We start from the raw sequence: 72,089 nt of genomic DNA on the forward strand, positions 1-72,089 counted from the left end.
CGACTACTCTGTGAGCTAAAATCCTATCCATTACATTGTATTAAATCAACGATATCTAGTTGTTATATTACTCAGCAGATTAGTTGTTTCATAGAATATCATGAATAGATTGCCTTTGAAGTTATTTTTAGCACACCTAGATGTTGATGTCAAAAAACATATTATGACTTCGTTAGATCAGAATTTTAGGAATTTTTTCACTTGGTCTATGATAATTGATAATTTTCAAAGTAAACCAAATGTACAAACTCTAAAATTAAAAACGCATAGCAAAAAGAAATACAGCAACATATTACAACCACATGATTGTAACGGCTTAGTTGGCAGTTTTTGCTTAGTTGATTTTATACAAATTGTAAGTTGAAATGAAAAATTGCAATTCTCTGTAAGTGATAAATCAATTTAACTTGACATTTATTCATTTCCAATTTTTTTTTTAAATTATGATGTCCCAAAAAAATTATGACACCGCTTTACCAAAGACTTCTGGGATCAAATGAGATGATTTGCTTATCCATATAAAAAAATCAGCGCCTGCTGAGATATTCCACAGAATTATATTTCTACGAAATATAATTTTTTAATATGACTAAAGCTGTTTTAGTTGGAGACTTCTTTTTAACTAATAATATCTAGTAGATAGCTAAAGTCAGAAAATTATCTTCAGATTATCCTTATGCCAATAGGTATTAAGTAGCAATGACATTTAAAATGTGACATATGACATGTTTTGATTATATTCCACCTACACTCAGAGACTTCTTCCCAATAACGTATATTAACGCTTTCTACACTATTTTGTTTTTTTCAGGGGTCCCTACCCCTTTAACTACCCCATAAAATGTTTTGTGTTCTTTCATGACTATACAATTTACATTTGTAAAATGGAGTTTTAAAAATGTTTTCCTCTTTTGGAATTTTGATATCTACCGTGGATTTCGAGTAGATCTTCTCTTTAATGTACTTAAATATAAGATGTTCAAGGATTATCTTCTTATATGTAGTGTGGAGTTATTATCCATATGAAAACAAGAAACAAAACATGCCATAACTTTAAAAGTACTTAATTAAAAATTACTTTATTTTAAAATTTGCTTTAACGCCTTGTATCTTGAAAACAAAAAAACAATAAATCCATAGTTAATAGCAAGATTCGTCTTCTTCTTTAACGTTATATTGTAGTATAACAACCCCGGGTTCGATCGAAAAAAATAAATAAACGTAGTTGTGGCCAAAAATATGTGATCGTTATGAGGAATATCTACGTTATATACATATATTTTTAAGTGACCGGAAGGCGCTGGCTACTAACTTTAAAGAGGGGAAGTATGGTTTAATTTTATAAAACAAAAGCAGAGTAAATACACCTAACTTTATTATTTACGTACAACAGTCTTCAAATTAAACATGTGACAAATAGAAAGAACAACAAAAACATTAACAACCATTTAACATAAAATGAGAGTGCCAGGCTCACTTAGAGCTCCTATGGGGAAAGAGCATGGCAGAGAAACCCACGATCGTTGCTCTAACTACCCAAATATAAATACAAAACAACCGCTAACCAAAAGGCCTATTTTGCCTCACTGCCCGCCGATCGTCGTACTCCCATCTCCACGCTGTTCTCACTTCAACTATTTAGGCTTCCTTCCAGAATTCCCCACCTAAGCGCTTGTTTTTGCGCTTCCTTCTACCAACTCTCAATATTACGTTTTCAATATTATACAACACCCACGTAACAGGTGACGTCGAGGTTGATACGATAAGTATGGTTTTGCACAATATAAACCCTCCGTAGTTTATAGTACGTTATTCTTAAAAATTACGTAAGTATTTTTAAACTGATGATAGTGCATGTAACAACTACTCTGCCGACTAATGCTCCGAGCATCATTGACTATACCGCAATAGCAGCTCAGTTTCGTAAAACTTTGTTCTCGACAGACACAGGAAACATACATAAGAAAGCAGGAAATCTAAAAATTTCATAGAAAATTCAATAACTTCCCTCTAAATGACTTTGTAACGTAGATACCTATGTTTCTGCTATGAATATTATATCTACATATTTCCTTACTCGACCTAAGGTAAACAGCTCGTCTATTTTTCTGATAAAATTTACATTTCCTTAGCATGTTACAAAATGATGATTTTCAAAGCACCCTTAATGTTTAACATTTAATTGTATTGCCAACGTATTTAATTAATTACCTAATTAGTTGATTAATTTATATTTCATGCTATACGCTCTCCATCCAGTATAAACTTTAGCGAGGATTTTTGCCATGGTCACTTCACATCAAAGTTAACATTTACTTACCAAATATACTCCTACTATATATAAAGTGTTACCATCACTGCTGTCCACTTTATGACCTCAATTCTTTGGTTTACAATCATTTTAGGAACTAGTGAGAGTTAAGTGTAATTGTTATGTGACGATTACTTTGAGAAAGTAATTGAGAAATAAATTTCAAAAGTGTAATTTTTCTGCACCGCCGCAAAAATAATTATCAAGTCTTGCGCCAAAAGCGCTTTATTAAATTATTTTTGTCAGATCAAATATCTCATTAAAACAATCATTAAGTTAGTTCATGGCTCGAAAATAATAATAATCAGTGTTCAAAACTAATGTTGTTTCCTTTTCGAAGAAACAGTTAAAATTTTAAACAAATCTTCTGAAAATAATTATAAAAACACAGACAAAATAGATGCGCAAATAGCTGTTCTGAAAGAAACATTAGTTTATGTTAAACTATTACCGTTTCATCTAAACCAATGCTAGGTTTGAATACGGTCTAGCATGTAGTTTTAATGATAACTTGTAATAAGCTTATTTCGAGAATATCTTACTATTTGACATGGTAATTTAATAGTTAATTAATTATGTTTACTATGATACCTTAAATGTCTGGCAGCCAAAGTAAAGTGTGATGCCAATTATTAATAATTGTGACGTATATTTACAATAAAAAAATTAAAATTATTAAAATTATTTAATTTACTGCAAAATTGTCACTAACCTGTCCCCATTTTACACGGCTTTGATAAATGATTTCTAGCCACGTGACCAGTAATTCCCGTTGTCAATTAAATTCTGGTGAAACTAAAAATTCCTAAAACAACAAGATCAAGACTACGTTGAAAATTTCGTTTTACTGGCTCATGATTGGTGTAATTTTTCACTTGTTACTGTTTATTGTAAACGAATTATTGAGAGCGATGACTCTAAATTGACATTGTGCATTTTTCCGTAGTATATGTCGTCCGGGTCTGTTAATGGTATAATTTACTTTCTGCCATCATTTTATTGAAGTCGTACATACTTCACAGTAAAACTTTTTTGACACTTTTTCGGATTACTGGTGACAACAGAAACAAAATTTTGAGGTTAAGTTTATTTCGGAACGCATTATGCCTTTTACTACAGAACAAGATACCCTATTATCGAACTGGAATTCGAAGTGATAAACACTAACCATGACACTTCCTTAAACCGGACTATTGTAAAAAGGGCTATTGTAAAAAGATTTGAAACCAAACACTGCATTTGCAAAGGACATACCAAATGCACTTACAGAAAATGTCGTCGATAATATACAGCCACGAATAAATCAAAGTCCTACAAAGTTCATATCAAAGTTGTCTCTTCAAACAGGTAATTTTTTTGTTAAGTTCGTGCAAATATTCTCAAATTTAGTTTGTCTTTGAAAATTTTATTTGAATTTGAGATTAGAGTATTAGTATACTTAGTTAATATCAAAAAATTTTCATATTGGGACTTTCACTTGGGACATGTTATAAAACTTAAAAAAAAAAACAACTGCATTTACACCCATACAAGGTAAGTGGTATATAGAAAACATGAATAATACACAGGTCAACATTTGATCTAGGGACAATCGTCAGAAGTAACTATGGAAAATAGGGTTTTTTTAGGTCGCTGATCACGCATCCGAGGTGGGTTAAGCACAATCGCATCAGGTTCAAGGTGATGTGAAGGTCAAATCAAGAAATGACCTCCAAAAAATGTGAAAAAATTCATGCTTATGTTTTAGAGGTCACTGAACCCGAATCCGATGTTTATTTACCCCTACGATACACCCTGGAGGTCATTCAAGGTCATTTCAAGGTCATTCACGAAGTATTTTGAATAGCAAATTTAAAATCAGTCTAAAAAATCTGAAAAAAAATCGTTTGAATGTTTTTGAGGTCACTGAACGCGATTTCAAGGTTATTTAAGCTCCATCACGTCAGGTTCAAGGTGATTTGAAGGTTAAATTTAGAAAAAGTTGTGTAAAAAAAAATTAAAAAGTGTATTGAAATGTTTTCGGGGTCACTGACTGAGTTGATCTGGAGGTTATTAAAGGTCTTCAAAGAGTTTCGATCTATCTACGTATAACCATCTACACGTTTGTATGGAGATAAAGTCTCTCTTTCTAATAATTTACTTTCGTTCTACTATTCTGATTAAGAAAGTTGGCATATGACTATCCCATACGTTGACACGGTCAAAATGAATAGCAAGGGATTTACTTGCCTCAAAATTTAATTAGAAACCTCAAGTTGTTGCATTAGCAAAAGAAGTCAAGCACGCATTATATCATTAAGTTATAAATTCTTTCAGCATTTTATGTCTTTTCGGTTACGCAAGTGGCTTGTGTTAGCCCTAGCCCTTCCTCATCTTGATTACTGCTCAGTCTTTTACCATAACGTGATGGAGCTTAAATAACCTTGGATTCGCGTTCAATTCACCTCAAAAACATTCAGACGAACTTTTTCAGATTTTTCAGACTGATTTTAAATTTTCTATCCAAAATACTTCATGAATGACCTTGAAATAACCTTGAATGACCTCTAGGGTGTATCGTAGGGGTAAACAAACCTCGGATTCGGGTTCAGTAACCTCTAAAACATAAGCATGAATTTTTTCAAATTTTTGGAGGTCATTTCTTGATTTGATCTTCAAATCACCTTGAGCCTGATGTGATGGAGCTTAACCGACCTCGGATTCTTGATCAGCGACCCAAAAAACCCCTATTTGCCATAGTCACTTCTGACGATTGTCCCTAGATCAAATGTTGACCTGTTTAATTTGTTGGTTTTGTCGTTTTCCACTGATGACGTTATGTAAATAACCAAAATTATGGACCGTGGACTGCTGAAAATCCTCATACATTTGCAGAAACCCGGTTACATCCCTTAAAAAAGACGTTTGGGTAGCGATGTCAAGAAGACGTATAAAAGGGCCCATATTTTATACAATTTTATTTAATTACATGTAACCCTTTCAACCACCCCACTGAGATTTAGGGATTTTCAGTTGATATTACCAACCATGAATTGTTGATTGCCTATGCTCGACTGTCACGTGGCTTGTGAACATTTATGAAGGCTATGTATTTTAATTTTATATGCTTCGAGAAGCGTTGTGAAGAAATGCATTAACCAGAGCTGCGACTTGATTAATTTTCTAATTTTTCTGCCCCGTCCACCATCATTGCCACCAAACAAAATAAGTCCATGCAATTGTATAATATAATAAATAGCGTTATAAGTATCTGCTTATTATATTGTACATTTTAGGAATAAAAACGATCACTGAAACTCTTCACCTCACAAAATATAATAAATATGCAGCGATTCAGAACTTATCAAAAAAAATTAAATTTGGATGTATAGGGTCTCTTACAAATACAATTTTGTAAATAAAAAATTAAAAAGGACAGTACAGTTCGAAAATGATTTAAAAATACCCTTCTGCACGGCACTGGAAATTAGTCCACAGTAAAACAAGGCGAAGTGTAATAAAAATTAGACAAAAACTTCAACTGCTTTTATCGCTATTATTATTATTCATCAATGAAATTAATTTGTGATTTTAATAAAATAATTTGACATACCTGATGTTACAATAACTGTTCAAAATTTTGCCCACCAACATGTAAACGCATTTGGGCCCGTCTCAGTTTCTACGAACTAACACAAATGTTGTCCTACTTCACCATAAAACAAATGTTTCGCCAAAATACAAATATCGTCATGCTTCACCATAAATTAAAACGATATCCATCAACTCCGTGTTACTATACAAGCAAGCCAACTTTGACACTAACTACTAATATACTATTGTAAACACTACCGCAACGACGATTGTAAAATCGGATTTCAGTATTCGGGGTCGGTGACGCTGGAAGCTACAGTTGTCCAGCTATGTAATGGTTGAAAGTACTACAACTTCAATAATTTTTTTCTCGGAAACCACATACATATAAGAATATAAAAAAAATTTACGATATTGACTCCATTTCTCATGCCTCATCTATTCTCAAATTTTTTGGATAAGTTGTGAATCATCTTGTATAACTTTAATTTATTGTCCATTTAGATATAGACAAACTTGTATAAGTTCGCTTCAGTAGTTTGTGGGCACTGGACCTGCGCCGTCTCTTGCAAACGATGTTTTAAACTTTGCACAGTAAAACAACACACACGGTAAATAAGACACCTTCAAACCAAACTAACTAGTTATTAAAGTTAAATAGCAAACTTATTGGTTAGAAGGTAAAGACCTTCTAACCAATAAGTTTGCTCGTAACTGATGAAGGCGGATTAATATTAAAATAAATATGTTTGTAGCAATTAATAGTTTATTTAATATTTACCATTCATAAAGCTTAATATCGTTTATTAATGACTGACTAATTTTAAACTTAACAATAATTTAAATGTAAAATTATAAAAAGTTATATAGAGTGATTCACAACTTATTCAAAAAATTTGAGAATAGATGCGTCATGAAAAATGGAGTCAATATCGTAAAAAAAAATTTGTAACATCCTTACAGTTTCCCAGAAAAAAATTATTGAAGTTGTAGTATCTACAACCCTTACATCGATGGGCTACTGTAACCACTACTGTCATTCGCATCGTGTGCTGTACGCAGTGCGCTCTCTCTCGACGTTCCAGGCGATTCCGAACATTGAAATCCAATTTTAGTATTAACGTTTATGCGATAGTGTTTACATTAGTTTTTCAAGTGCCAAAAATGGCTTACGTGTATAGTAACTCGGGTTCGTTCGTTTAATTGGCACTCTGACTCGGTACCACAACGATATCTGGTACAACTAAAGAATTAAAAGAATTTTGGGTTTATAAGCCGGTTATAAGAGGTAGAAGAAGTGTACTAGATTTACTCACCAAGCCTGGAGTAGAGTACTACAGATGTGAATTACATAGATACAGGACAACAATTAATTATTGTTCCCGGTTTGCGTTCGACAAGCCCTACACCGTACTCGTTAAGAGACAGGAGAAGACCGCCCGCGAAGATGCAATCAACGTCTTCACAGACGGATCAAAAAGGAAAGAAGGTGCAGGATGTGGAATATATTCCAGATCCTTGCATATCAGTGGGCAATGGATAGGCATGCTACCGTGGTATAAACGGAATAGGCCCATTCAGTGATATATAATTTTAAACTTTTTCTTTCATTTTCTGATAGTATTTAACCACCTTTAAAAAATTAGGTCAATAGGATTAATAATAAGTGATATATTTAATTCTGAATTTGTAAGGTCAACACTGCGGGAGAACAGGTAATGACTTCACGATACCGGCCACTCGGCGATCAAGTCTCGAGCAGTCGGAGAGATGTGTAAATATTTGCTATACTTTTACCTGTATTATATACCTATATTTTTTAGTGTACAAATAGAGAGTGTATAAGAGATATACTGTAGTATAACAACCCTAGGTTCGACAAAAAAATAAGTAAACGTAGTTGTGGCCAAAAATATGTGATCGTCTTAAGGACTACCTACGTTGTGTGTATCCATTTTTAATTGACCGGAAGGCGCTGGCTACTAACTTTGTGTAGGGGATGTATGGTTTAATTATATGAAACAAAAGCAGAGTACATACACTTAACCTTTATTTACATACAATTCAAATTAAACATGTGACAAATAGAAAGAACAACAAAAACATTAACAACCATTTAACATCGAATATCAAATGAGAGTGCCAGACTCACCTAGAGCTCCTGTGGGGAAAGAGCATGGCAGAGAAACCCACGATCGTTGCTCTTACCACCCAAATATAAATACAAAACAACCGCTAATCAAAGGCATAAATTAAGAACCTTTGCTAATGATAAATAAGTCCTGTTTAATTTAATGTGTCACTAAATGTCATCTGTTAACCCCATATTAGTCATACACACTTCCAAGTAAAACTGGAGAGATTTGGTGTCAGTTAGCCGGCAGAGCCGGAAGGTACTGAGGTCCCATAATACGGGAGGCTACTCAGCTACAGTTGAGATTTCGGAAGATCCTTCTTAACACTGGAGTCCCATACGGGAGGCTATCCAGCGTAATCCAGATTCGTTCCACACGGGCGAAAATGTTAGTAACTGCAACAAGGCTCGTATAAACGTGTGACATAAAGTGGACACAAGAAATCAAAGAACAACATGATCTTGTATAAAACCAGTTAAATGTGAAATAAGAAGTCGTTATTGTACTATCTGGGCGGTCTCGACAAAATACATATTTGAACATGTCATAAATAATGAACAGCCTTAAATAATAATTGTAACAATTTTATATTAGAAAAATATACGCCCCTAAGCGTAAGACAATGAAGGCTAAACATATCCAGAATTATTACCAAGAGACATGTAACAGGTGACGTCGAAGTTGATAAGATAAGTACGGTTTTGCACAATACATCAAGTCTTGTTGAAATGCATTTTTCACAAAACATATTTATTATAAACATAGAATGACTTGGAATACCTAAATACATTTTCAGATTTTTCTCAATGACGTAAATGGTTCGCTTTTCTACATTTTCTTTTGCGTTCCATTTTTGTACAAACGTACCCAACGTACTAGACTCGGTACTTGTGGATGTATGCGACGACGTGTATGTGCCAGTAGTACTTTGACTAGTATTTGAAGCAACTCAGAACCGCCCTCGTTTTTCTTTGGTTGCCCGTCTAGGGGGTTGTAAAATATTATTATTTAAATAAATTGCTTATAGGTCCCCCTCGCCACGTATTTCAAAATTTTTGTGGACGGGAACGTTTAGATGGGGTAGAATTTTTTTTTTTCGACATAAATTTGAAAATTCTGCTTTAAATGTTTAAATAATAATATTTATAACCCCTAGACGGGCAACCAAAGAAAAACGAGGATGGTTCTGAGTTGCTTATAGGTCCCTCTCGCCGACGTATTTCAAAATTTTTGTGAACGGGTACGTTTAGACGAGGTAGAATTTTTTTTCGGCATAAACTTTAAAATTCTGCTCTAAATGTTCAAATAATAATATATACAACTCCCTAGACGGGCAACCAAAGAAAAACGAGAGTGGTTCTTAACTGCTTATAGGTCCCTCTCGCCGACGTATTTCGATTTTTTGTGAACACGAACATTTAGATGGTAGAATTTTTTCCGGCATCAAGTTGAAAATTGTGCTCTAAATGTTCAAATAATAATATTTTACAACCCTCTAGATGTGCAACCAAATTTTGAGTTGGAAACCGTGGATAATATCACACAAACTTTTCATTTTTCGGGTTTCACACGAGTGCATCGGGCCTCAACATTTTTGGACCCGGTCCCTCTAGTGCGCTTCCACTGTCAGCACTAGCTGAAATTATTAAGGAAAACACCCACAAAGAATTTATGAAACGGTGGGATGAAACAAATAGCTGTCTATCGCTATGGAGTTCTTAAAATATCCTAGCAAGGATACAGCCAAACAATACCTGGCCATGTCTAGGTCAAATCTTCGCCTGGTGACAGGTATTCAAACTGGACACTACTGGCGAAGAGAGCACCTTTACAACATAAGGAAGTGTGAAACACCTCTTTGTAGGGGCTGTGAACAGGAAGACGAGACAGTATTGCATGTGTTATATATTCAGTGTGTGACAAAAACACGAGAAACGACATTTAGAAATCCGCCTTGTAATTGATCTAAAGTTACACATATAAATTTGTGTATGGAAAGAATTACTCTTTCTCGCAAGTTTCGTTTAGGGGGTTTGCACAATGCCTTTAGCAAATATTTTATAGATATTAATGATCGCCCCGCTCCATACGATTTTCCACCGCCTACTTTCACACGCCATGCAGGAGTGCTTAAGGAACCGTTCGAGGCGCGGGGCTAATAAATTACACCTCCTAGCAATGTAATTAAATCGTTTGTTCGAGGCATCCCATTGTATACCTTTTAATGAGCATTTCCAAGGATTACGTTGTAGTTACATAAATCAGTTTTGTTGGCTGTTGTACACGTGAAGCTGGACAAAAAATGAGCGGAGATAATATTTTTTGTTGCTGGGTATTATTAATTGTCAGGACATAAATTGGAGTCACGTTGTTATGGTTTTTATCCACTTATCTGGAAGTATATAAATAGTCCGGAGGCTCGACAAAATCGCTTTTTTCCCACTAAAGATATATACAGATTTCGCAGATATATACAGGGTGTTTAAAAAAGCAATTTTGAAAGCAAAGAGTACTCTAAAAAATAAGAAACAATTGTACAGGATTGGAAAAATGTGTTGGAACTCCTGTGTACAGGGTGAACAATAAATTTGATTAAACACTAGGTACCTTTAGTAAAAGTTTTTACAGTATTTTTGTTCTTTTTCTGAAAAAGTAATGGGGTTTGCTAACGTTTTTGCAAATTTTGTTTAAAATAAATCAAATCATGTATTCCTGTCAGATGCAGTCAATAGTGACATATAGTTATTGTTATTACTTATTAAGATTGCTGTTCAAACTTCAAGTGATGGGTGAACTCAGTGAACGTGAAAGAATTTCGTTGTTAATGATGGTTGGTTTTGGAGACAGGAAGAGATCTCTACAAGATGCATGCACTGAAAAAAAAACGTATTTGGATCAAATGAGCAGATAGTTTTAAATGGAATTATTTGCCGTAAATGTTATTTTATTTTATTCAAATATACTTTCGTCAAACTAAGTGAAATATTTGCTGTAATCTATAATTTTTCTCAGAATTTATATTATTTGTAAATATATATAATTTAATTCAAATCTTTTATTGTTTTCAAATTTATTATCTCGGACTTTAGCTACAATATCTCTTACAGTTCATTATAAACTGCAAACATATTTGTTTCCAAATTACCAGTTTCTTAAAATATATGTTGTATATTTAAAATTTAGTATTAATGTAGGAATTATTTAAGAGCAAGCATATTATAATCAAACTTATGTTTTCTTGAAAGAAAATTGTAGCAGGTCACAGAATGGCGTAGGTGGGAATTAGCACGATAGGTGGAGCCACTTACGCTCTGTGTATACACATCTAACGACATTAAAGCAGCTGGATCGTTCTAACGAAATATTGATGAGGACTATCAATAAGTCCCACACCAACCTATGTCTGGTTGATTAAACTTACGAACGATCCTAGCTGTTGTACTAGATGTTGTAAGTTTGAAACAAATTATTTTTTATTACTGAGAAATATTTATATCCAAATGTATTCTTAAAATAAGTATATACAATCATTTGACCAAAACTATTCAATTTTATATTAAACAAACTATACATTAATATATAACAACAACACAAATAGAGCTGGGTCGCTCGTTCATTTTGGATGTGTCGGCACGTGCGGCACAACTCATTTAAGTGTGCCGTTCAATGCGAGTCGTTCATTTGAACGACACGTGCAAGATGTTGAATGTTGACTATGCTGACAATTGCTCAAGTAAACACTCGTATCTTGCTCACTCCTGCTCTTTCGAGTTGTGGCTGTGCCTAATATGCACAACTGGTGGGAGGTGGCACTATTCAGAAAATGTTTTGACAAGTAACAAAATCGTGTTTTGTTAAAAAAACCACCTAAAAAACAACTATTTCTCTATTATTATTTTCTTTAACAACTCTTATTTATTACATGTCGTAGCATCATCTGTTCCGTGAGGATTTTTTCCAAAGCAGGGCAAATTGTTACTGCTAAACGAAGTACCTAACTTACAAGGTGAAAAAATCTCCCAAATTATATTTTTAAATTATAATTTTTAATAGGGTATCTACATAATTTGCAAACATTTTTTTAACTATTACCTATAACTGCATTTGAGATGATTTTGTTAATTTAATAATTTTTCCGTTTATTTATGCCTAGGAGAAATAAACTTTATTCTATTTTTAATATCTTGATAATAATTTATTGCAGTTTTAAACAATTATATGTCCTATTAAAATATTCTACAGTATTCTAATAATAAACATTTATTTTTACATTTGCGGCTCACTTATTCCTAAATTATATTTCTGTCGTGTAGTCGTGGTATTTACCTCTGACTCTGGAGCTGGAGTGGAACAATCGAGCTCGGCTCTCGGCTCGTTCAATGTTCAGTGCTCGCTCAGTGCCGGTCACAGATTAGGTGCCGGTATGAACGATGAACGATTAGCTCCTTCGTTGCGAGTCGTTCGTTCACGGCACAAGATTATGTGCCGGCACATTCGTGCGAGTCGTTCATGAGCGACCCAGCTCTAAACACAAAACACATTTCTATAAAATCTTTGTAGGTCATAAAACTAAGAATAGAGTTCGTTTAACCGTAAGTATCATATTTATTTTAAATTTAAATACTGCCTGTATATTTCTGGGTAGAAATTTATAATATTTAAATAAATAAATAATTTTCTTGAAAGAAGAAAATATTTTCTTGGAAATGTGAGGAAATGATAAACAACATTGAAAATAATAGAAAATGTGTCAATAATATACTTTTCTCCAATGAATCAACATTCTGCTTGAAAGGTTTTGTAAATCAACATAATGTTACTTTAGAATAGAAGAAAATCACACTCAATATCCTCAGTAAATGTATGGATGGACATAATCATAGGACACATCATCGGCCTATTCTTTCTTAAAAAAAATTTGAACTCTAATTGTTATTTACAACTTATGCGCAAGCAAATTGTTCCAGCATTGATTCGTTTATTTCCAAAGTAAGCAAATTTTGAACTACTCTCAAATGACATTTGGTACCAACAAGATGGAGCTCCGCCTCATTATGGAGCAGAGATGGATAAGGCGAAGGGGATAATTGCATGGCCACCGCGATCGCCAGATTTAAATCCGTTAGACTATTTCCATTGGAGTCATTTAAAATATGTTGCTTACAAGACCAAACGTCAGTCCTTTGAAGAGTTGGAAGACCTAATTAGGATGGCCGTTTAAGAAATATCACAGCATCCTATTAAAAATTCCTTAAGAGCCTTCGTTAATTGAGTAGGATATTGTCAGGCTGCCGAAGGTCACCAGTTTGAACATTTATTATGGATCTTTTTTTAATATTCAAGTGCTTCAAAAAACAATAAATCGTAGACCCACCAAATCCATTGTAATCGGTGAATATCTGTCTTTCTAAAAATGTTAAACTAGGCAGTCCATTTAAAAAAACTGCCGACAACGCCGTAAAAATAAAGGACGTAATTGAAAAGAATAAAAATACTATACTACAAACTACAAACACTACCAATACTACAAACACTTTTGTTAAGGTATTTTTTTATCAAACTTATGGTACACAGGTATTCCAGCACATTTGCTCAACCCTGTATACATTAGTATATTGTGCAATAAGAGCGGCAAGTTGTCTATTGCCCACGAGAGCGAATCTGCTCAAGTGGGCAATAGACAACCGCACGAATTGCACATACCTACTAGTTTTTATGACAAGTGTGATTACCGCACGCAAATAAATAGAGTAGGCAAACCGACCTGAAAACCAAACGAAAAGCCTATCTTATCCCTCGTGAGTAATAAAAATATAAAAGTTTTAGTAAAAAAAAATGTTTTTGTTTATATCTTCCAAATGGGTTGCCCAAATAAATTCAAGTTTGTCACAGTCTATTTATTATACAGGGTGTAACTAAATAAGTGTAAAACATTTAAGGGGTTGATTCCTCATCGAAAAAAAGATAGGATCTTTCATATAAAGAAACTTCATTGGAGCATCCCTTGTTAAGATACAGCCCCTTAAAGGGGGTACATAAAATTTGTTTAACAATTTTTTTCACAAGCACTAAACAAGTTACAATATTGAAATTAACCTGACATTTTCTACTACCAAAAAGACACTTAGCCAGTAATTTATTTGGTTTACCCCATGGTTGTAAGGGGTGGAAAACGCAACCCCTAAAATTTATTTCCAACGTAACTTTTTGTCTTATTATTTGTTTACCATTTAAAAATTTATTTCCGATAGCCTGTTTCATTCTAAAAAAAAATGTCTCTTGAATTTTTTGCCCAAATTAAACCAGTTCGCAGCAAAAAATTATTTTACGAACAAGATACATATCGCCATAAAACGAAAATACGAAACTAATTTATCTAGTAGGCCGCTATTAGCGATACTGACAATTAAATTGGAATCAAGCTGTCAGTTTGTAAATTTTTGAAATTGAAGTAATACTAATTGTGTATTGTTCTGTTCTTAATTTGTTACTTTAATAATTCACTTGTTATTAAAATGGCATACACAAATGAGGAAATGGCTGATATGCATTACGTTTACGGTCTGTCGCAGGGGAATGGGTTAGAAGCTTCTACAAGATATGCTGAAATGTATCCTCAACGGCAGCATCCTTCACATAGAATATTTGTCTGACTTCATCAACGATTACGTGAATATGGTTCATTCAACAAAAGAACGCAGGATTGTGGTCGCCATCGAGAAGTAAGAACACCACAGCTTGAGGCAGCAGTACTTAATTTGATAGAAGAACAACCTACTACCAGTACTAGAAAGATTGCTTTCCAGCTAAATGTTGATCATATGACGGTATTTCGAATTTTAAAGGAACATCTCTTATACCCTTACCATCTGCAACGAGTACAGGCACTGTTACCGCGAGACTTTCCGAACCGTCTTGAATTTTGCAATTGGATGCTGGAAATGATTAGAAGAAATCGTGACTTTCTGAAGACGATCGAATTCACAGACGAATGTAGTTTTTCTCGGGACAAGATTATTAATTTTCATAATTACCACATATGGGCTGATGAAAACCATCACGCTATTGTCGAAACTAACCATCAAGAACAGTTTTCTCTTAAGGTGTGGGTCGGAGTTATTGGGGATTATTTAATTGGGCCTCATTTTCTACCTCCTCGATTAAATGGTGAGGCATACGTTCAATTTTTAAGAAAAGTGCATCCCCCCGTACTGCTGGAGGAAGTTCCTTTGGGCGTCAGAAGGGATATGGTTTTTATGCATGATGGGGCTCCCGCCCATTTTAGTCAAGTAGCACGTCAGCATTTAACTGAAACATATGCAAATCAGTGGATAGGTCGAGGAGGACCACAGAATTGGCCCGCTCGATCCCCGGATCTCAATCCTCTGGATTTGTCTACTTGGGGCCATTTGCAGCATTTGGTTTATCGTACTCCTGTTCGCGATGTAGAGGACTTAAGAAACCGCATTATCGATGCGTGCAGGGTAATTAGAGAGACTCCAGGAATATTTGAGCGAATACGTGGCTCAATGCGCCGACGTCTAGACGCATGCGTAATGTCTGAAGGTAGACATATTGAACATTTACTATGATTTCTACATGTTGTATGTTTTGTTATTATTAAATTAGTTTTGATTATTCCCCTTTAATCATTTAATGCAGGTAGTAACTACAAAATAACAGTAAATCCAGTCCGCATTTATGACGATGTATCTCTGTAGTTGTTCGTAAAATAATTTTTTACTGCGAACTGGTTTAATTTGGGCAAAAAATTCAAGAGACATTTTTTTTTAGAATGAAACAGGCTATCGGAAATAATTTTTTAAATGGTAAAAAAATAATAAGACAAAAAATTACGTTGGAAATAAATTTTAGGGGTTGCGTTTTCCACCCCTTACTACCATGGGGTAAACCAAATAAATTACTGGCTAAGTGTCTTTTTGGTAGTAGAAAATGTCAGGTTAATTTCAATATTGTAACTTGTTTAGTGCTTGTGAAAAAAATTGTTAAACAAATTTTATGTACCCCCTTTAAGGGGCTGTATCTGAACAAGGGATGCTCCAATGAAGTTTCTTTATATGAAAGATCCTATATATTTTTCGATGAGGAATCACCCCTTAAATGTTTTACACTTATTTAGTTACACCCTGTATAATAAGTCTGAATTATTTGAATATGGCCATTATAAATGAGATAATTCAGAGACGAAAATTTAGGAGCATTGTCATCTTTTTTACACAGTACTTTGTCTGAAAGAGCATGGTAAATTGAAAAAATAACATTATCTCTTTTCTATAGAATGCACAGTTTTCAAGAAAATTACGAGACGTGTCTTGAAATCCTTCTAAAAAAGTCTTATTTTGTGTATGTAACTACGATATATGTTTTCTGAACATGAATTTTGAGTCTTAATTTTTTTTTTAATAATTTAATTTTAATAAGATAGATATTTGGCTTTTATTTATTGAAAGTAAACATTCCCACCGTCTGTTTTATATTTAAATCAAGTTTAAGTAAAAAAAGTTATGAAGCTCTAGAAAGAAGGAAAGAGCGGCTGTTGATAAATTATTAGTTATATATCAAAATCTGCAGAAATAACTTTGATATCAACTATCGTATAGCTTGAGATGGAGTCATATTTCCTCAGAGGCGATACATATCATCATCCGATCCTTTTCTAAATTACTTTACGGTCTATATTCAAATTTCTGGCTCCCTTGGGAAATTTTAAGGCATAAAAACAGCCCGTGGAGTCTAGGCGAACTTAAAAGATATGTCAAGGAAATTTGTATGAAAAATTCTCTTAATTTTTCTTATACAAGAAAATAATTTAAGAATCAATCAATATTATTGCCATGAAAGAGCGTGAGAGTGGTATCTAAATAATTTTCAGTCATTTTATTCTTAAAATAAATTTGAAACATGAACAGCTCAATATAATGTACAGTGCGCCTAAGCTATGATAGACTTAGAGTAGAATAAAAGATAGAATACATATGACACTGTAATTAGATTTAAGAATAGTGTTTGTATAGATGTACAATTTGTAAAAGAATTTTCGCTTAATCTGGAATTGTCAAGAAGATTCTAGAACATTCTATGATAGTCGACTGTTTCACAAAAACTTATACATAAGTATAAACAAAGCTACAGAACAGTCGGAAGCTAATTAAATAAGAGGGTTAGTTCAAGGCCAGTTCACTAATAATTGTTATAAAGCCAGTATAAAACCACAGTTCCAAAACAATAAAGCAAAGTTTTGTTGCATCAATATGCGGGTGACACTCAGGTATATTATCAATTTTTATACAAGGTGGTCCGAATTTTATGCAGGAAACTTCGAGGGCAGATAGATCTCTTTAAAATAATATGTGTTTACCTTATAAACATTGGTCTGGAACAGTCCCGTTTTAGAGATACAAGGTGTTGAAGTTGATAAAAAATATTGATTTTTTGTTTATATCTCCGGAATCTATTAACCGATCTCAATAATATTTGGTACAGATAATCTATAATAGTAGGCCTTACATTCCCTAAAATATGAGCTTTAAGGGTACAACCAGTGGTGTACAACTGGACAGGGATCACCCCTTTAAAAAAAAACTACGCCACTGCATTTTTTACAAGTCATTGTAACTGATTTATATTATAATGCACAAAATACGTAAAAAGGTGACTTGATTTTTTTCACTAAAGTTCACCGTTCTCGAGTTATTCATACCAATACAATCCCCTGGTGGCAGACACTTCTGACCATAATATTACAAGAATATTTATATTTATGCTTAAAAGGGAGTGCAACTTGTAAGCACATCAACAAAATTATTTACACTCCTTTCTACACCACCTGTGAGGTAGTGTTCCTGGCGTGGTTTAGTTTCCCCTGGAGGCCTAATGCTCTTTACAAATAAGAACAATTTAAATCAAAATAACAATAAAAATATACCAAGCAACAGCAACTAAACAAGAAACAAAATGAACGTTACGTATTTACAACAATTGTTCAAAATGCGAACCACCCACATCGATACATTTCTGACATCTTCTATTAATGGAATTAAAGCTAATATCATGTGGTGATTTTCTGATAATTCATTACACCCGTCTTCTGTTGTAGACTACCCAGTAGTTATGGTCTTGTATCTGTTGAAGTATAATAAACTTTACTTTTCAGATAGAACCAAACATAGAAGTACAGGGAGTTTAGATATGGAAATCTGGCTGGTCAAGACACTGGACCCTCTGCACATTGGCATTTGGTCTTCTACCAATCGCCCCATATAATTTTCATTAAGCTGTGCTATAATTCAAATAGAGGTTTTCTAGAAAGTTTAGAAATGACTGGGAATTTTTGACAGGGTAGCAAGAAGAAAGGTCCACGAACTTTATTGCGAATTATTCCGAGCCACACGTTCACAGAAAATTCGTGTTGAAAAGATCTTGTCCGAATTTCATGAGGATTTTCTTGTGACCAAATATGCACATTGTGAAAATTCTCTACCCCTCGCCTTTGGTAAATGTACATTTATTATTATTTTGATTTAAGTTCTTATTTGTAAAAGTAGTGGGTTAGGCTTCCAGGGAAAACTAAAATGCGTAAGGAGCTCTACCTCACAAGTGGTGTGGAAACGAGTGTAAAGAATTTTGATGATGTGCTTACAAATTCCACTTACTTTTAAGCATAAACATAAATATTTTTATAATATTGTTAGAAATGTCTGCACAAGGGGATTGTATTGGTATGAATAACTTGAAAACGGCGAATGTTAGGGAAAATATTAGTTACCTTTTTTACGTATTTTGTCCATTAGAATATAAATGCGTTACTATAACTTGTAAAAAATGCAGTGGCGTAGATTTTTTATAAAAAAGGAGATGACCCCTACCAAGTTGTACACCACTAGTTGTACCTTTAGAGCTCATATTTTAGGGAATGCAAGGCCTACTATCACAGATTATCTGTACCAAATTTTATTGAAATCGGTTAATACATTCCGGAGATATAAACAAAAAATCAATTTTTTTTAACAATTTCAACACCCTGTATCTCTAAAACGGGGCCGTTCCAGACCAATGTTTATAAGGCAAACACATATTATTTTAAAGAGATCTATCTGCCCTCGAAGTTTATTGCATAAAATTCGGAACACCCTGTATAATGAGCATCATGTTGCTCTTCATAATATCAATATGCCTTAGGATTATTATTATTAATGAGCTCACCTTGTGCTCAATAAGGAAAAAACGAAATTGTTAGTGTTTGGTCCTCACAGATAGCTAATTATTGCGAAACAAGAATTTCAAGGCAGTGTCAATAATTGATCACTTGAACCAGTTAACATATGTAAGAATCTTGGACTGTCGATTGATGTTGACCTCAGATTTGTATCTCTCGTTAAAGTCTAATTCAAAAGTTCCAAATTCAAACCAAACCTGATATTTGTTCCTGTTGTCCTGTTGTCCTGATATCCTGTTCCTGATGTTCTATATATGAAAGAAAGTCGGAATCGATGTAAACACATGGAAGGTTTCAGGTTTAAATGGGTCACCCAGTATATTAAACTATTAAGATAAACGGGTAATTCCTGGACTTTCCGGAAATAAAACGAATTTCTTTCAGATACTATCTTAAATTAAATTAGCATTTTATTTCATCTAGTTTCTCCGGAATAAGTTTGGATAAATTTTAAATTAACTCAAACAGGAAGCTCTTAACGGCCTCCTTCTAGAGATACGCTCTTTTTTTTTGTAGCAGCTTTCTTTGATTTTACAAGTGCTCGCCAAGTAAACAGAACATTTTAAAAGTTCCTGGACCGCTCGATTAATCATGTAATTTATATCAGGAAAGCTTTCAATTAGACGCTTAATTGATTTAAAATGCCATTTTTATTATCTCAATCTAACATTCTAGCACATTAGTTGAAACAACACGAACAATGTAACAGGAAGTTTTCCGGAAATCATTAGGTACTTTTTTTTAACTTTTACACAACGTACATTGAAAAGGAATATTTGATCGGCATGTTTAGCTTTATTTTGATTATATTTTCTTAATGAAACTCCTTCTGCATTACAAATTTCTAATATAAATATTCTCGAGCTGTAGAAAATGACAGATTTGCTTGAATTTAATTTAAAAAAGTTTCCTATATTTGGCCATTGGGAACACGTTCGATTTAGAGGAAATACTCTTGGGTATTTACTTTGTAAAATAGAACTCTACATGTTTTTCTTCACATAATGTATTTTTTCGTAATCGCGATTTCGGTGGTTCGATTTTTAACGATCTTGGAGTGCTTTGGAGCGATATGTCAGAGATATTTGCGTTCAGAAGGGTTTTTGGGGTCGCTAATTCCGATGCCGAGGCAGGTTAAGCTCTATAGCGTCAGGTTTAAGGTAATTTGAAGGTCAAGTTAAGAAAAGGTGGTTGAAAAAATCTGAAAAAATTGAAACATAGGTTTTTTGGGTCGCTGAATATGAATCCGATGTCGGTTCACCTCTATTACCTCATGTTCAAGGTCGTTTGAAGGTTAAAGTAAGAATAGGCGGTGAAAAAAATTGGAAAAAATGTTTACGGAGTAGATGTAAGGTGAGCAACTTTTGTCTGTTTATCTGTCTGCCTTTTTACCTATAAGTAATCTGGCTAATATTCAACTGATATGATTACTAGATAAATATGCTAAAATCTTTCGTAGTCTGATTTAATTTAATCCTAAAATTCTTAAAATGGTGGAAATAAGAATGATAATCAATAAAGATCTTATTTGATAATTATAGAAGATTAATATTATTAGGGCAATCTTTTGTCAATTTTATATTAATAAGACTATTATTCAATTTAATCCTTCCATTACTTCGGGAAATCAGACATGGAAAGGAGCTGCTCCTATTTTAGTTAATAGAGCAGAAACCCGTTTGTTTGCTTGTTTGTCTGTATTTATCTTCCGCCTGTATTTTCTCTCTGTCCATCTACCTAAAATCCTAACTTTCTGTCTGTAATTTTGTCTGTCTTTCTGTCTGACTAAATGACTAAATGTTTCTATTTGTCTGTTTTTCTGCCACCCTCTGTCTAAATGTCCACTAACAGTCTGTCTGCCTCCTTGTCAGTTTGTCTTCTTATCTTTCGGCCTATCATCCTCTCTCGGTTTTGCGTAATTGTACAAAAACTAGATTAAAAAAAACTTTTGAAAGCCTTCAACAAATCAATTCGCTTCTCTCAGCATAACTGTATTAATCGAAATTCGGACGAGAACGCTTACGTTGTTCCTGGAATGATCTTCGAATCGCTTTTCTTTTATGTGGTTTATTTGTGTCTCCCTTTAGATTCCAGTAATAGTCTGCTAACATATTCTTCCGCCAAACACCTTGATATCTTTGTTCAAGCTGATTCAGGTCCTGGTGCATTATTTTTCCTTGTTCTTCACTAAAGGCTCCCAGATTTTGTAGGAACCAATCAAGATAAGAATGAAGAAAATGAAATTTCAGATTTATATGACATTTAGCCAGAGAGTGGCAGAAAAACAGATAGATAAAAACATCTAGTCATTTCATGAGACAGGAAGATAGACAAAATTACCGACAGAAAGTCAGGTAGAAAGGAAGGATGTCAGGTAGATGGCCAGAGAAAAATACAGGCGGACGATAAATACGGACTAACAAGCAAACAAACAGGTATGCAGGTAAAAAGACATATAAACAGACAAAAGTAAGCAAGTGAACATTCGTAAACATTTTTTCCAATTTTTTCAACCCCTATTCTTACTTTAACCTTCAAACGACCTTGAACAGGAGGTGATAGAAGTAAACCCACATCGGATTCATACTCAAAGACCCAAAAAATCTATGTATGAATTTTTTTAGATTTTTTCAACCACCTTTTCTTAGTTTGACTTTCAAATGACCTTGAACCTGACGTGATAGAGCTTAACCGACCTTGGCTTCGGAATCAGCAACCCCAAAAACCGCTGGGTACCTAGGTAAAGTCGGGTGTTTTTGTTCAAACTAAATGTTGACCAGTGCAGTCTTCAGCACTATTTTGACGCCTTATTAACAGGATTAAAACAGAATTAGGTATAAGAGTTAAAATTTTTAAGTACAAAAAACATCACACATCGCAGATTATTCATATTATTTAAAAACTATAAATGTACTGTTGGAATGGATTCGGTAGGGAATGTTCCTTCCTCTAAGTTCAATTAATCCATTTCTCTATCTACCTCGAAAGACGTTGTCCAAAAAGTTTCTTACCAATACCTATTCAGTTCGGGGAACAAATTGTCTTCTAGAAATTGTAAATATTGAGGATATAATAATAACACTTTATTTGTCCAACAGTATAACCATTTCCAGGACAATCCAGTACAAGTATTAAATTGAAGTACAAGTATTAAATTCAAGAAAGAAAGAAACAGTACATAATAAAATAAAACTGATGGGTGCACCTAGAACACAGCATTACTCAAAAAAAACAAAAGATCAAAATATAATTCATGCAAATATTCTAATAGCTACCATTAGATATAAACAACAATTAAATAAACCTGTTCTTAGTTGCATGAAAAAGGTCAGAAAGAGAACAGTTGAAAATGTCACACAAATAGAATTATAATTATGAGTCTCTCTTATTGAAGTGGTGACTTCAATAAGAGATTAGATATATTAGATATAGGGGTGTGAAAGGTACTCCAAGAACGATTTGACGTTCTAGGAACTAGAAAATAAAGTTGGCTAAGAATTTCTAGACAGTCGACGCCATTACGTAAAAAAGAATGCAAGAATTTAAGTGAATATTAGCGTCTCCTAAAATCTAACGAATTAAGGCCGAACCGACTAAGTAATATGTTTTGATCACAACCGCGCTCCGGATATCAATGCGATATACAAGATATTTTAGGAATTTTCTCTGTACTGCCTCTATCGATCTAATATGATTATCATAAAAAAGGCTCCAAACGAGCGAGCAATATTCAAGCTTGGATCTCACATATGCAAAAAAACAAGGTTTTTAGAACCTTAATATCATGAAAATCCCGACCTTGTCTAATTATAAATCCAAGTGCTTTCGTAGAAGCATATACGGTGTGCTCTATGTGGGACGTAAAGCATAATTCTGAGTCAAAATGGACTCCCAGGTCCCTAGTTTCATCACAGCGAGCCAACACATGCGAATCGATTTTATAATTTTACAAAATTTTATTACGTTTACGAGTAAACGATATCGTTTTGCATTTATTGTTATTAAGAAAAAGTTTGTTCAAATTACACCATCGAATCACATTATTTAGCTGCAGCTGAAGCCTTACACAATCATCGACTGATTTAACAGCACTGAACAATTTTAAATCATAAGGAATGGATTTAAATCCATTATAGGTAACATATTGAAATCGATTATTCAAATAAGACCGGAATAAATTGACTAATTAGTAAGTGATCTACCCGGTCAAATGCTTTGGAAAAATCCGTGTAAACAACATCCACTTGCCCTAACTTGTCCACTTCCTCAGAAACAAACTGAGCGAAGCAAATTAAATTAGTATTAGTGGAGCGTTTTTCCATAAAACCATGCTGGTCGACTGAGACAATATTTTTTACTAGGGGATAGATGCGGTTATACACGGACATCTCAAAGACTTTAGCAAAGTTAGATAAAATGGTAATGGGCCTGTAGTTTTCAATATCAGCGGGATCACCAGCTTTAAGTATGGGACAAACACTGGCTGCTTTCCAGGAATCAGGAAATATACCTTGTTTTAATGACAAGTTAAAAATTATACACAACGGGAAAGCAAACGCATTAGCACAGTCTTTAACAAAAAAGCTGGGTAACTTGTCCGGCCCGTAGGTAATTTTATTTTTTAGTTTCCTAGCAGCGCAATTGACCTCAAACTCTGTTAAATTAATAATGCCAATAAGAGGCAAATTAAAATCAAAATCGATGGACAAATCCACTGTGGTTGCATCAGGTTTCGAGAATACACTACTAAAAAAGCTACTAAATTCATCCACAATAAGTTGAGGCCCATTAAGTTTGACCCGATTGTGGTGCATTGAACCAGGAATTCTACTTTGGATATGTTAAAGTTCCTTCGAAAAAGTATAGTATCCTATTATCTATTATTCCGGCCCAAACATTCACTTTCTCTGGGTACTGATAGTGTGATACTCCTGCATCTAATGTCGATTTTCAGTTACCAAATAACGTCAATTTTAGAATATTAAATAGATTAATACCTTTTAAATTACCTTTGTGTCTATTATAATAACAGAAATATTAACGCTAACACTTCAAATGCAAAATGAAGGTCCTTTATAACATGAACACAAATCACAATCCATCATACCCATCTGTTTTTATATAAATCAGGAAACAAAGACAATTAGCATATTACCTCATATTCTCGTTGATATAATTGAATGCCCTCCATAAAACTAATGAGAAGTGTATCCGTCTAACTTTTCACGAGAATAATTGCTGTTGTTCCAGTAATCTCTGCAAGCTCACACAAAGTAGGGTAGAACATAAATGCAATCACATTTTCTATATTCATAAACCTACAAATTGTATATTTTTATTTAATTCTCGACAATGGCGTTTCCTAAAAAATAATTGATATTTTCATTTAACTCTCATAGACTGAATAATCAAAAAAATGTGTGTTACTCAAATGAATTAACTGCACATTTTTATGTACATTGGTGTAAACAGAGCCAGCCGAGCTACCGATGTAATCAGCGGTTCCAAAAATGTTTCTTCATACTGTTGTGGTAAGTCAGTAAAAAAATTTTCTATTTGGATAAAATATTTCGGATAATCGACTTTTCTCACCTCTTCAAATACCCTCTCTAAGTTAGTAATCACCTTATATAAAATGAGCAAACGCAGCATAAATAAAATTAACTCAACATGATAGAAAGGATAACTCAAGAATGACTGTTTTGCATAGTAGTTATTCATTTCAGTGCAATTTAATGGTCGAAAATATAGTTGATATTTGCATATGAGATTTTTTTTCGTACTATTTATTATTTTATTATTTATTTTATACATTTTTTAAAAGATTTATGATTATGGTGTTTCAATTCGATCTTACCGTACATATATCATAGTATTTAAGTTATATCTACATATTGTCAAGTCATTAGCTAATGATATTGTGGAAAGCAACTACTCTGCTGACTAAACCTCCGTCCAGCATTGAATTACATTATCTGCCAGTAGATACAAAACAAAGCTTATGCCAGGAGGCAAACTGTAGCAGTGAAATTTTTGTCGAAGGTTGATGTAACGGTAATTTGTACAGGTATCCCAATTTATTACACGTAAATATCACGTAACCCCCAAATAAATTTATCCCGTCGCCCCGCTGTACGCTTTAATCCGGTATAACAGTAAGTCTAGTTTTGTTTTTTGCAGCGACCCCAATATCTTCGGCAGCGCTCCCATGAATGCGATGAGTCCGTATACACTGACTGATGATGTAATTACAGAGTTCGGGAAAGTGTAAGCCCTTAAGCCCTGCATGGCCTCCCATAATACGAGAGTGCCGCGCACAATCTCTGCAATTGGCTTTTCTCGTGGCCTGCTCGATAAAACTAGATCTATAGACGAATATAAGGGGGGTGCCCTCCTCCAAATCGAATGAGAGGGCTAGGCGGAGGGTAATAACGGTGATTTTCGGCCTTTTTCTGTTAAATCACGGCGCTATTTTTCACCAGGGACTTTCAGAACACGTACTTCTTGTTGTTGTTTTTTTCGTTTAATATACAGGGTGTCCCACTCAAAACCGAAATACCGTCGCACAGTGAAGTATGTACGTTTTAAATGAGGCTGTGATGCAAAAATTTAACAATAGCAAAATTTACACCTCCAGGATATTTGTGTTATAATAATTGCATACAAGACATGTGTATAAGACACGTACTAAACTGAAGTGTGGTTTTAAAAACTATCCAAAGACTTCATGACATACATAATAGTTTCCCTTCATGGCTGTAACATATTTCATATATTTTTTTAAGTTTTTCTAGTTTAATTATAATATACTTTGAAATGAATTCAATGGGTTCAACTTATGTGGATTTAAAAATGAAAACCCTTAGTTTTCGAAACATTAACCACAGTATTTTAAGAGAAATCATAAACAATTCTCTACTTCTGCGATGTCAGATATTCTGGTTATGCCAAAATAAGTTTTTTGGCGACTTCTTGACTGATACATTTAGTGCTAGGCGTCATTTACTTACAGTTTTTTAAAGATATAAGATATTTCGAAGGGATCTGTTACCAATATATTTTTTTTTGGAATGTAGTAACTATATATACAGGGTAGCCCATCGAAAACGTACCGCAAGGCATTACAGGGTAGTAAAGAACTTTTCGGCAAAATCCAAAAACAGGTCAAATTTGTTTCTGAGGGGGACAACTTTTGGCTCAAAAAGCATACCAAAATCTTCAACCTCCTAAGTGGGGGTGCTATGCTTTTAATTCTCTATACATCGATTCTTACTTTTTGAAAATCGATTCATTATTTTAGAAAATACGCAGCTTTGAAAATACGAACAATATTTTTGACGAGAATCGATTTAATTTTACTTCAAAACTTACGGTATTAGTTAAGTGAATGCTGAAAATGTTGTCCGCCAACTTGCATACAATGATACAGATTGTCTTCAAACCGTTGTCGAACATTCTGGAGCACTTGCGGTGTTACTTCGCGACATACATTAATGATTCGTCCTCGCAGATCTTCCAAGGTATCAGGTCGAGTGCTGTAAACTTTGCTTTTAATGTGCCCCCAGAGAAAGAAATCTAAAGGATTTAAGTCGGGTGACCGAGGGGGCCACTCAATTGCACCTCTTCGTCCTATCCAGCGTCCTGGAAACGTCTCATTTAGGTAATTGCGCACATTGAGCGAGTAATGTGGAGGAGCTCCGTCTTGCTGGAAAATCAGTTCGTGTTCATTGTAAGCAGGGTCGTCCTCTATGATATTTGTTAGAGCTGGGTCGATGACATTTTGTAGTAAATCCAAGTACATATCTCCTGTCAAATTTCCAGGAAGGAAAAAAGGACCTACAATGGAATTTCCAAAAATACCTGCCCATACATTCAACTTCTGGGGGTGTTGAGAGTGTGTCTCTTGGAAAATCCTTGGATTGGTATCAGCCCAGTAACGACAATTATAGCGATTCACTAAACCATTCAAGAAGAACGTACACTCGTCCGAAAAACACACATTAAAGAGGAAATTATCGTTTATCGCTCGTTCAGTAATTATTTCGCAAAATTGCAAACGACGATCAAAATCTACTACTCTACTCTACTTAACCTTAATTAGATTACAACAAAAATTTGTACATATAAAGGATATATTGAATATTATTTAAAATCATTAAAAAAAAATAAAATAAAACTGAAAATCATTAAAAAATAAAAAAGATTAAAATCCTATAGAACACAGGCTGTTACAAATTCGCTTCTCACTACAGGGATCTCGAAAACGGTAAAAGATACAAACTAGCTTAAATGGGGGCAAAGTTGCGCAATCAGGAGACCAACATTATGCTTCTAAAAAATCAAGGCTAACATTAGTTTTCAAAATATTTGAAAAAACCGAAATTTTGGAAATCGGTTTTTGTTTCATTCCAGCCTTGTTTTAGATGATATTGAAAAAAGAACACTTTCTCATGGCAACTTTTTACCCTCAATCGAATGGCATAATCGATTTTTATATGTAACGTTTCGTCTCTCCAAGACTTCATTTTTTGAAATACGTCCCTAGAAATTTTTCTACATTTTTTGCAAGTCGTCATGACTCCTAATACCTACTGTATTGCCTCAGCCCGAATCAGATTCAGACGTTTTGTCTCGAAAAATTCATCTTCAGCATATTCGTTCCAAATTGATCTAAATTTTTTATTGTTTATTGAATTATCGTACACCGTAAGTGTCGTAAGACCCTGCGACCCCTCCTGGGAGCTGTATGACCTTGTCGCTGGTGGAGGGGCTTAAGTAGCTACAGTGAACCCAAGAGCTAAACCGGCGGGAGTTTTATACTCCTGGCAGGGTCACCCAAGCCGGAAAGGTCGAGGGAGAGTAGTGAAAACTAAGAAACAGCTCAGCTACCCAAGCCAAGGTGGAAACGCATCGTGCCGAGGGCTGAATGGTGCGGGGGTAGGTAAAAATGTCGCATCGCAAACGATCTCTTTGGGGAACCTGGCGCACCCCATCGTATTTAGCCTTCCGTCAGGCATGGGGCACTACCTGGCGGTGACTTTTATTTCCTCCAGACTCGTGGGACCTTTATGGACCATAAATCAAAAAAACGGGAACCCGAAAGGGGGCCGTCAACATCCGCCGGGGAAGCAGTAATTGCTGACCAGGCGGAAAATAAAACAGCCACTGGGAAGCAAACACCAGTGACTACTATCTCTAGGGGAGTCGACAGACTGAACCTGGAAGGTAGGAAGAAATTGTCTGGTGCGCAAAAGCGCAAACTTAAAAAACTGCGGAAGGCAGAGGCGGGAAAAGGACAGGGGCCGGTGACGGAACCTGGCTCAAGTACCACTCTAACTCCGCAGGCTGCTGAACCGGGGCCAAGTGGACTCGGGAAGAAACGTGGACGGTCGGACGGTAGTGAGCCGATTTCCGACCGGCCTGTTTCCAAGAGGCCTAAGGCCACGGGACAGCGTGGCAAGACTTACGGGGAGGCGCTGTCGGGGATCCAAGCAGTGGTGGTCCCCCATGGATACCCGGAGGTCCGAATGGATGAGGACCAGATGGGACTTGTCCAGTCGGCGCTTCTGGGGGCCATTGATGGGATCGCGGGCGAGGGTACACGACCGCGCTTCCTGGAGTGTCGTCGAAGGGGGGGAACGCTAGCGATCACCGCCTTCAACGAGGAGAGCCTGCAATGGCTGAAGACGACCACGGCGAGCTTGGTGCCTTGGGAGGGGGCTAGACTCAGCGCTGTTGAGCCTAGGGACCTACCTAAGTTCACTAAGTTCATCGTGTGGATTCCGGGTCATCCTGATGAACCGGAAACCATCATGCGCCGTCTGGAAAACCAGAACGGGGAATTGAGGACGGGGGCCTGGAGGCTAATCAACCGCAAGGTTGAGGAGAAGGGCCAGACCCTAGTCCTCTCAGTAGATGAGATGAGTGTGAAGGTACTTCAGAAGGAGGGCTTCAGACCATTTCTGAACTTCACCAGGGTCCTTTTTAGGAACCTGGAGAAGGGCAGGGTAGATTTGGGACCTTCTGATGAAGATCAGGAGGGACCAAAATCTGTATTATCTGGTCAAATTCCAGGTAATACAAGCGAACATTCAGCACAGTAGAGCGGCATCTGCTGCTCTCTGTGCCAGTGTGGCGCGCGCAAATGCGGATTTAGCTTTGATCCAGGAGCCTTGGGTACATGGATCCCGGATCAGAGGATTGCAGGTAAGTAATGGTGGCTTACTGTATTGTGGCCACCAAACTAGACCTAGAGCTTGTATTTATTACAAGAGTAGTATTAATATTTTTCCTCTTCCAGGGTTCTGCACGGATGACCTGGTGGCGGCCGAAGTGACTTATGTATCGGAGGGAACGCAGAGACAACTGGTAGTTTGCTCAGCGTACCTCCCTTACGATAAGAAAGAATCTCCTCCAACCAGGGAACTGAGGGACCTGGTGGCCTGGTGCGAGAAGGAGAAGAAACAACTCATCGTGGGATGTGATGCTAACTCACACCATACGGTGTGGGGAAGCAGCGATGTCAACGATCGAGGTGAGTCTTTACTAGATTTTCTTTTTAGTTATAATCTAGAGATTTTGAATGTCGGGAACGAGCCCACCTTTGTTATAAAAAATAGAAGTGAAGTCATCGATATAACAGTGGGATCGGGACCGATATGTAATAATATTGCGAGGTGGCATGTGTCGAATGAGCCGTCAATGTCGGATCATAGACATATCCACTTTGAAATTATAACGGATTATAATCCGCAAGTAAGAACCTACAGAGACCCAAAAAGAACTGACTGGGACTCCTATAGAACGGAGTTACAGGCCAGGACTAGGGAAATCTGTACAAAACTAAGGAACACATATGATCTTGAGAGGGCCGTGGAGGAACTCCAAAACGCCGTCACAAGATCATATGAATACAGCTGTCCTATCAAAGTGAGGTCCGATAAGCACACCGTACCCTGGTGGAGCAAGGAACTCACGCAGTTGAGGGGACAGACAAGAAAACTATTTAATAGAGCAAAGCGGACAGGAGAGTGGGAGACTTATAGAGCAACCCTCACTGAGTATAATAAAGAAATTAGAAAAGCGAAGAGAGACTCATGGAGGAAGTTCTGTGAGGATATTGATAGTGTCCCACAGTGTGCTAAACTCCAGAGACTTCTCTCTAAGAACGGACATACGAAACTCGGGTCTCTCAAAGCACCGAGTGGGGAATATACCAAAACTGGAAGGGAGACATTGGAATTACTTCTAAATACTCACTTTCCAGGCTCCAGGTTATTAAATCATGGAGATGAATATGACTGGAATCACCAGCAGAGGGTAACGACCGGGTCTCGACAGAACTGGGAGGTTGCCAAGACGGTGGTGAGTCAGTCACGAATAAGATGGGCAATAAGTTCTTTTGACCCATTTAAATCACCAGGAGCCGATGGAATCCTACCTGTACTGCTACAGCAGGGGGTGGACTGTCTAGCTCCGGTCTTAATTCACGTCTTCAGAGCCAGCATTGCACTTGGTTATATACCGCTGGCATGGAGATCGACGAACGTGGCGTTTATTCCTAAACCAGGGCGTCCATCGTATGCCCAGGCAAAGGCATATCGCCCGATAAGTTTAACATCTTTCCTCCTGAAAACGTTGGAGAGAATAGTTGACAGGCATATAAGGGACGGGGTATTGAGGGCAAATCCTCTGCACAGGTACCAATACGCCTATCAGGCAGGCAGATCAGTCGACACAGCCCTTCATAGCCTAGTCTCTAGGATAGAGAGGGCAATGGACGACAAAGATCTAGCTTTGGCAGCTTTTTTAGATATTGAAGGGGCATTTGACAATACACCTTTCGAATCTATTAATTCGGCAGTTCGCAACAGGGGCCTTGAAGACACTTTGTGTCGTTGGATAGATACCATGTTGAGAAACCGGACAGTAACAGCTACCCTTTCGGGAGAGACATCCAGGTGTAAGGTAGGCCGGGGCTGCCCCCAGGGAGGCGTACTGTCTCCCTTGTTATGGGGATTAGTGGTGGACGGCGCACTGGAGGGCCTTAATCGAAAGGGGTTTTATACACAAGGCTATGCGGATGACTTGGTCGTTCTCATAGTCGGGAAACATAATATTATCGTTTCAGAACTCATGAAAGAGGCTTTGAAATGGATAGATGACTGGTGTAAGGGGCAGGCACTGTCAGTAAACCCTGACAAAACGGTCGTAGTACCCTTCACTAGGAGAAGAAATTTAACTGGACTCTCTGAACCTATAATAGGGGAGAGGGGCATTACATTTTCCAGGGAAGTAAAATATCTAGGAGTGATACTGGATAATAAGCTTACCTGGAATGCGCACTTGGAAAAAGTGGTGAGTAAGGCGAAGCAGACACTGTGTGTATGCCGCCGCCTTATTGGGAAAACCTGGGGACTGAAACCAAAGATGTCACACTGGTTGTATACGTCGATAGTAAGACCCAGGATTCTTTACGGCGCTGTGGTATGGTGGCAGAAAACACAACAGACCACAGCGAAGGAAAAACTGAATAGAATTCAGAGATTGGCCTGTTTAGGTATAACGGGGGCGATGGCATCGACCCCGACAGCTGCACTAGAAGTCATGCTAAATCTGCCACCGCTGCATATAGTGGTGGAGAGAGAAGCGCGGCTAGCAGCATATCGACTCAGGAATAATAATGACTGGAGGGGTGGTTCCCACTCCAGGATCAAAGATACATCTATGTCGGAACCAATTCTTGGGATGGTATCCGACAAGATGGTTCCAAAGTTTCACTTCCACAAGCCATTTGAGACTCGAATAGAGGATCAAAGCGAGTGGGAGGAAAGGTTTAATACCCTGGAAAGGTGGAGCCTAGTATGGTTTACAGATGGCTCCAAAATGACCAGAGGGACGGGTGCAGGAATATATGGACTCAGACCCAGATGGAGTGCAAGCTACAGTCTGGGGGAGTTCCCTACTGTATTCCAAGCAGAAATCTTCGCGATAATGGCGTGTCTGGCAGAGAATGTACGTAGAGGTTATAGACGTAAACTCATATATATATTCTCTGATAGTCAAGCTGCAATTAAAGCTTTAGCCGCACACAAGGTAAGTTCAAAACTGGTGTGGGACTGTTTACAAATGCTGACTGAACTGGCCACCAACAATACAGTCAGACTGTGTTGGGTGCCAGGGCACAAAGGCATTTGTGGAAATGAGAAAGCGGATGAACTTGCTAGGAAGGGATCCGAGACAGTGTTCATTGGCCCGGAGCCCTTCTGTGGCACATCTCCCAGTGTGGTCAGGCGGGCTCTGGGCAAATGGACAGAGACAGAACATAGGAAATACTGGACTTCAAGGCCAGGACATAGCCATTCTAAGGAGCTTATGGAGTATCCTTCGAAGGGAAGAGCGAATGAGCTACTGAGCTTGAATAGAATCCGGCTCAGGAGAGTGACAGGACTCATAACGGGACACTGTCACTTTAGGAAACATCTACATAAGCTAAAGCTTGTAGACAGTCCGGTCTGCCGAGGATGTGAATCGGCGGATGAAACTTCTCTGCATATCCTGGGCGAGTGCCCGGGATTTGCACGTAGCAGAATGGCGCTCCTTGGGAGACCCTATTTGGAACCCAAGGAACTGAGAGAAGTGTCAGCAAGGAAGCTTTTGGACTTTGTAAAAAGGACAAATCTACTTGCTGAATAGGACTAGTAGTGGGACGCACAATAGGCCTAATTAGGCCGCAGTGCTATGGGACTTTTAAAGGACCAACCACTAGATGATGAAGATGAAGATGAAGATGAAGACCCTGCGAAATCCATCTAGTTATTTAAACTATTACCAGTACACATTAAAATAAAAAATTATTAGTTTTATTCACGTGTCCATAGTTATTTATAGGCTTCTCGAGTGCTCACAATTCAAACAAATTCCCATCTATTTTTTTTTCAGGATACTGATACAAATACATCTGACATGCTCTTTCACAGTTGCGGTTACAGATATAATAAATTCCGATAATATCTATTACGCTGATCTTCATTTTCAACCTTTGCCAAAACGAAAATGTTTTTGAACATTTACTGACATTTTTTAAAGAATAATATCCAGTCAAAATTTAGATCAATTTGGAACGAATACACTGAAGATGAAATTTTCGAGACAAAACGTCTGAATCTAGTTCGGGCTGAGGCAGTACAGTATTGGGAGTCATGAAGGCTTGCAAAATATGTAGTAAAATTTCTAGGGTCGTATTTAAAAAAATGAAGTTGATGATGGTCCTGGAGAGACGAAACGTTACATATAAAAATTGATTATGCCATTCGATAGAGTGCAAAAAGTGGAGAAAGTGTTCTTCTTTTTTTCAATATCACCTCAAACAAGGCTGAAATGAAACAAAAACGAATTGAAAATTTCGTTTTTTTTTTTTCAATATATTTTTTCAAATATTTCGAAAACTAATCATGTTATCCTTGATTTTTTAGAGGCATAATGTTGGTCGTGTGATTACGCAACTTTGCCCTCATTTAAGCTACTTCGTACCTCTTACCATTTCCGAGATCCCTGTAGTGAGAAGCGAATTTGTAACAGCCTGTATACTTATTGCATTGAACAAGTAAGATCTCTCAAACAAAGCTGTATGAAATCTTGGTAATTGATGAAAATGGACATGCCTTAGATTAAGATTATGTCTGTCACTACGATAAGAAAGTTTATTCCGTAAATATGGCAGAAAATTGTTTTTGAGTAATTATTGCTAATCTTAAGCCAACCGAGTTCATTATATCTTTGAGTAACATGATCATCTTTTTTCATACCATAAACAAATCTGCAGCGGGAATTTAAAAATTTCTGTAATCGATTTTGGGTAAATTTGTCTAAACAGGAAAAATAAACTATAAAACAATAATTAATAATAGCAATTACTAGAGATTCACACATTTTTTTTACATAATGTATAATTAAGTAAATATCTATTCATATACAACAATTTTAATGCTACATAACATTTTTGTATCAACAAAGAGAAGTGTTTTACAAACCTCAAATCTGTGTCAAACATAAGCCCAGGGTTGTTAATATCGACAACATATCCAATGACCTACCCTCAATGTGCAAATTTAACCTACATGTAATTTCCTGCCGCTTGGTTTTAGAATAGAATAACATAACCGCACATTTGTTTGGATTAAGTTTCAGATTATTGGAATTAGCATATTTAGCTATGGATTCTAAATCTTTGTTTATTTTAATAGAAGCGTTTTCAGTGTCACTGCCAAGAAATTGGAATTGCAAATTTGTATCATCAGCATAAGACAATTAACTTAAAAACTTTAAACCGACAAAACTTTTTAAATTCAAATATAACACCCTTTACTTTTTTGCACCATAGTCAAAGTCAAATTCTCTTTTCACCTTCATTGCAGGGGTTACAGTTTCGATTTTCTCAGATATTTGCGGTTTTCTTACATTCTCAAGAACGTTACTTTAAAAATATCATCAAATGTGCCTTAAATGCAAATATTGGTATTGTTATTATGTGAATAGAGAATTTGATTTACTATAATATGGTGCAAAAAAGTACAGGCTGTACCATCTGTCAAAACTTTTATAAAATGGCGACTATCTCGAAAACGGTTACATTTACATATAGGGAAGTCATACTATTTTTAATTTATCTTAACGATAAGGCAATAATACGTATACAGTGTGAGTCATTAATAATGGTACACAGCTCATTGGCAAATTGTTAACGTCAAAATATAGCGATTGAGCCAAATAAGTCTTAATCAATTGTGGCTCCCTTTCGTTCTACAGGGTGTTAAAGTTGAAAAAATATTTTCGATTTTTTTCTATATTTTAAGTATGTATGAACCGATTGTTTTAAAAATTTGTAGTTTTACGTTTGAGATGGCAAATAAGAATATGCAAATAGTGTTGGGGTCACGTCTAGGGGGCGCTAGTTGTATTGTCCTGTCAATGTAAAAATATGTCTAACTTTTTATATTTTACAATTTTAAATTTTTTAACTAGAAATTGTTGAACTACGTGCATTTCTAAATAAAAAAGGTATACTTGTCGATAAACTCAACTGTTTTCGAATTACAGACATTTTAAGTTTTTGAGGTTCGACGGGAATTAAATTAGAAAATTATTTTTTCCAAAGTAGTAGGCATGGACATAATAAATTGACAGCTGTCACCACAATACCATATTGCTTTCTACTCAATTTGATTAGGAAGTAGTTTTTTCCTTGTCGTTATTTTTTAGAGAAGAGAATATCTTAATAGAAATTTTCCGCATTGTTGGATTGGACGCGGTAGCGAAGTACCTTGGCCTGCACATAGCCCTGTTTTAAATCCGCTGGATTTTTACTTCTGGGGATAACTTAAATCTTTAGTTTACAAAAACATTATTAATGGCCATGAACAACTGTGGACAAACATTCAAGAATCAGTTCATATTATCAAACAACATAGAACTTTATTTAACATCAGACAAAAAAATAAAAGGCTAAGAAAGTGCATGGAAGTCGCTGGTAGTTAATAATTTGTTAAGATATGCATAATAAAATCTTCAATTGCTGTAATATTTGTCTTAATTCTTAATTCAGGCTTGGTATCTTAAGACCTGCTAATTTTCTAATTTAATTTCCGCCAAATCTCAAATATTTAAAACGTCTGTATCTCGAAAACGGTTTAGTTTATCGATTTGTAACTAGTACACCTTTTTTATTTAGAATTGAATGTAGGTCAATAGTTTGTAGTTAAAAAAATACAAAATTGTAAAATACAAAAAGTTAGACAGATTTTTACATTGATAGGACAGTATAACTAGCGCCCTCTAGACGTTACCCCAACACTGTTATATTCGTATTTGCCTCCTCACAAAACGTAAAACTACAAATTTTCAAAACAATCGGTTCATACATACTTAAAATACAGATAAAAAAAGAAAATAATTTTTCAACTTTAACACCCTGTAGAACGAAAAGGAGCAACAATTGATTAAGGCATGTTTGGCAAAATCGCTATATTTTGACGTTAACAATCTGCTATTAAGCTGTGTACCATTATTAATGACTCACCCTGTATATAGGCTGTTCCATTTAAAATAAGCAAATAGATGGCGACTTCCGGTATAACCGGAAGTGCTACAAGAATGGCATTATTTTATTTAAAGAGAGTACCTTCGAAAACCCCAGGGATTGAATTTTCAAAATTCAAATCGAAGTAGTCTCTGAAATATTATAATGGACCTCACCGTAAGACAGCCTGTGTATGTCAGAAAACTTGATTACCTTTTTTCCTTTTGATTATATCTACTTGCTTCGTAAGGTTAAATATTAAAGAAAAAGTTAGTAGATGAATAATACACTCATTGTCATTAATTTAACAAAATAATACTTATTTGACTTTTGACTGTCTTCATGTAAATTAGTTATTAACGGTTGAAGTTCGAAGTCTTAGAACTAACACAAAATCGTTGTCAGCACAGTACACCAGCGTACTCTCCAATCTGTCAAAAAATGCCACAATAAAAATAAATGCAGACAATGTCTTGTACAAGCTATCTTTTATTTTCTGGTGCCGCAGTTTTGACGAACTGATTCAACGCCAAGCTCTTATAACAAGTTACGGAAAAAATTGTGTCTACGTGTCGACGTAAAAATTAACCTAATTGGTGGCAATTTGCATACAAATTCAGTGATTCAACTTTTCTCTTCAGAGTGATTAGACTAATAAGGGAAAAGGGGAGCAAAGATTGAACAATGTATTCAGGTTTGCTGCTGCGGCATGTTATTAACTTAAGCCGCTTTCATTAATTCTGAGGTTTTAAATTAATTTTCCGTTATAAAACCGACCGCCGGTTGTTTATCTGATGAAGCGAATACAAAATTAATTCTGCTAGACTACAAAGCCTGACCGAGTTTATGTAGGCAAATCTTGTGTTTGCGTAGGTATGATTCTAAAATTCCGTTTCAATTAAGCACTGTCACCTGTGAGTTACTGGAGGATTAAAAATTTAACCGTTTGTTTTTGACAGTCGGTAATTAAATAGTTATTTTCGTAACATGTTGAGGAATGAAGGTATTTTAAGCAGGGAAGTTGGGTAATACGCCAAGTGCATAAAACACTTATTTCGCAACCTGTTAGGAATAATATTTTTTCGTCGGCAGATCTTTTTGCATGAAAGACCTCCTTTAATTTTCAACGAAAAATCCTTCCTTAATTTTTTACCATTTATTTATTTAGCTATGTTTTTTATAACTAAAAATTTGACACTGAACATATAACAGCGCTTTCGAAATTTAATTATTTACTCGTTTTCAAGAAAAACCCGGGTCCCAAGATACAGAGTGTTTCTGAAATAAGAGCGTTCCTTGAAGAGAGTGATAGCACGAAAATGAGCAACTTTTGTTAAGCAACTGATGCTCTAATAAATTGACCATAAATGTAAGCCGACCCTGTGCGTATTTATTTATTTATTTATTTATTTATTTATTTATTTATTTATTTATTTATTTATTTATTTATTTATTTATTTATTTAGAAATTACAATATCCAACTGGATAAAGTTNTTCAAAGAATTAGGGTTTTCCCTCACACTGCATTGGCAGTTCTGTCATGTCTTATGCTGCTAAGTTGACAGTGTCAACAACAGCCAATAGTAGTTGCTAGTCACGCAAGTGTAAATCTACTTAATCGTAACGAAATAATACCAAAGCAATTACGAGTATCACTCTATTGACGAAGAGTAATTGTATGTCGGAGTTATAGAATCGACAGTGTATCTATTTGTTGACAATTAATTTCTATAGGTTTCCATTATAAAAACAAGAATGTTTATTAGTGCCTTGATTGTTTAAAATCTTCTTTCAGGAGCATAACCAAAAATGTTGTTGCACTACAAAACTACACAAACAAAGAAGCTAAATTCATAGTTCATCTATGTATTTAGCTGTTTGCTGAGAAACTTTCATAGTTTCTCAGCAAACTGCAATAAGATTAAAGAAATTTTGTCCGATAAACATTTTACATTACCTACCGAGAAGATAAATATTATATATACACTGTTCTACAGGTATAAAAACCCAACTACGGCACAGGAGGGTAAAGAGAATACAAAATTACAGTAGAAATATTAAAAGAATAAAAAACGGGAATAGATAAAAGTACAATAAAACAAAAACGTGCTTAAAAGCTATTTTGTAAGTAATATAAAATGAAAATATTACTAATAATAATTAAAAACTGCAATTAAAAAAAATAGGATACAAACACATCAGCTAAAATGTAGTGATTTTATTTTGGTAGTGCTGGAATTAAAAATATCCAACCAATTGCCTAATAAATTACAATAATTACACATTGTGTAAGTAGGTGAATATTTAAATATATTTGTACGTGGTGTAGATAAATAATAAAAGTGTTGCCCTCTCTTGAATTGAACCTCGGAACATAAAAATTAAGATGATGCAAAAGATCTGGACAGTCAATCTGGTTATTTAAAATTTTAAATAAAAATAGTACACAGTGGCACTGACGCCTTAAATCAAGACTTTTCAACGAATGTCGATCTAATAAGTCGGATTGTGGAAAGCCAATAGGTGGGAAAATACCATTTATTTTAAAATTTAGATATTTAACAAATGTTCTTATTTTCTTACAAATGAATTATAGTGAGGAGACCAAACGGGTGCTGCACCCGTTTGGTCTACTCAAGGTCTAACAAAAGAAGAATATAAAGTTTTTAGCGTGTTAATTTGGACAAAATCTTTACTGTTTCTGACTATGAAACCATACGACTTAAAGCTTCAAATATAATTTTTCAATATGCGAATTAAAAGATAACTTATCAAAAATAACACCGAGATCGCAAAAAGTGTTATCTCGAGTTAAATTATAGTCAAACATTATTTCTGATGGTTTTAGTGGAAGATATTATGTTACACTTCTCAGCATTCATATGAAGTCTATTCAATTTGCACGAGTTGTCAATTTGAATCAAATTATTCTGAAGACCTATACAATCGTTCGATGTGTTCAATGGTTGAGAATATTTTCAAGTCATCAAAATAGAGAAGGTAATTAATATCTAAGCAATTAGTTGTATCATTGATAAAAATGTTGAACAGTAGGGGCCCAAGAACATATCCTTGCGGGACTCCCGATGTGGCTAAGTAATCTACATTTGATAAGAATATTTGATGGTCAAGTCTGTCGATTGCTTTCGAAAAGTCTGTTTGCAATTGTTTATCAATGGATTCAGCTATAAACTGTGTAACTGTTATTAAGTTAGAAGTTGTTGATGTACCTTTCATAAATCCATGCTGACGAACTGAAATTTTGCTACTGACACTGTAATAAATACGACTGTGAAGTAAATATTCAAACGTTTTACTGAAATTATATAAAATAGAAATTGGTCAAAAATTTGATATATCCTGTTTATTTCTTTTCTTATAGAAGGTACTTTTTACGGATGAATGTTGTTTTAGAGACTAGAGACGACATACTAAATATTCACAACATTCATTATTGGTGTGATGCAAATCCTTACGTTGTACAGAGATCTCGGTTCCAGCAAAGGTTTTCAGTGGTGGTGTAATGTTTTTGGTGACAGAATTTTGACCTTTGCACAGTGGGAAAAATTCTACACACTCGGCTATTTTAACCGAGTACAGTGATAATGTTTTTTTTATTCTTCTTCAAATGTGCTTAATTTTATGATCCTAGTGCGATAATTTGATATATCCGTACAGGAATTTTTTAAATCCAGTGAGAACCCATCAGCCTCAACACCAGTATTTAAAATTAAAATGAAAATTTTTGTAACAATAGGTATATAAAAATTAGAAGTAGAAAAAAACAGAAACAGACAAAAAAAACAAGAAAAATTAAAAGTAAATAAAAATAAAAAACAGGAAAACCTTTTGACGCAGTAAAAGGGCTTAAATCAGTTAAATAAAAATAACGAAATTATGTAAATAAAGATAACGAAATCCATCGAATCGATCAACTTCATCGAATAATTTCGGTAAATAATATAGATTTTGAGTCTGAGTTTTTAGCTGGTGTTGAAATTTTTAGAATTTATCGAATGAAATTTTATGTATCTAAATATCTACTTATTTTTTGTGGATTTGAGAAAAAGGTTCAACGGTTTGAGGCTATGTCATAGCATAGGTTTGAGGCAGGCCCGGATCCAGAGACTGGTTTTGGGGGTGGCGCAAAGCACTTCTTTATCATTATTATTATTATTATTGTTGTTGTTGTTATTTTTTTGATGACGTAAGGTGTAGGTTAGGAAGGGGGAGGGGGGATTTTTGAATGACAAGAGATATTTAATCTAAAAACATTATGCATATATTTATTGATACAAAAATCGATATTTTACAAAAGAACGCTATCTAGGTAGGTGGGTATCTCCAAGAGACAAGAAAATGCGTAATCAAAAAATTCCGGGTTTTGAGATTCAAAATTTCCCATTCAAGCCATAAAAATTTATTGCGCCATAAACGTTTTGAGACAGGCGTACGGAAAATCCTAACAGGCAGACAGGCAATCTATTGACTGGCTCTATCGACCTGTCTCCGTTTCGTTAAAAGTCATAATAGTCCAGTCGGCGGAGCCAAAAAACGAGCCGAAATGGCTGTTGCTTGATGTAAACCTGTTTTTTTTTAATCGAACCGGGAAAATGTGTACATTCGGAATATCGACCTGCGGAAAGCTGAAAACCATGGGAAGTTTGTTTAAATTAATGAAAAGTGCAAAATAATTCAAAAATGGCCCGTTTTTTCGGATATTATCGCTTATTATTCGTAAAGGAAGCCTCGGACGAAAAAAAGTAACTAAAGATTTTTTGTTCATTATTGAATGTTGTACAAGATAGGCATATTGGCGAACCAAAATTTTTAAAATTTGCATTGCAAAATAGCAATAAACTAATGAAAAATGTGGCACTTTTTCAGAGGAGTTTGACACTAATGAATCCTTCTACTTACATTAATATCGACTAACTGCCTGTTGTCGTTTGGAGAAATTGAAGATCTTTAAAAAATGTTGTGCTTTGGGGGTGGCGATCGCCACATCGCCACCCCCTCTGGATCCGGGCCTGGTTTGAGGCCTCAGAAGTACAGAATATTAGCTCCAGAATAGAGTTTTCATGGAGTCACATTCTTTGGTTTGAAAAATATCCTTCGTTTGACTTTTTAGAGGCTTCAAAAATAACAAATACAAGTTCCAGGACTTTTATTCTTTGGTGTGGAACATATACATTCTATGAATTTCTAGCTCAAGTTTTTAGAATTTGAAGTTGGGTTTCGAGGGTTTGGGATTGGATTCTGAAGGGTTTAAAGTTAGGTTCTTATTGGTGTCGGCTTATGGCTTTAGAGTTAAGAAATATAAGCTCAAAAATATAGTTTTCAAGTAATTATACCCATAGATTTAGAAAAGAGTCAGTATATTACTTTGAGGTTAGGTTTAATAAATTTGAATTTATGTTTTTGGGTTCAGGTTTAAGGTTGAAATGTATTGTTAAGCTACGTGATTATTTTCGTTGTTTAATCAACCTCAGACATGAAATTTTTTATTTTTTTATTTTTAAATGAAGAATTATTATCTTTGATGTTGAGGCTGATAGGTTCTCACTGGATTAAAAAAAATCCTATATAGATATATCAAATTATCGCACCAGGATAATAAAATTAAACATATTTAAAGGAGAATAAAAAGATATTACCACCGTATGGTTAAAATAGCTGAGTGCGTAGAATTTTTCCCACATTTCCCACTGTACGTCGTTTGGAAGCATGTTTATTAGCACATGGAAACAACGTTGAACAATTTTTGTAGAGCATATCGTCTATTGGTAAGTAATTCGTTTATTCGTTTAATTTTTTTTTTTTAAGTTAGAATGGCTAGTGGGCTAGACTTTCGCCTTTTGTAAATTTCACTTAGAAATTGCAATAAAGATTATTATTATTTTTTTTAAAGGAGATCTGAATAAATTTCAGCATTTTCGATCACAAAATTTAAATCGTGAAAACTGCCATCAGCGCTGCGGCGAGCGGAAACTTCGATATCAAAGGTTCAGCTGGCTTTCATACAAGGGACGGCTTTAAATTTGTTTAAATCTTCATGTGATTTCTTTTTTCAATTTAAGACCATCAGTACGTATTTTATAAGCACCCTGTATATCGGTCACCTTGTACCTGTCCTCAAAAAATATGGTATTTAAATTAACGTAGAAACAAATTTTAACGTTTTTTCTAGTCTTGAATTTTCAATTTTCCACAAAAACAAACAACCAAGCATGCGATGAAACTTAGGGGCTTACCAAAACCCAAGACGACAAAAATGTCACAAGTGAAAATGACGAATGCTTTGCAGAGCACGAAAAGCGGGGTATTTACTGACTTTCCCACATATCAAGGAAGAATTAATGTTCTTCGCTGGTTGATGCGTTAAAGAAAAAACGAAAGCGTCGTGTCGACTCGAGGGACCAACTCAATCAATAAAAAGAGTTCAGCACATCCACAAAGCCAGTCTTCATACCTCTACTTTTATGCAAGGAACACTGGGTGAATTCAGATGGAAAACATTTATCACATCCATCAGGCTACGTCAAATTATACCAACAACTGTTTTACTTAACATACGGAGTGTTCCGAAAATAGCCAGCAATTCCCAAGAAATATCTAACTTACAATGTGATGATTACACAGCCACACAAAAACAGGAAAGTGGTCTGTTCCAAAGACTAGATCTATTATCAAGTACTGTGACGCGTTGAATCTTAATCCGGGTCCGGAATTGCTTCATCACCCTCCATTTTTTTAAATTCTCAAAGAAAAATCTTACATATGGAAAATCGCGCTTTGGAAGGGATCAGCATTAGGTGTAATTGTAGACACCGACTGTAAATTACTACAGGGCCATATTCATACACATTATGATGCGCTGAATCCAAATCCGAATTCAGAATTACTCCATCAGCCCTAGTTTTTTAAATCGCCGAAAAAACACCATTAAATATGAAAAATCCCACTCTAGAGATTATAGCATTTGGAACAATTGTAAAAAGAGATTGGAAGTTACTGCAGGACCATATCTTATATATTTTTACGTGCTGATGCCGAATTACCTTGCAGTATTTTTATACTGTGCGAAATAACCCTAAAGTCTGGGAAATTCCTTCCGTTTACCCAGAGACTTTGTCAGTGTGGATCTGTTGCTCATCGTCACCATGTGGGGGTTCCCTAGTTACAGCCACACGTAATAAAATGGGCTTTAAAAAAACAGTATGGAACAAAATTTCGTCCGAAGATTCGAAAGTTTGTCGCTTAAGATTCTAAACTGAATCATTAGAAATTTAAAAAGAAATAAAGGAAAAGCGGAATTACTTTGTGTCGTTTCTCAAACTTCTAGTCGCATAAACAGTAATGAAATTAAAAAACCAACCGAAACTAATGAAACTTTAAGATGTATTTGTACTGTCAGAAATGCTAATCTAATAGAAGGAATGAAAGATAAAGTTGGACTAGTTTTGAAAAGTAGAATTTTCCATATTTTCTGTATTTGAGGGCGGTTTTTCGCGATTTGAAAAAAAATTGAGAGTGATGGAGCAATTCTGGCCCTGATTCAGATTCAGCGCATGAAAATGCATAAGGATACGTAGGTGTAGTCTTTGGAACAGAGCACTTTTCTCTTTTTGTGTTCCTGTGTAATATAGTATAACCCCCCATTTTTGTGTTTTTTATAACCGTATGTTAACTGTCTTCAGCACATATTTATACGAACAATTTTGTAAATTAATTTTTATAATAAAATGTTTAGGTATGTGTAAGGATTTATCGAGGAATAAATTTAAAGTGAGCGTTTCCTTGATTTTTTGAAGAAATTTTATTCAATTGCTACTGGATGTTGTTTTCAATAGAAGTACCTATAGGGTGTCTCAAAAGTTTTTATATGTTTTTAAAGGGTAGACATTGCCATTCAATATAAAAGAGGATATCTGAAACTCATTTGGTATAGTCGACTTATTTTAATGACACTTTCGCATACTTGCGTCTGAATTTCGTTAATAACTCTCCGAACTCTACTCATTTGAGCAGAATAAACTTTACTAATCCCCTCAGAAAAAAGTCGCATGGCGTAAGATCACATGATCTTGGTGGCCAAGCCACTTACATGTAAATTTTAAAGTGTATTTAATAATGTTTTATTTAATAGATGTTAAATTTTTTTTTTAGATAATTACAATAGTGTGTACAAGATGGGATAAAACCCGAAACGAGTGTAATAAAAAAATCTTGAATGAAAAATAATTTTATAAACTAGTTTTTTGACCAGTATCCCAGGAAATAAATAATTTCCAAGAACTAATCTTTCCACAGTTGTTTCATTCGGAGCGTTCCTTCTACCAAAAATTATACGTAATTTGCGCACAGTCTCAGCTATACACTTTCCGTACTTGTAATGAATTTTCACAATTTTTACTCGCTCTTCCGTGGTATAGCGCTTCATTTTGTCTAACCGCAATGTGTTTACTACAACATGGAACTCTGCACAATGCTGCTAACCCTTCGGAATGAAAATGGCGCACAATTCAATTGCTTTGTTACTTTTGGGACACCCTATATTTGTGATTTCATCATATCCTTACAAATATAACGAATAATATGGTTTTGGGTAGATTTACCCTTTAATAATTTTCAATTACCTTTTAATGCCGTTTATTACATTTTTTATTGATTTGCATATACTTTATTAATATGCTATATCATGGTTGTTTATTTATTTATTTATTGCTAAAAAAAGATTTAGGTCTCTTATTTATAAATGGTGTTTCATTAAAAATACTAAAGGTCAAAAACCGAAAGTTTACGATATGACTGACTGGTATTGAATTAAAAAATTTGGTATAGGAAAAAAAACGATATATTATTGTGAATAGTAAAAATTAACTGAGGTCAATTTTTTACAGCGATGTTTACAATTCTATTTTTTTTAAATCTGAATGGCCAAGAAACCATACGGTACTATAATATATGTAGATGTAAGTGAATTTAGTTTTACATAATAGAATAAAAAATACAGGGTGTTCTAATTTTAGTAAATAAAAGTTTTCAAAGTTTAAAATTGAAACATTTGAATGGATCCCTTACTAAAATGATGTACTAAAAATGAAATTCAAATCTGTCATACCAAAAAAGTTATTAATCTTAACCATTTTTTTTATAAACCAGCGAACATCGCAAAAAGTACTGAAGTTCCACATACCTACAAAAACCGATCTTTGCTGTATCACGCACTATATTTCGAACTTTGAAGTTAAATAAATTACGTATATTAGTCCAATTAACTAAGCCTTTAAATCGAAATTTTGTCAACTTGGCTGAATTTTTGATATGAGTTAGTTTAAGGTATATTATAACAATAAGTGAGAGTAATTTTTTGTTCAACCCCCGGCCAAGGGTGGAAAAAGATAAAACAAAGGGCTTTTTCAAGATAACTCAAAAAGGGTAAGAGCTAGAAAAAAAAGTTTTTCATGAAAGTTGTAAAGCAGACAATTCTACATAAAAATGGTCTCTTAGCTTTTTCTTGTACTATTAAAATTAACAGAGTTAGGGAGGCTAGAAGTTAAGGGAAGATTTCAGAAATTTAATTTTGTTAAATCATTAAAATTAACGATTAAAAATTTGATTTTTTGTTATAACTTTCTTATTAAAAATTAAAAAATATATCTATTTCTCTGAAAAGAAAAGTTACATATTTTAGAGCAGATTGAAAAAAAAAATTACAAAATTCAATCATTTTTCTGTTTGTTATGATTTTTTTTAAATTTCTGAAATCTTCCCTTAACTTCTAGCCTCCCTAACTCTGTTAATTGTAATAGTACAAGAAAAAGTTAAGAGGCCATTTTTATGTAGAATTGTCTGCTTTACAACTTTCATGAAAAACTTTTTTTTCTAGCTCTTACCCTTTTTAAGTTATCTTGAAAAAGCCCTTTGTTTTATCTTTTTCCACCCTTGGCCGGGGGTTGAACAAAAAATTACTCTCACTTATTGTTATAATATACCTTAAACTAACTCATATCAAAAACCCAGCCAAGTTGGCAAAATTTCGATTTAAAGGCTTAGTTAATTGGACTAATATCACCAATCTCACTAAAATTTTTAAAATCATTCCTGTACTTACAATTGAATGTACTGAAATCCGCTGAAATTTCGGAAACTTTTGGAGTTCTTCATGACTCAACATTAACATTGTAGTTGACAAGGAAAATTTAGATTTTTTCATAAAAATATCACGAGGATTCAATGAACAGCATTAGTTATTAACCCTTTTTAACTAAGACTAAAGCCTAAAAGTAAAGCCTAAAATGGAATGTGCTAGTTTAATTTGGTATCCGAGATGTAACGTTTACAATTAATGTATTGAAAATCTGTCTAGGTTTTTAAAACGTCTTTCTAATAAAGTAGATGGTGGTTATCCTTCTAACGGAAAATAATTCAAATTTATCTGTTTAGAGGATTTTTATGCTTATGGTATTTTAATGAATCATCGTAAAAAACAATCAATATTATTCCTAAATAAAGTAATTCACAACAAATTCAATTGCCCAGAGATTATGTCACATCCGAATACACTACATTTGTTCTTCCGATTCCACTTACTAAGTTATTAAAATTATCCCAAATCTTTGTTTTGTGTATTAACTAGAGTAACCAGAAGAATGATATTGATATATTTCCAAGAAATTAACGCAAATTTTTTACATGGAAATAAATAATACTTTTAATTAATTTAATCAACGACGGTGTCATTATGACCCTCATTTGGATGCCATTATGGCCCTCATAATAACACTCACTGATATTGAAAATTCATAATAACACACAAATTTTAAAGTAAAAAATAAAGAACAACAAAGTTAGTCACCACTTTTACTTATTACTTATTAACTATAAAAAATTCAACAACATTTATTTATTTTGTAAACATTAATTACAACTTCTGAACAGTTTGTTAAATTAATTCCAGCAGACGATAAGTGCGCTGTATTTTTAGAAAGTAAATTTATTTCCCAAGATTGTGACTGAAACGTTACCAAAAATATTAGAGGCCACTTTCTTCTTATTTCTGTGCCACGTAAGGTTATGGAGAGGATTATTTGTGAAGAGCTCATCAAATTTTTACTTAACTATGATATCATACCTCAACACCAACATGGATTTCTCCCTAGTCGTTCGGTTGTGTCGAATTTACTGCAAGCTGTTAATTCCTGGACTATATGTGCAGACAACCGACAACCCTTAGATGTTCTATACTTAAATTTTTCTCGAGCCTTTGATAAAGTGCCGCACTCCCGTCTGTTGAATAAACTGAACCACTTCGGTGTACGTGGCAAACTTTTAAACTGGAACTCCGAAAACGGAAGGTATTAAGCGGTGTGCCGCAGGGTTCAGTCCTTGGACCAATTTTATTTCTAATATACGTGTCAGACCTTAACCAATAACTGCAGGTCTCAAGTGTTATCTTATGCAGATGATCTTAACTTGTTTTCCTCACTTTCTTCGCTTCTACAAGAAGATCTTAATATGATTATGAATTGGTGTTCTGAATGGTTGTTGCCTCTTAATCCTGAAAAGTGCTGTATACTACACATGTCCAAAACCAATCCTAGACTAGCATGTAACAATAATGGAATCGAACTACCGAGTGTGACACATCAAAATGATCTCGGCGTTGTTATAACAGAGTCTCTTTCCTGGAGTGCCCATGTTACAAAAGTTGTGAAAAAGTGCAGTCAATTAATTTTCATAATTAGAAAACCTTTCTGTGACCCACTATCACATGTTTCTCAAGTTATATAAATCCTATATTCGCCCTCAGATAGAGTTTGCCGTAGCCATTTGGTCTCCGTTATTAAAGCAGGATATTGCAAGATTGGAAGGTGTTCAAAGGCGTGCTACAAAACTCCCAGTCGGTTTTAAATATCTTACATATGAAGAACGTCTTATGAGCCTCCGTCTTCAATCATTGGAAGTGCGACGTACTCGTGGTGACCTCATAACAACTTATAGAATACTTCATAGTGAATTATACTGTCCAGAAACGATGTTTCAACTAAACACTGATTCTCGTCTTAGAGGTAACTCCTTCAAACTTAAGAAAGAAAATTTCCACACCCGCAACAGACATCATTTTTTACCCAATAGAATTTTCGATCAGTGGAACTCCCTACCAGATTATGTGGTTTCGGCACCATCTCTTAATTCCTTTAAGAATAGACTCGATGGCCACCTTAATCCCCAAACAGGATAATATTTTTCTAGAATATGCATGCATATTTTATTTTATTTTTTTTACTGTTTGAATTCGTGGCATTAATTTTTGTTTCTTATTTTTCTCTTTTTATTGTATTTTTCTTATCAACCCTAAGTATTTTTTTTATATTAGAGCATTTGCTTCAGCTCTTAAAAGTTCTTAATAATAATAATAATTTTCTTTGGAATCTTCTATACAGGGCGTCTCATAATTAGTGTCCAATAATTTACCACTTGATTCTATTGCCAAAAATAAGAATATTTTTTCATATAAACATGGGTCGAGAAATGCTACGCCCCCCTAAATGGGGCCCCAAAAAAATTCGTTTTTTTTAATATTTCCGAAATGGGTTGAAGAAAAATTATGAATTTTGACAACGTGAGCGCTCATTAAATGTCGAAATAGTTCATTATAAAATTTTTCAAAATTTTAGACAGGGGCGTCTCAATTGGGGGGTCATTGGCTAAAATTTGCCCCAATTTTTTTGCTTGTCGATATTTTCAAATTCAGATTTCATTACATACATTGATAAAATTCAAAAACATTTTCTTGGCTAGCTAAAATGGGTACATGTACTATTATGAATTTTGATTTGTCATCATATTATTATGCCTTGTACTAAACAACGTGAAGAGTTCTTAGAAAAGTTTGTTACAGGCGTCCTAAGCGAGGGGGGGGGGGGGGGGAGAGCTCGAGTAATTTTTTTTTACATGTTACTATTTTCAAATTTAAACAGTAAAATTTGATAGATCTGAGTTTTCTATTAAAAATAGTGATATTGTTTTATATAGAAAAAGTAATCCGTTTTCGAGAAAAATCGGTTTAAATATGTTATAACACTTTCCAACATATGCTTTTCTAAGCACTTAAATCCGTTTATCTTGGAAATAGAGCATTTTATCGAAAGAAATAAAGAGTACCTTTTTTGTAGAGGAAATGAAGGTGTATTATATGGCCTCTGAATTTGAAAATTTTGACAAGCAAACAAATTGGGGCAAATATTAGCCGACAACCCCCCAATTGAGACGCCTTTGATCAAAATTTTGGAGAAATTTTATGATGATCTATTTCAACTTTTAATGAGTGTCCATGCTGTCAAAATTCATAATTTTCCATCAATCCATTTCGGAAATATTAAAAAAAATGAATTTTTTGAGGCCCCATTTAGGGGGGCGGGCGCCGTGAGCCCATTTTCTCCGGCTGCACCATACACTAACACCAAATCGACACGTTCGGAAATAGTAAATGCATTTTCTCTCGGTTCATTGTAAAACTAGTTTGTGCACAGACTAAAAAATTAAGCAAAGTAAGAAATAAGAATCTCGTTTTTAATGTAATAGACACGTTATTTTTATTTTTTACTTCTTTATAAAAATTACACTGTCGCTATCGTGGAATTACAAAATAAAAACTTTTGTCTGGAATCTTTCACATTTTAACACTGATGGGTCGATGGACGATGCTTAATATTTAATAATTAAGTGAATAATGAATTCAATACAAATACAAAATCAGTTGACTGCACACATTTTTTGACAATGTAACCTAACCTTCTTTTAGTATTACTAGTATTACATCATACCGACTTAAATTATAAAGTTGTATCTCGGATCGTATAAAAACATTTCCAAAGTTTTTAATAGATAACACAGGGTCGACCTTCATTTTCGTTGAATAAATGAACTTTAATTTACAAAAAAAAAACGCGAAGATAGAACTTTTGCGTATAAGAGTTTTCTATAACAAATATCATCAGGAAGCTGTAGTTTAATTTTTATAAATTATACACGCCACACCCTGTATACAATAAATTCTATTCAAAATTTCAACTCAACATTTAATGTGCGCTTTGAACTCTATTTATTTTGTATTTATTGTTGTATTTTTTATCATATATTATTAAATTTACTAAATATTTTTAAAAAATAAGAGTGATGTCCTTGCCCACAATTAAAACACTGTACATGTTTGCTCCAACATATTTAAATAAAACGCTTTAATGTAATTTAAAACGTAACATTTTGGTCCTTTAACGTTATATCAACTGAAACTACGTGATTGCAACTGTTTTTAAACCATCATGTTCTCTTTGGGTTACGCACAAAATTTACGCCATATAATATATGGTCTATTACGTTACATCTTCCGTTCATTAACGACAATGTAAACTACATCTGCGACAACGGCACAGCGAAACTGGCTAAAAGTTATACGGAAGGCGTAGAACGTTGGTATTCTAGCTGCGGGACATATAAATATCTCCGCCGTAACCCTGTGTCGTTCAAGATCAATCAATATGTGGGAAAGATTCACAGAAAATATCTTCCAGCTATCTGGAAACATCGGCGCAGTTTCCATATCAATAACTCCATTGCTAAAATACTGGCTCGCTCGCTTGCAGTGTTTGTTTTGGACGGTGTGTCGAAATGTAAATACATTTTTAGATAATTGGTTATATGAAGCCCCTGACACTACTGGGAATGTGATAGAATGGATCGTATTTTTGGTTTGTAATTTAGAAGGTATTAGAATGACTGTTATTTAATTCATTATAAGGATACTGTGTGTACCCTTCAGTTACAGAATACTTTATTTTCGAAATAAAGAGACATTACACATGTGCTTTACAACGTTTTTTCTTTGATCGTACAAAGAAATGGTGAAGTTATAGTTAATATTTATAGAACTAGAGCGACTTTCGTTACTTTGGGAGTTTATATTATTCGACTGTTATATCTGAAACTATACCTATACTACATATTTTTAAATATTTTAAGCATCATTAGTAGGTTCTCATAATAAGAACTAAAGAAACGATATTGTAAATAAACTTCTGTAAGTGAAATCGCCAAAAACATTTTGTGTGCAACATTTATCCGCATTATCCGTCTTGTCGCTCATTTAATAAAATCATACATTTTTTACTGAGTAACACTGGACATATCTGTACAATTTCATTTTTGCAAAAAATTTTTACTTCCCGCTTCCTGCCTGAATAAAAGTTAATGACCTCGGCTGAAGACTGACGCCCCCGACGCGTGCTCACATTTTTATAAATTACACGTTCTATACTATATCATTAAAATAGATTTCACGTTTGGTACCTACCTACTAAATTTTTTTTAATATAATTTTTGTACCTGTTCAACGCATCTCCCACCTCCACCCGAAAAGCGGCAGCTGAAGATCGTTTGGTTTCTACCATATAAGACCTCACATATGTCTGAAAATCAGCCTTGGTAAAATGACAACCCCCAAAATGTCATGGGCTTCCGGACTAATGGGAATATATCTAAGGCAGACTACAACACCCCTAAGCAGTTCTGCAAGCCGTAAAAGAATGTTGGACGAATTTTCCAAAACTTACGGATGTTTCGAAATTTTGCTCGAAGTTCCCCAGACACTACGAACGGTCTTCAACCATGTCAAAAGTCGTTCAACACAGCGCCTGAAGACACCCAGAATTACAAAAATCGTCGATCTTTCCGATAAATTCACCGACCTTTCCAAATTTCTACCGTCGTGCCACCAGGACCAGACATCGAGCACCCCTACTCCGTATCACCGGACGATGAGCACGTCCTATGCCAAAGCCTCCCTGAGACCGCCGACGAGAGACGAGGGAATAAAACCCAGGACGAGGCGCATCCGCGTCGTGGCGCCCAACGTGGGACTACCACCGGTGATAGGCAACCGACCTACCTCGTAGCCCAACCAGGCAACCAACCGAGGGACTTAATCCTGGAAAAGACCAATAACATTCCGCGACATGGCGCCCAACGTTGGGCTATGTTGCCGAATGAAAATGAAACTAGAGACATTCCGCGACACTATACTCGTCTCTACACTGAGCATCATTTGTGTTGTTTACTTCTGCTGTAGTAGAAACGGTTCCTAATCAATTGAGTAAACAGATTATTTATGTGTATTTCATTATTGATTACTGCTTGAGTATTTTACTAGGTTAAGTACTGTTTCATAGTTTATCTTATTTAAAAGAATTATCCTTTCGTTTTTTGTGGGATGATAGGGCTCGTAGCGAACATCCATTCAACAAAGGGAGGTGGAAATTTACTTTTTAGTAACATTTCCTTTAAATCAATATGTTGCTTACAATATTGTATAGATCTACTGATTTTTTATCAGTGTCGGGAGTACCGCAGGGCTCTAATCTGGGTCTAGTTTTATTTTTGTTCCTTATAAATGACTGGTGTTCTATTGTTGAGTCACTATTTGATGTTTGCTGATTATCTTAAATTTTTTTCTAAAATTGGCACCGTATCTGACTGCATTAACCAAAGACCTCAGAATGACTAGACAAGTAATTCCCTATACATTGCAAAGGAATTGTTTTGATTTTCCACAACTTGAGACATCCTGCTATTAAACAAGGATGAAGATAGTTTTTTGTTTACTAGGGAACTCTTAACCAGTGGCGTATGTGTTAAAAAGGGTGATGCATTTTAATATTTGTCTAATTTATATATACTTACCGATTTCACACCTAATTTGATTTTAAAATAATATTAATGACTTCCTTTTTAAATGAATAGAACCATGTTCGTATTACTCCATAACGGCACTTACTGCCGAAAAAAAAGTAATACTAGTTACAACAATCTTTATTTTCTCAGTAACAATATACATCAATATGTTAAATAATACTAATTAATAAAAGTTTTTACCAGTTGAAATAGGAATCACAAAGTTACAGTTACATATAGTATGGTAGCTATACTATACTTGTATACAATAATATGCATATCAAGTAGGACAATTAAGTGATAAATGAAAGAGAAATAGTAAATGGGGTCATTACACATATTTTTAAGTTCTTTAATTTCTTAAAACAGATTTATTGGATCTAATATGTTATGGTGGCAATTGATACAAAGTGATCCCGAATTATGTGCAAAAAATTGTTTATACAATTTTAATAGGGGTCCTGTATTTTGACTAAACGAACTTGGGAACTCAGGAACTGATGTGTCCTTAAGATAAACTCGGCAACCAGGTCTTATTAAGAAATCACTTGATGTGAAGTGATCTGAACATACAACACTATCTTTAGGAATATTTTCCTTTCCTATACATCTCAAAATGCGAGAGAACCAAACGTCTCGGCGTTCAACATTCGAAGGAATCCTAAAATCAAATTACCTAGGTATATTTCCTTTTAAATAATGTTGCCTTTGCAATTCATGTTACTTTTTATTTAACCGTAACACACAATTCACGTTTTAAAAAAATATTTTATATTTTCAATATTATTGCACTGAAAATTTTCTATTTCAAATTTTGTTTTAAACTAGCTTCTGTTATCTGTTACGCCCATGGTAAATCTACCTACTTGTGAAAAGATCGATTGCCTCCACTTTTAAAGCGAAATCTACATATAACACAATATTTTCCCATTGTACTGCGCGCGCACCTTACCACATGTATTTAGCCAATAGGAGGCTGAGTTCTCAAAATATTTACAGTAGAACAAAACAAACCAAGACAATGCACTGTCTATCCTTTCTGAGGTCGTTGGCATTAACAACCAGAATCAGTTGAATAGAATTGAACATTGGTATCAATTTAACATTCTCAGTACAAGTGTATCAAAGTGTAAGGTTATGACCTATACGAGGAAACAAGCATTTGTGGCTTTTTGTTATACGTTTAATTCAAGCATTTTACGGCGATGTTAAATCATTAATGACTTCATCGTCATCTTCGATAAGAAGATATTTGCAGCTCAAATTGAAAATATACAATCGTCACCAAGTAAATTAGCTTGAATATATCATCAGGAACTGTAATACCTTCAATAATGATAAAGCCCTTAAAACACTTTATTTCTCGTATATTAGATCTAGGCAGGAATATTGTAGTATATTATGGTCACCTATTTACAAGGTACACAACTTAAACCTGAACAGAGTACAAAGGAATTTTTTTCAATTTCTTCATTTTCTTCTTGTCAGGGGATATGATCTCCAGCTGCTTAGAAATGAATTTAACATACACTCTCTTAAACTTCCTATAATGCAGCAAAATCTGAAATTCCTCTATTTGCTGACACACAATGGAATTGATTCAGATTTGTTGCAAAAATTATTGTATCAATTTACACCTGTTACAACTCGCCAACTCTCTATTTTTCACTTGCCGCATGCTAATTCAGATTTATTGATAATCACCTTTTTATAATATGTTGCATAACTTTAATATGATTTCTGGTATGTACATGTGATAAATTTCGATGGGCTAAATGTCGTATTGATAGATTTGGTAGATTTGCAGTAGCCGTAAGTGTTTTCATCTATAGTATATTAATTGCTTCTGTTCTTTGCATTGTAACCTGATGTTATATTCCTGTATGTGCATATAATTATGTCTTGTGTAGTCTATATATCTATGTATAGTCTATCATTGTTATTTTTATACTCTAGTGTAGTAATATTATCCTGTAATTGTAGTAATCTGTTGGCCAATATAAATAAAAACTACATAAATAAATATAAAATTTGACAATCATGCACACCCCAGTTCCCAATTGTGCACGCGCTGCGACTAAAGCACGCCATTGTTTAAGGTACACTAGTTTGCTTGCAGCGGGGTATGAATATTACTAAAAATAAAGGTTAAATAAATTAAGTTTTCAGTACGGAATTTGAAAAAATAAAATATTAATAAAGCTCAAGGGAAGCCTCTGTATAAATATGAAACTCAAAACTCTTTTATTCCTTTCTTTCAAATATTCGTGTAGACGTCGCTATACGAAGCATTATACCGTGCTAGGAGCAGAAGCGTTAAGAATGCGATAAAACAAGAGTTTATTTTATGTACCTTGTATTAGGTGGGTGGTAGGTACTTATAGAATATCGATGCATAAATTGCGACGTAATTGTTTCTTCTTGAGCTTTGAGCATTTTTAATTTTTTTTACTAAGTAGATATTCATTGTCTATTACAATGTAAAATAAAAACAAATTTTATATAAATATTAAATAGTTATAGAGTATTTTCATGACCCAGTGATTAAATTGAAGGTAATTTGTTTGGGAATGGGGTCAGTTTTTAAAAAAAAAACAGTTTATTGGTTAGTCGACGTTTCGGCTATATTTAAGCCTTCTTCAGGACAATCCAAAAAAGGTTTTCCGTGTAACAAATAATCTAAATAATGGGGAGTAAAATAGGTAGTATGTTGCTGTATCAAAATAGTACATTACTCGATGTTGATTAAAATATCTATTCATATATATTTTAATTACCTTCAATTAAATAGTTAGCTGGTTCATGATGAGAGCTTTAATTTAGAAGCTTAAAAATAATAAAAAAGCATTTGAAAATAAGGATGTTATATTTTATTTAATTTTATAAATCCTTTTTTCTTATAGACTTAATAGTCTTCGTCTCAGAAATAAACCCCTTCAGTATTCAGTAGCAGTTTTTTGTTCCGAATTTCATAGAATTTAACTTCATCTTTATTGCGGGGGGTGGGGGGAGTTTGCAATCTAAAGAATGCATAACATTTTAGAAAAAACGATTTATATAAGTTAGGTTATAATTTAAGATGAGTACCACACTTCGACGGTTTAATCTCTACAAACAGATGCACAAAAAACTTTATAGCTTTGTGAAAGAGGGTCAGGGCATGGTACGGGAAAGAGAAAAGGTAATAAAAGCTTTATACCTAATTTGAACTAATTTGAATTTTTATGTACCTATTAGAAATGGAAGTATATTAAGAATCTTGTATTTCACGTAGGTATTTCAAATATTTGCTAGGTAATTTGGTTGTTCAAATTCAGTTCAAATAGAAAAATATTAATCTCATTGTTAAATATTCGTAATATAAAGGGTGCCCCAAAGTTAACGCAGAATTTGAATTATACGCCATTTTCATTCCGAAGAGTTGGTAGCATTGTGTAGCATTATAGCGTTGTAGTAAACACGTTGCGGTTAGACAAAATGAAGCGCTATACGACGGATGAGCGAGTGAAGGTTGTGAAAATTCATTAAATGCAAAGAGTGTGTAGCTAAGACTGTGCGTAAATTACGTGAAATTTTTGATAGAAGGAACACCCCGAATGAAACAATTGTAATTCAATCAGAATAACTTATATCAACAGCAAAAATACTGTAGTTTTAATAAAATAATAAAGATAGTATTAATACAATTTTAAATATATTTGCATTGTTAACTTTTATTTTACTTTTATGCGTTTTAAATAACATCTTTTAAAATAAAATTATCATGCACCCATCAAGAACCAAGTTTGGTGTATAGTCCTTCCGATATCAATCGAAGAACCAAGAAGGTGACAATATGTACCAGGTTCGGTCGCTCACGCAGCAACTCGTCATTGAAATATTCGAAAAACTTGTTCCCATATTCATTTAGCCATACCCATATACAGGTCTGGTCGAAATAAACGTGGAGGTGGTAGAAATGTATACGTCCAGTTGAAGAATGCGAGCGCGGGCAAACGAAATACAAATACAGCTGCATTGGGCCACTGGGCAATAAATCTCAGCTGTTGACAAGTGGTTGACAAATTGCCCAGCAGTCTAGGGTAGCAATGCGGAATTTGGTGTGGTTCAGGTAATTTTAATTTGTTATAGGCACCTTCTATTAATCATTGATATTACAATTGCGAAAGGGAGAAATAATATTATTACAACATGGCATTTTGGAAACCTTTTGAAACGGAACAAAAGGAAATTTACCATCAATATAATAAAATTGTTTGAGGACATAAATAATAATAATTAATTACGTTTCCACTGTTTAGCGATCTTGTTATCCAAGTCAAGGTTTTAGTGGGATAAAGATCAATAAATAAAAGAACACTATATTTTAAATCATTGCCAACGTTTCGGTGCTATTTTACTGCCAATACTATCAACAACAATATTATAAAATACCCTATATACCTAAACTTTCAGAAAAGCTATGTAGGATATTGGTCTCAGAAAATAACCAAAAGATAGCTTTTAAGAATGAAAATACTACTGGCAGTAGATTTTATAGTAAATTAAAAACTAAGACTCCCTTCCAATTTAAATCTAATGTAGTTTATAGAATACCTTGTGGAAACTGAAAAAACCTTATATATATTATATAATTTTTACTGTGAAAGAAAAAAGTATCTAGATACCTTCTTCGTAATATTTAAAACTGTTAAATTGGACAAAAGACACTTCAAATTTCGGTGAGTGAGTAATACCTATATTATTTTTAGAACTGTTTTAAAATTTTTCTTTTTCGGGTTTTATGGTATATGTGACAGGAACAATTTTTTAGAATTATTGTAAATGTATTTTTTTTAAATTATTTTAATACCTTAACGAATTTTATTAAAAACATTGTTTGTATTTTAGAGCCCTGAGGATGGTGTAAAATAACACCGAAACGTTGACAATGATTTAAAATATAGTGTCCTTTTATTTATTAATCTTTATCCCACTAAAATAATTAAAATATGTTGTTCGCCAAATGAACATATAATAGAAATTTTCTACACATTGTATACAAATTATTATAATTTTTTACCTTTAGCAGAAAACTTTTTTAGGGACACCTATGAGTCATTAAATTTTATTTCCAGGTGTTTTTTACATGTTCAACTGACTTCGGAAAGACTATACCATAGTTAACCATAACATGTAACCAACTGTTTGTGAAAAATAGGTTAACCGTTCATTCACAGATTAAATTTTTCTGTTGCGACATTTAATTCAGATCAACAGAACTAAAGGTCAAGGTCAGCAAGTTACGAATGAATATTTATTAATAATCCTATTTAATGAAGAAATTTTCGACAAAACATGAACGAAAGTTTAATCAGTATATTTATTAGAGGACAGCAAAGTATAAATTAACTTTACTGATTCTGTGAAGATATAATATTTTTAAAAATTAAAAATATTCATACTTATACATTAAGTACTCATTAAATATTTAGGTGCTACATTGTATTTTCACTTTGTTATCTTTGTCTATCTTTTCTTGAATACCTACTGTGTAAAATCTTAACACTTTTTCCAGTGTTTTAAAAAGATAATATACTTCAGGCGAATTAGATCATACATCCTGAAAACTTTAAAAAATTATTAGTAGACATTTTATTGCATTTTACGTTGGAGAAGGGTGTGTAGAATGATAATATCAAAAAAGTAACTCGAAAGAAGTGTTCACTTTTTTACTTTTCCACGAAAATCTAGACGACCTATCGAAATATTAGTTATTTTATGTTGTAGGCAATTAAAGCAATTAAATTACCTACAATTTAAGATACCTAGAATCATTTTTCATTCCTTCTCCCGCATGCAGGCCGTTAACGTTAACTTTTACCGTTGCTAGCGCATGATTACATGAACTACTAATGTAAAACTTTCTAAAAATGAAAGTTTAACCCTTTAATTGTCTCTAAAATCCCGGTCCGATACATCCAATAGTTCTAATTAATTTTTCTCTTTTTTTAATTACCGTAAAAATAAGCTCTATTTAAATCAAAAAGTGAGAATTCCCGAGCGGCTTTTGCCTGACCGACCCTGGGACAATTTATAACGGTGTTCTGCATGTCCTACTTTGTTAGTTGTAAAGAGGGCAACTTATTTTCAACTTATTTTCAACTTTTTGGAATTTTTCTTTTTCGATACGATTCTTTCACTGTCAACCGAATTGGTTTTTGCCCGTCTTTGGGTTGACGTTTTTCCCATAAATTTCATCAACATCCATCGCTTTTTACAATAATATTGCGCAATTTTAGAAAACTCATTTTTCCGCGTTTAACCTTTACCTATTTTATAGTTAACAAAGTGGTGAAATATGACTTTAGATACCTTAAATTGTAGGTTATACAACATAAAATGGCTAATTTTCCTCTGGGTCGTCTAGATTTTCATGGGCAGTAAAAAAGTGAAAAAACTCGTAAATTTGCCACTTTTTGCAATTTGCCAACTTACCGTCACTTATTCCGATTTACTTTTGTGATATTATCATTCTACATATCTGTCATAAAGTGCAATAAAATGTCTATACTAATAATTTTTTCATGTTCAAAATGTAATTCATCTGGAGTAATATTGGAACAAAAATAAGCCCGATTTGTACTGTTTTTAATAAAAAATAAGCAACCAGGAATACGATCGATTTCCACTCTTAACTGAAACCATATACATAAAAAATTTATTCCAAAGCTCTTATAAAAACCAATTTTTGACACTGAAACTATGTAAGATTCTGTCACTTCTGACAAGACGAAAAAATACTGAATAAATTTATCTTTATTTTCGATAAATCAAACAAAACTTTGCTTCAATGCATTGAGTTTTGATAATAAAATATTTTTTATTTGAAAAACAGATACTACTTATTAAACCAAACAGAAGAAAAACACAGCTTTCACAGAATTTCAATCGAAACATTGAACTACGAATTGTACATATGCAAATTATCCAAGTCACAGTGGCACGACCCTACCAATTAAAAAAAATAGAATATTTCTGGCCCATATTTCTCTGACTGTTAAACTGTGTAATATAGAGAGTGAATATTATTTTTATAGATACTTAATGAGCTTTCAAAAGGTTATTAAGAGAAGTCTTAATTACCGAAAGGAGAGCGTAGGAATTCAAAAGTGTATCACAAATTTAATCGATCTTAGCTCCCTAGAGATTTAGAAGCCTACTCCAATCAAACAACTCATCTCTCACGTTCATTCTTGATAAAGTGTATATAGGATTTCTAGATAAATCCCGGATTCTAATATAGACGTGCGTTTTTCTCAACCGGAGTAATACCCGGAAGAGAATTGTTTAACGGATAAACAACGCTGAAGGCCCGATTCAACTAAATCAATTTCATTAAACATGAATTTATGATATAATAACAAATTAAGGCACTAAGTTTCACTCAGTGTACAGTGTACTATTACAGTTCTGCCAAACTAAAGGAGACGAAATATTTTAGTTCAAGAAAAAATTGAAACGAACATACTAACAAATAAAAAAAAACTCCAAATAAAATGCAAAATTAAGATTTTAAGATAATTTTTGAGCAACATCTTGGGAACAGCAAATATGAAATCCCAATTGCAAATAACACAGCCCACGAAATAAAAAAAATAGGTTGGACCGTGGATTAGACCAGTGCTTTCCATAGTACTTTGAGCCACTAAATCCGAATGTAAACTCAGTATTCTACAACTAGTTCATATTTTGACCCTTCAAGACACGTCTCTAGAAAGCCCTTTTCGATAATTCAAACAGTTTCAATAGTCAGTGATCGGAAAAACATTATAATTGCACAATAACCCCCGTAATGTGTGAAGGTGTATATATTGTAAGGTTATGCGGTTATGGTGAAATTAGATGATGCATTCCTATGTTTCTCCAATGAGAAACTATTTAAAATCTCGAAAACCGCTTCCTAGAGAAATGTCTTGATGTTAAGGTCAAAATACGAACTGATGCAGAAATTCTGACTTTAGATTCAGATCCAGCGGGTCAAAGTTTCATAGAATACACTAGTCCGCTCTATGGCCCAAACCACTTTATAAACTCTTTATTACCTCAATATTTCGTCATTATTTCATAGCTTCATCAAGAGTAAAAGAATTAAATTAAAAATGTAAACCTTTTAAAATCGGTACAATGTTCGTTAATGGAAATATATCTTTTTTTCTCCTACGGTTCCTGTTTCATACGTTACAATTTGTTTAGCATCCATGTGTCACATATACATAACTTCTAGTCGTATAATGGTTTTATACAACCTGATCTTTGTTTTATTTTTCTCTTTTTCAATATTCTCTGTAGAGCTGCTATTATCTGGCATTATTCTACCTTCTATTTCCATTATTCCCAAATATGTAAATTGTTTCACTTTCTCGAACTGGTATATTTTGCTTGTATGAGTTTCTACATTTAGAAACGTACCCTTCTGATATTTTTCGTCTGTAAATTCCATTAGCTTTTCTGTCTTTAATATATAAGTTTTGTGACTGTTCCTTCCTGATCACTTCTTTTAGTTCTAATCTAATATTCCCTAAGTTTACCTTCTACTTCCTGTGCCAGTTTATCTTTTATATAGATTGCCAATATTTTATGGGCTACATTTAACAAAGCCCTATAGTTCTGACACTCATCTTTATCTCCCTTTTTATGTATTGGACAGACTATAACATCTACAAAGTTCCCAAAGTTATTGTACTAGTTCGTTGTATGTAGTTGGTTATTAAGCCTTTGTCCTCCATATTTAAATAATTCCGCTGTTATATTATCACTCCCTGAACTCTTGTCATTTTTCAATTTTGAAATTATTTCTTTAATATCCTCTTCGCTGGAAATCAGTACTACCAGATTCAGTGTTCTTCGTTCCTCTTTTCCATGTCATCCTCTCTATTCAATATATCAAAATATTCTTTCGATCTATCCATTATTTTTTCCTTTCCATCTTTATCTCTAGTTACTTCTATAACATTCTTCTGTGTGGTCTAATCCATTTTCACAGAATTCTCGTTTTCTTTCTTATTGCCAACATAGTATTTCTTCTTTACTAGTCATATTTGTTCTTTACTTCCTCTGTCCCTTCTTGTGACGTTCTTACTCTAATTTTTCTTCTACCTTCAAACAGTGTTTTATATTTCTTAAACCATTATATTTAAACATAAAACATAACATAAAACACACCACAGAAATGAGACAACCCCCAAATCCAAAAGCCAAAGGCTTGTGCGGAAGGGGGCTACACTTGAAAAAACGCGGACAACACCCATTATCCATCGACATTGCCAGTGCCGACACCGGGGATCGAACCCGGACCAGAGTAGGAAGCCTAGCCGAGAAATGCTTGCCACCGCACTCTCGACCGACTGCACTACCGTGGCGATATTTTGCTCTTTCTTATTTTATTACAGGTTTTGGAAGTCATTGATATTTTCTATTCCATATTTATTATATGCTCATATTCCATTTTTCTTCAGTACTTCTTAATGTAATGGCTGCATTATTTCTTTTTCTTTTCCTAGTCTAATTTCTAATATCTGGTAATAATTGGGTTAGTTTTGCTCCTACCATGAAATGACCAGTAACAGAACCTTTTCTATGTTCTTAAGGTATATTACTCTGGTTCTTCTATCACTATGCAATCCATTTGATTTATGGTCTTATCATCTGCTAACCGCCAAATTCCTGAATAATCATATTTCTTCCTTGCAAAGTTTATCATCAACATATTTTTTATATATTCCTTTCTATCTTAATATGAATACCCTATTCGAAATTAGTTTAAATTATGTTAGTAAAGATTTTAGACTTTTCTTTATTATGAAACCTGTACCAAATAATCTCTTTTGCAAAGGATCTTTTTTAAATATTTTATGTATGCACTTCTAAGGCTATGTATTGATTTTTTTAAATTTTCCATTAGATTTTGCATATAAAGTATCTCTTATAAAAAAATTATATTGCTCTAATTCCTCAACTATTATAAACATGCATACGTTATTAAAAACGATATTTTTTAATTATGTGCGAATTTCTACAGAACTTTAAGTACAATAATCACTGTATACTCCAGATTTTTTCTTCAGAAAGATAGTCCACATTTATCGCTTGGTAATAAAGCTAGACATGAATATATCTGATCCCACTTCTGATATCAAAAGAAATAGGAAATGCTGCTAAAGTAGAACGACAGCAAGTCCAGATCTTATATATAGTAAAATATTGCTCCAGCTTTCGTATTTGCCAGTATTTATATTATTTAACCTCAATAAAAACTTCCACATATCCTAACATATGGAACCTCGCCAAAAGTTTTTTAAATCAGGTGATACATAGACAGGTTTAGTTCTTTGTCCCTTTACGAGCATGTCATTTTCAACAGAGTTGATTCCTCATAACTCAACAACGAGATCAAAACATGACGCCATAGATCGTAGCGTCAATTAGTTTATAATAACCATAGATTGTATTTTTAAGATAAAATCGTTTAATTATGCTTGTAGGCGATGTAGATGAGTTTCAAAATACATAATGTTTCTGAAATAAGTGCTTTACATAAAAGAGGACTCCAAGTGCTTTAAAGTGTCATGTATTCGAGAAAATTAATTAAGAATTATTACACGAAACTTAGGCCGACCTTGCATCGCCACACTTAATTAACTGTTAAACCACATATCTAACCCATATGCGACACTTAGAGAGATAGAGCTACTTTGTGCAACACGAATGAAGATACATCCAAGTTAAAGGGACTGAACGCTTGCGTATTTCCCAACAGAACAGCTGTGTGACAACGTAAGATGATATTTTCAGATTTACTATTATTTCGGCATTAAACAGAATAAATATGAAATACAAAACTTTAAGGATATATAAATTTTGTAGAGTAAAATAGAATGTTTGATTATTTTGCCCATAAAATGATGCTACGTATGAACGGTTTTTATCTGCGAATTAAATACATTACCGATGAAGCCCGAATACTTCCGTACATGTTTTATCTCCGTGTGGTTTATGTTAGTGACGTTACGTATAAATCATATAATAGCCATTTTGGGCATTTTGTAAACATTGTTGCCGTTAGCTGTATTGAAGTGTTTTAAAAAGTGGTTTACAGTGGATTTATAGTTATTTATTTTTAAAACTTTGGCGTTTTTATTAACAATTATTTGCAGTTACAAAGAATGTCTAAATCAGTATCGGAAATGCAAGAAAGAAAATAAAAATATACATTTTTTCGGTTTCCTAAAGAAGAACAATTGTATGATTATTACTTTTTATATAGGTAATCTTAAATTGCTTATAAAAATTGTTTAAATATTAAATTTTTATAATATAAATTGTTCTTTTAGATGTCGATAGAAAAATGTGGACACCCAGAATTAATAATGCATGGATAAAACGATTTCAAATTTACATAACTAGTGTAATACCTTTTGGAAGTTAAAATGACATATTTTCTATATTCATTATTCAGTTAGATAACAAATTTGATTGCTAATTGTATTTGTAACTACCCAGGAAACACCATTTATAATTTTTGTAAAGATGTACCTCCAGTTCAACATCCCTGTCCAAATTTTTCTTTGGACTATTTAATAAAGTAACTTGTAATTCTGCGAATTTACTACCACATAAAATCTATTAATAAAAATGTTAGTAAAACTCCTAATATAAAAAATGTAAAATTAAACATGTGTATAATTTGTTATTAGGTATTTTATTTCAACAAAAAATTAATGAACACTTAGCAATTTTATTTTAATATATTAGTTATCTAATTTATCATCCCGGTTAGACAGACACTTTATCAATTAAGTGAATATTGTGATAAATGTAGGTGTAAGCATTTTATGTTCATGTTCATTCAATATTTCGAATTGGCAACACTTTCTTCAGATATCAATTTTTATTGTCCAATCTGGCAACGTTTAGCATCCAGTTTAAATGGACAAGGTCAACGGCGGCATATGTGTCTTATCAAAGGAATGTCGCATATGGTTTAGATATGTGGTTAAACTGTTTACAATGCTATAACTACGTCAAGTTCAATAAAGTTTTTTACGTGGGCGCGAACGTGTCATGGTTGTTCTAGTTAAATGTAGATTAATTTCAGTTGTCTCATTTCAAAGCGCGTTATTCAAATCAAGAATTAGCGGATATGGTATTATGTACGGAGACCGCGAATATGATTAAATAATTATATCCTGACGTTTGTATGCGAGTCATAATCCCGAAGAAAACTGAATAGCAGAACAGTGACAAAAAGATTTTGTGAGACTGCGACCTTGAAATTTCTACCTGTACTTAACACAACTGGGCCAGTTTAAATTCTCAAGTCCTCTATTATCCCTTCAATTAAAACTTCCCACCTGGAAAATATCGTAATTAAAAAACAAACGATTTCCTTTTCAAGGGACACGTGATGGCGTAAGTATTGGTATCTTGGAAGCTACCCCATAGGCAGGGGCGTAAAATACCGTTAAACTTTAAATGGCACCCTATATTGAGTGACAACTTATTTAAAGCTTTTTCAAATTTTACACTTTTTAAATTTTGGTTTAGATATGACAATAAAATCATCATTTAAAAAATAGTACAAAATATCAATGAATGAAATTATTGAATGTTCAAATTGGTTTTGTCGTATTCCACCCTTCGAGCGAGTTTCAGGATTTCAGAACACTCAGTATATTCCTAGAAGTCGTCTTGTACCTACGGATATGCCCGAGACCGTTGAATTGAGAAGGAAGCGACAATCAAATTCGCCTACCTTTCCAATCCAAACCCGTCACGGTTGCAAAACTAATCGCCGTCGGCCGGGCAAATCAAAAAAGCCTTCACGGTATCAGTTCAGACATCGAACTCGATACCGTCTGAGAGCGATTTCCGCGACCCTGCATCTTAGCGGACGTCGACCCATAACATGACATCGATCCTCCCGGCGATAGCGCCTCCGAAGTCTAGACCAATTTCACCGATGTTTCCAATATTCCCACATCGCGGCCGATCTCGCCTGAGTCTGCCATCCCGGCGCTCAGTATCCAACTGCAGCGACTCTCGCAACCTGCAGACGAACCCCGGCGCGCTTCAGGGCGATATTTGGAAACAACCATCTAAATTTTTACTAACCTTTCGATTTGGTCCAAGGACTCTATCGTCAATACCTCGAAAAATTGTTAAGCGATCGGTGCCAAAATAATTTAAAGCAGCACTCCTCAAATCGCTGGCATTATCCCCTTAATTTCGTCCGAATCGGATGAGCCAAAACGCCGTTATACGGGGAAACGTGGATTTTACGTTTTCCGCGTTTTTAGCCGTTCCGCTCATTCGATCTCGGTCGAACCTCAAAACCACACTAGAGCATCGCTAGGTGGTTAACATATCCAAATTCGAGCCGAATCGTGCGACTACTAACGGCCAGCTAAGCCATAATAGGTTTCCACGTCTTCCTAACTGCCGCCGAAAGTGTTCGCGCAATCTCGGCCGAACCCTCCAACCACGGTACTACTTCGTACCGTGCATCTACATACCACTTTGTTTCCAATTTCCCCGTCCGATAGCCTCCTGCATCGCACAGAGATACACCAGGCTTCTCCAGAGACCTGCGTACCGCCCGAGGTAGCCCAACCTGAGGCGAAGATCCTGTTCGATAGCCCCCTGCATCGAAACAGCGATACATTCCAGGCTCCTTTAGAGACCTGCGTACCGTCCGAGGCTGAGAACCTCCGACAAAGACCCTGACTCCGATTGTGCCGGCTCCATCGAGAGATCCGCACCTCGGTACAGCGGTACACACATAGGCTCCTATGAGTCCTATAATTCAGACTCTATCGAGATCCGCAAATCCGAGGCAACTTTCCTCGTCAAACCTCTAGGCGGTCACTTCCTCGTCATACCCCTACGAGGCATTTTCTTTGCGACCTACGGGTTCAAAGCAATAGTACGCACGTCATTGCGGCGGTGTACTCAAAATTTAGCAGAAGTTGTCCTTGCATCTCAAGGTTCCCTCGAGAGACCCACATTTAAAGTAGAGTCAGTGCATCTACAAGACTTTCGGAGCAAAAGAGCTTGCTCCGACATTGTCGTACGGGGTAAGATGTATCCCTGCGACGCGACATCCAGTACTACGAGGATTGATGCCCTCGAAGGTACAATAAATAAATCAGATCGTGATTCTTTGATCAAGACTGAGCTGGACGAGACCTTGACCAGCGGTTACACGGACTGCCCTCATGCCTGTTTGCCGGCGAAAGATCTCCCGACACTCCGAGTGAACGAGGAAATGGCCTCCTTGCCCAACGCTATATCGATGTTGCGTGAAGAGTCTGAGGTACCGAAGGTACGCGTTGTGGTCCGCTGCTACGCGAGTTATCGATACCGCCTCGACCACCCCTCATGACGCACTCACGGAGACGAGTAGCACTCGAGAGTTACTACGAAGTGTCACCCACAGATACTCGGGACGAGGTTATACCTACGTACCAACTGGTAGGGTCCGGGGAATCACATTAAACGGACCACGGTTCGCGGTCCGGCCCCTATGTCGGCCTACCTCCGATATCGGGTGTTCCGGAACGTGGAACCGTTGGCACCGGCGATCCAGTACACACAGCATTTCTACGAAATGGTACCCAACGGGAACAATGCGCATCTCGTTCGGGTGCCATAGCATGCGAAAACCCATTAGCCGACCATGTCGTAGGTGACGTAGCCGGCTCTTTCCATCTAAGCAATTCTGGTACATCGTCCGTCCATTCTCATGATTTCCCCCGAACATTCGATCACCGCCTAAGTGGTCCCTATTTAGAAAGTCTAACCCGACACGGCGCCGTGGGGCTCGACCATCGTCGCCGAGATCTCCCCCACGAGCTCGTGTCCTAGACGCCAGGTCTGTAGGTCATATCCACCACAGACCACAGTCGTTTGAGAAATTAGCGCGACCTGGCGTCCAAAGGGAGGCTCAATTTGAACTTCTTTTGTCTCCACCGCGGACCCAGGTCAAAGAAACCAATCCAAACAACGTCTTCACGACGAGCCCAGGTTGCTGAATCACCTCGCAATTCTCAACAATTAGGCACAAAAGATCAAAAAACTCGACAGTTTCCCTCCGCTTCCATACAGTAATAACATCTTTGCTCCCCTTCCGAACGAACATTTCGAAGCATTTCGGAAGTTATTTGACGACAGTTATATGAAGCTACATAGACATAGTGGGCCGTGCCGGCCCTATGCTATCTGACCTTCCTTATTGAGTGATAATGTGCAGGAAAGTGTTGACAAATGATTATTTTCGAATTTTATCTTGCATACCTTGTATTTTTACTGTCTAATATCGGTAACCTAGCGTTCAATTCTCTATTGTTTATTGTAAGCATTGCATAAAGCCCGTAAATTATCTTTTCACACTAGGAATTATCAAAAGTAATGTATTATGTTCAGGTAGATATTCGTTTCTATTAGATTCAGATATATGTTTCCATCCAGATTTTCCGGTAGGAAGAAAGGCCCTATGAGGTGGTCTCCGAAGGTGGTCTCCAAACATTCAATTTCCTCGGATGCTACGTATGAAAAATGCGTGAATTTTTATCACTCCGCGGCAATTATGGCGGTTGACTCGACCATCCAGTTGAAACGTACATTCATCGAAAAAACAGATTAGGTACAAAAAATTTGATTCTTTCGAGCACAATCACTCATTTCTTCACAAAACTACAAGCGGTGATCAAGATCATCTTCATTAATTTCTTATAGCAAATAAATTTTGTATGGGTGATACTTATGAATTTTTAAGATTCGGCGGCAACTAGGTACAGAAATGCCTGAAGTACTTGCAAGTTTCCTGAGACTCAAAGACGCCTAAACTTACGCCATCATGTGTCCCCCATTGAAAAGAAAATCCACGTGCCCCAGGTTTTTTTTTGTTTTTTTTTTTAATTCCAATATTTTCCAGGTGGGAAGTTTTAATTGAAACACCCTGTGGATCACAAAAATTATGAGTAAAATAACCTCTTAGATTTATGTTCTTATAATTGTAATAAAAAGAGGGAATTCACAGAATGTACACTCTTCTATTATTTGCCATTCACCATTATTATCTTTCCATTAATTGAGATTTACCTCATCTTATACGTAATGTAATAACTATAACAAAATGCTAGTACAACAATATTGTTTCGAATCTCTCATTAGCTAAACATTATTCAGTTAATCATTTAATGGTAATTTATTTTATCCTGATTTATACTGACGATAATAGAGAAGCTGTACATGTTTAAATGAATCCTTGTAAATTAATTTCCAATTAATGTTTACTAATTCAAGTATAATTAATACAGTTATTTGATTCAATATTGAACTACTGTTAATTTCGTAAAACTTATTTCCTTCTATTATAATGCTCGTTTTAAAATATGGGGTGTTTATAAATTTGGAAATTATTTTTTAAGGACAATTATTATTTTTTAATCCATGAATTATGACGTTTGCAGACTTAAAAATAGGCCTCTTAAAAAAACCTTCATATTTTATTTGCTCTATCGGGTCTATCTTTATTAAAATTAATAAAATGACTTTCTCTAAAACCTGCGACATTAAAGTGATACCCTACTCTATTTATTTTCAAAAAACGCCAACAAAGATTTATTAATGAATTATTTAAACATTTTACTTGTAAAGTAGGTATCTATTGATCTGCAATTATAATTTTCGTAGCAACTGTCTTCATTTTTCATTTTGCTCCGCTTTCGCGGCAACTTTTTTTAATTTAGCATTTCAATTTTTCCTGGGGCAGATTAATATTCTTTTCTACTTTAAATTCCATCTGTCCACGCACAATCCTTAACTGTCCGATGGACCTCATTCCAAGACATTCCTAGAGTCCTCAGCATCTTTTCTGGTGAAATTGATTTCGACCTTTTTACTTTCCTTGCCCCTTCTTTAATAAATTTTATCGAACCTTAGGGTTTGTAAAATTAGCATTTTTATTTCCATTGCGGATATTTTACTTTCACTAAAACGATCATAAGCTTACTTTAATCATTCGTTTAATGATTTTAATTGTTTTACGACTTAATTTTATTCTTATTATTGGTTTCTCTTCCGTTGATGGAAAGATAAATATTCCATTCATTATAGCTGTGACAGTGTGGCATTAAGATAACATCGGTGGTGAGAATAAAGGATGTATAGTACGCTTGGAATATTAAAACGGTTCAGGATTGTATACAGGGTGGTTCCGAGGTAACGGGCCAAACTTCATGGGTGATTTAGCCGAACTTACCTTAGTTCAAAAGTTGATAGTTAAAGAGATACAGGGTGTTAAATACATAAAAAGAAACTAAAATATTATTTTAATTTTTTTCATGTATTTCTTAATAAACGCAAATATCAACACAAAATTTTGAAGTTTGGGGTTCTTTAAGTCGAGGAATTGAAATCTGTTCATATTTTGATTATAGTTCATAGAGGGCGCTAGCTGCGGTAGATTGAATGTGTAAAAACTTTTTTATACTTTAAGGTATCTCATCTTTGGTATCAAATTCTTATTTTCCAACTTTTTTACACAAAAAAGGTACACTTTATGAAAGGCTCAATCTCGTACCGTTTTGGAGATATTTGTCTTTGAAACATCCAATGCTGTTGCATTAAATTACAATTAAGTACTATTATTAATTTAACGGTAAAGTTTCTGAAGTAGGCTTCGGACGAAAATCAAATAATTGACCTTTTCCACTTGTCTTATTGCAGTCATTTATATGCTACTTTCCATTCTGTATTATACGTACCTAATTAAAATTACATCTTAGCTTACAATTTAAATTGTATGTACATAAAAGTGAGATAGAATGCCGAGACATAATTTATTTTCAAATGAAGAAATGCGCGTTGTGGTCTGCGTTTATGTATTGTCGGTATTTAGAGTTATATTCAAATAAAAGGCAACCAAATCGAAAGCTATTTCAAGATCTTTTTAATCGACTTGGAGAGTAGATATAATAGGCGGTTTCTGGATCAGGAAGTGACGTCACATGGCCAGTGTCCATCGAGTTCGGCGCGCTCCTTCAGCGACTTCTTGTGGGCATTGTCGTTGTGCAAGAGATGCGTGGGTGTTGGCATGCAAGAAGTGTCATGGCGGCACGGGGGTGGCTACCTGAGGAGGTTGAGGGCAGGTCGCTAACAAGAAGTGTCATGGCGGCATGGAAGTGNCATTGCCAGTGCCGACACCGGGGATCGAACCCGGACCAGAGTAGGAAGCCTAGCCGAGAAATGCTTGCCACCGCACTCTCGACCGACTGCACTACCGTGGCGATATTTTGCTCTTTCTTATTTTATTACAGGTTTTGGAAGTCATTGATATTTTCTATTCCATATTTATTATATGCTCATATTCCATTTTTCTTCAGTACTTCTTAATGTAATGGCTGCATTATTTCTTTTTCTTTTCCTAGTCTAATTTCTAATATCTGGTAATAATTGGGTTAGTTTTGCTCCTACCATGAAATGACCAGTAACAGAACCTTTTCTATGTTCTTAAGGTATATTACTCTGGTTCTTCTATCACTATGCAATCCATTTGATTTATGGTCTTATCATCTGCTAACCGCCAAATTCCTGAATAATCATATTTCTTCCTTGCAAAGTTTATCATCAACATATTTTTTATATATTCCTTTCTATCTTAATATGAATACCCTATTCGAAATTAGTTTAAATTATGTTAGTAAAGATTTTAGACTTTTCTTTATTATGAAACCTGTACCAAATAATCTCTTTTGCAAAGGATCTTTTTTAAATATTTTATGTATGCACTTCTAAGGCTATGTATTGATTTTTTTAAATTTTCCATTAGATTTTGCATATAAAGTATCTCTTATAAAAAAATTATATTGCTCTAATTCCTCAACTATTATAAACATGCATACGTTATTAAAAACGATATTTTTTAATTATGTGCGAATTTCTACAGAACTTTAAGTACAATAATCACTGTATACTCCAGA

The 72,089-nt window shown here is 34.6% G+C and overlaps 2 protein-coding genes across 2 annotated transcripts; both read left to right on the forward strand.

The window, feature by feature from the left end:
• The first annotated feature begins 28,003 nt into the window (after nt 1-28,003).
• Nucleotides 28,004-29,638, forward strand: LOC111692242. The gene is made up of 2 exons (XM_023456138.1): nt 28,004-29,461; nt 29,556-29,638. The coding sequence occupies exon 1, from the start codon at nt 28,324-28,326 to the stop codon at nt 29,356-29,358; it is 1,035 nt and encodes a 344-aa protein (XP_023311906.1). The 5' UTR covers nt 28,004-28,323; the 3' UTR covers nt 29,359-29,461; nt 29,556-29,638.
• Nucleotides 29,469-52,292, forward strand: LOC111692241. The gene is made up of 3 exons (XM_023456137.1): nt 29,469-29,481; nt 29,556-30,619; nt 52,029-52,292. Exons 1-3 carry the CDS (start codon nt 29,469-29,471, stop codon nt 52,290-52,292), a joined length of 1,341 nt encoding a protein of 446 aa, XP_023311905.1.
• Nucleotides 52,293-72,089: the final 19,797 nt, after the last annotated feature.

The sequence above is a fragment of the Anoplophora glabripennis genome, unplaced genomic scaffold (assembly GCF_000390285.2).
Source record: "Anoplophora glabripennis isolate ALB-LARVAE unplaced genomic scaffold, Agla_2.0 scaffold1216, whole genome shotgun sequence".
Classification (NCBI taxonomy): domain Eukaryota; kingdom Metazoa; phylum Arthropoda; class Insecta; order Coleoptera; family Cerambycidae; genus Anoplophora; species Anoplophora glabripennis.

Excerpts from the sequence above, each read along its gene's own strand:
- LOC111692241 (XM_023456137.1), top strand. Across the intron at positions 30,620-52,028 it reads GGGAGGTTGCCAAGACGGTG|CGCCTGAAGACACCCAGAAT; the intron begins GTGAGTCAGTCA and ends CGTTCAACACAG.
- LOC111692242 (XM_023456138.1), top strand. The coding sequence starts at position 28,324 with ATGGACCATAAATCAAAAAAACGGGAACCCGAAAGGGGGCCGTCAACA.